Source organism: Rhinoraja longicauda, chromosome 6 (genome assembly GCF_053455715.1).
Source record: "Rhinoraja longicauda isolate Sanriku21f chromosome 6, sRhiLon1.1, whole genome shotgun sequence".
NCBI lineage: Eukaryota > Metazoa > Chordata > Chondrichthyes > Rajiformes > Arhynchobatidae > Rhinoraja > Rhinoraja longicauda.
In genome coordinates, this window is record NC_135958.1 from 46,868,534 (window position 1) to 46,940,622 (window position 72,089).

At 42.8% G+C, this 72,089-nt stretch overlaps 1 protein-coding gene across 1 annotated transcript; it reads right to left on the minus strand.

Annotated features, from left to right (window-relative positions):
• Positions 1–10,483: 10,483 nt before the first annotated feature.
• Positions 10,484–54,965, minus strand: LOC144594732 (myosin-1B-like). Its single transcript, XM_078401575.1, has 41 exons — positions 54,918–54,965; positions 49,616–49,831; positions 49,374–49,517; positions 49,130–49,286; positions 48,782–48,809; positions 48,567–48,681; positions 47,556–47,648; positions 46,859–46,922; positions 46,433–46,531; positions 46,240–46,343; positions 46,020–46,158; positions 42,033–42,151; positions 41,776–41,925; positions 40,691–40,861; positions 38,934–39,237; positions 38,752–38,822; positions 37,643–37,730; positions 36,742–36,859; positions 36,489–36,612; positions 34,889–35,025; positions 34,524–34,779; positions 33,356–33,598; positions 32,953–33,129; positions 32,724–32,869; positions 32,550–32,640; positions 32,051–32,440; positions 31,824–31,950; positions 31,618–31,736; positions 31,061–31,257; positions 29,751–29,934; positions 29,487–29,652; positions 28,474–28,598; positions 28,055–28,363; positions 26,981–27,184; positions 26,745–26,870; positions 26,493–26,663; positions 26,285–26,389; positions 26,075–26,170; positions 25,808–25,936; positions 15,716–15,910; positions 10,484–10,735 (listed from the first exon to the last, which is right to left on the minus strand). The coding sequence occupies exons 2-41, from the start codon at positions 49,817–49,819 to the stop codon at positions 10,484–10,486; spliced, it is 6,237 nt and encodes a 2,078-aa protein (XP_078257701.1). The 5' UTR covers positions 49,820–49,831; positions 54,918–54,965.
• Between the last annotated feature and the right edge of the window lie 17,124 nt (positions 54,966–72,089).

The window sequence follows — 72,089 nt, forward strand, 5'->3', positions numbered from 1 at the left end:
CTGCAAAAAGTCTATCCCCATCTCCCAATTCCTCCGTCTACGCCGCATCTGTGCCCAGGATGAGGTGTTTCACACGAGGACATCAGACATGTTCTCATTCTTTAGGAAACGGGGCTTCCCCTCTTCCATTACAGATGAGGCTCTCACTAGGGCCTCCTCTATATCCTGCAGCTCCGCTCTTGTTCCCCTCCCCCCCCCCCCCCCCCCCATTCGTAACAAGGACAGAATCCCCTTTGTCCTCACCTTCCACCCATCAGCCAGCGTATCCAACGAATCATCCTCCAACATTTCCATCACCTCCAACGGGACCTCACCACTGGCCACATCTCCTCCCCTTTCTGCGTTCCGCAGAGACCGTTCCCTCCGTAACTCCCTGGTCCACTCGTCCCTTCCTACCCAAACCACCCCCTCCCCAGGCACTTTCCCCAGCAACCGCAGGAGATGCAACACCTGTCCCTTTACCTCCCCCCTCAACTCCATCCAAGCTCCAAACAGTTTTTCCAGGTAAGACAGAGGTTCACCTGCACCTCCTCCAACCTCATCTATTGTATCCGCTGTTCCAGATGTCAACTTCTCTACATTGGCGAGACCAAACGCAGGCTCCCCGGTCATTTCGCTCAACACCTTCGCTTAGTCCGTCTTAACCAACCGGCTGAGCACTTCAACCCCCCCTCCCTCTCCCAGTCTGACATTTCTGTCATGAGCCTCCTCCAGTGTCATAGTGAGGCCCACAGCAAATTGGAGGAACAGCACCTCATATTTCGCTTGGGCAGCTTACAGCCCAGCGGTATGAACATTGACTTCTCTAACTTTAGAGTTTCTCTGTCCCTCTCTTCCCCTCCCCCATCCCAGTTCTCCCACTGTCTTCCTGTCTCCACCTATATCCTTCCTTTGTTCCGCCCCCCTGACATCACTCTGAAGAAGGGTCTCGACCCGAAATATCACCCATTCCTTCTCTCTAGAGATGCTGCCTGACTTGCTGAGTTACTCCAGCATTTTATGATACAAAGGATAAATCCAAGTCAGCATGGAGTTATGAAAGGGAAATCATGCTTGACTAATCTTCTGGAATATTTTGAGGATGTGACAAGTAAAATGGATGAAGGGGAGCCAGTGGATGTAGTGTATCTAGACTTTAAAAAGCCTTTGATAAGGTCCCACACGGGAGATTGGTGAGCAAAATTAGAGCACATGGTATTGGGGGTAGAGTGTTGACATGGATAGAGAATTGGTTGGGAGACAGGAAACAAACAGTAAGAGTAAACGGGTCCTTTTCAGAATAGCAGGCAGTGGGGAGTGGAGTGCCGCAAGGCTTGGTGTTGGGGCCGCAACAATATACCATATATATTAATGATTTGGATGAAGGATTTAGAAGTAACACTAGCAAGTTTGCAAATAACACAAAACTGGGTGGCAGTGTGAACTGCAAAGAGGATGTTAGGAGGTTGCAGGGTGACCTGGGCAGGTTGAGTGAGTGGGCAGATGCGTGGCAGATGCAGTATGTTGATCAATGTGACTTTGGCGGCAAAAACAAGGAGACAGATTATTATCTCAATGGTGTCAGGTTAGGTAAGGGGGAAGTGCAGCGAGACCTGGGTGTCCTTGGACCACCTGTCACTTAAAGTTGGCGTGCAGGTACTGCAGGCAGTAAAGAAAGCTCGTTGGCCTTCATAACGAGAGGATTTCAGTAAAAGAGTAAAGAGGTTATTCTGCAGTTGTATAGGGCCCTGGTAAGACCACATCTGGAGCATTGTGTACAATTTCGGTCTCCTAAATTGAAGAAGGACATCATGTAATGGAGGCAGTGCAGCGCCGGTTCACGAGATTGATCCCTGGGATGGCGGGACTTCATATGAGGAAAAATTGAAAAGACCAGGCTTGTATTCACTGGAGTTTAGAAGGATAAGAGGGGACCTTATATAAAATTATAAAAGGACTGGACAAGCTAGAAACAGGAAAAATGTTCCCAATGTTGAGGTCCAGAACCAGGGGCCACAGTCTTAGAATAAAGGGGAGGCCATTAAAAACTGAGGTGAGAAGGAACATTTTCAGAGAGTTGTGAGTTGAGAGTTGTGAATTTGTGGAATTATCTGCCACAGAGGGCAGTGGAGGCCAAATCACTGGATGAATTTAAGAGAGTTAGATAGAGCTCTAGGGGTTAGTGGAATCAAGGGATATGGGGAGAAGGCAGGCACAGATTACTGATTGTGGACGATCAGCCATGATCACAGTTAATGGTGGTGCTGGCTCAAAGGGCCGAATGGCCTCCTCCTTCACCTATTTTCTATGTTTCTATGCTTAAGAAATATTTATACATGTACATGGATACGATATGTTTGGAGGGATAGGGGCCAAATGCAGACATGTGGGACTAAGGTAGATGGGGCTTATTGGTCGGTGTTGCCACGCTGACCCCCCTTCCGCGCCAAAAGGCCTGGTTACAAGTTGTACAACTCTATGAATTATGCTGCGATCAATATTCCACATGAAAAGCTGAGCTAGATCCAGCCATTGAGCTCTTACCTTGGCTAATTCCAGCACTGATGGGACTCTCGGTAGATTTCACCTATTTTCCAACCATTATTGGTTTCTTTATTTTGACTTCCACACTGACTGTCTTAGTCCCTCTCCTAAATCTACTATCAGCCAAATGTTCAGTTCCTATTTAGTGTGGCGATTGTTTTTTCTCAGGTTTTCTCAGATTTTCCTCATTCCAACAAATTGTCAACAGAAATATTTCAAAGTCAAAAATGCTGAATAACCAGGTGACAGCTCAAAGAACCGTTGAGCCGACGGTCACGTGGCCTTACTGTGCCCGACCTGCACTTCAACTCGCGTCAAAAGAAGGAGCGACAAAGGCGAGATCTGTCTATCTTCAGTAAGATGGAAGGTTGAATTTATAAATGCGGTCATGAACAATACAGCTTCCTCTTCACAGTTTCTTATTGTCACATGCGAGGCAGATTATAGAACAAATTTAAACTTTGTGAAAGCGGTGCAGCCCGATCCAAAATGGCTGCCATCCCACCTCCCGCGCGCTCGGCTCGGAGGCGCTTTCGGACCTCGAGAGGGGCGGGGGGGGCGGCGCGAAGGGGGGGGGCGCAAAGGGGGGGGCGCGGAGGGGGGGGTTGGGGCGCTGGGTGGAGGGGGATGGGGCGCGGAGGTGGGTTGGGGGGCTGGGTGGAGGGGAGTTTGGGGCGCTGGGTGGAGGGGGGTGGGGCACTGGGGGGGAGTTTGGGGCACTGGGGGAGTTTGGGGCATTGGGTGGGGCACTGGGGGGGAGTTTGGGGCGCTGGGGGGAGTTTAGGTTGGGGGTGGGGCACTGGGGGGGAGTTTGTGGCGTTGGGGGGGTTGGGGTGCTGGGTGGAGGGGGGTGGGGCGCTGGGTGGAGGGGGGTGGGGTGCTGGGTGGGGGGTTTTGGGGTGCTTGGTGGGGGGCACTGGGGGGTGGGGCGCTGGGTGGGGGGGTTGGGGCACTGGGTGGGGGGGTTGGGGCGCTGAGTGGGGGGGTGCGGGGGTGGGGCACTGGGTAGAAAGGGGTTTGGGGCGCTGGATTGGGGAAGCGGGGCACTGTAGATGCTGCTTTACAAAAAAGGACAAATAAATACAGGAATAACACAGCAGGTCCAGCAGTATCTCTGGGGAATGGGGATCAGTAATGTTTTGGATGGGGACTCAAAAAAGAGTCCAGTACTTTGTGTCTTTTTTTTATCGAATGTTATAATTTTTCCTGCTACTATGCTAATTCGCATCCTATTTATCCCATGGGATTTTTAGTTGTGATTTGCTACCAAATGGAACCTTGTCAAAAGCCTTGTTGTATAAATTCAATTGAACAACATCAGTTGCATTGTTCTCATAATTCTGTGTTACTTCAAAAATAAAATCAACTTTCCTTAAAAGAAATCCATGATGATGTACGGCTTCTTTAAATGTTTTATAATGTCCCTGAGAAATAATGTCCATAATTTGTTCACGACCAACTGGCTGGCAATGACTCTATACCTTCTTTATTCTCTCTTTTAACGTCATAGTGCAAGAGTAGTGCTCCATTCAACTGACATATACTGTATTCTTGTAACTTGGGAGGGTTGAAATGTGATAATCAGAGATTCTTTTAACAGCCTGAGATGTAATTCATGCAGGCAAGGTAATTCATCTACATTGAAAGATGCCATAAATCTTAATCGGTCTTTTGTTTTTTTTGTTATGTTTACCTCATGCAATGCATCACACCCTTCTTCCTTAACTACAACATAGCATTTTCAGTTTCAGACCCACTTTCTCTGCTTTCGGCTTAGATTTATTATTGTAAGCCACAATGAGGAGCTTTGTTTTAGAAACATAGAAAATAGGTGCAGGATGAGGCGATTCGGCCATTTGAGCCAGCACCGCCATTCATTATGATCATAGCTGATTGTCCAATCAATAACCCGTGCCTGCCTTCTCCCCATATCCCTTGATTCCACTAGCCCCTAGAGCTCCATCTAACTCTCTCTTAAATCCATCCAGTGATTTGGCCACCACTGCCCTCCGTGGCAGAGAATTCCACAAATTCATAACAGATAGTTCCTTCTCACCTCAGTTTTAAATGGCCTCCCCTTTATTCTATGACTGGCCCCTGGTTCTGGACTCACCCAACGTTGGGACCATTTTTCCTGCATCTAGCTTGTCCAATCCTTTTATAATTTTATATGTCTCTATAAGATCCGCTCTCATCCTTCTAAACTACAGTGAACACAAGCCTAGTCTTTTCAATCATTCCTCATAAGATAGTCCCGCCATCCCAGGGATCAATCTCGTGAACCTACGCTGCACTGCCTCAATTACAAGGATGTCCTTCATCAAATAAGGAGACCAAAACTGTACACAATACTCCAGATGTAGTCTTACCAAAGCCCTATACAACCGCAGAAGAACCTCTTTACTCCTATGCTGAAATCGTCTCATTATGAAGCTTTCTTCACTGCATGCTGTACCTGCACGCCAACTTTCAGTGACTGATGTACAAGGACATCCAGGTCTCGCTGCACTTCCCCCTTACCTAACCTGACACCATTGAGATAATAATCTGCCTCCTTGTTTTTACCGCCAAAGTGGATAACCTCACATTTATCTATATTATACTGCATCTGCCACGCACCTGCCCACTCAATCAACCTGTCTAGGTCACCCACCAACCTCCTAACATCCTCGTCGCAGTTCACACTGCTACCCAGCTTTGTGTCATCCGCAAACTTGCTAGTGTTACTTCTAATCCCTTCATCCCAATCATTAATATATATGGTAAACAGTTGCGGCCCCAGCATCGAGCTTTGCAGCACTCCACTCGCCACTGCCTGCCATTCTGAAAAGGACCCGTTTATTCCTACTGTTTGCTTCCTGTCTGCCAACCAATTCTCGATCCATGTCGACACCCTATCACCAATACCATGTGCTCTAATTTTCCTCACCAATCTCATGTGTGGGACCTTATCAAAGGCTTTCTGAAAGTCTAGATACACTACATCCACTGGCTCCCCTTCATCCATTTTACTTGTCACATCCTCAAAAAATTCCAGAAGATTAGTCAAGCATGATTTCACCTTCATAAATCCATGCTGATTTGGACGTATCCTTTTACTGCTATCCAAATGCACCGTTATTACCTCTTTAATAATTGACTCCAGCACTGATTGTCTTGGTCCCACCTGAGCCTACTCTGTGAGCTCAGCCAAACTATTATTTCCTTGTTAGTGTGGTGATTAATTCTGGTTTTCAAGTACTTCACGATCTGAATAAAAAAATTAATGTCAGGTCCAAAAGAGGTTGCATGCAAAGTGAAACTCCTACGTTTTACATCGTAACAACCAGATTAAGTATGCACAACTTAAGTTCAGAATAAACCTGGTGCTGTATGGTGCTAATAAATATTTTCATGTCTGCAACAGCAATGGCAGGAGAATCAAGAACATCAGGGCGGCACGGTAGCGCAGCGGTAGAGTTGCTGCTTTACAGCGAATGCAGCGCCGGAGACACAGGTTCGATCCTGACTACGGGTGCTGCACTGTAAGGAGTTTGTACGTTCTCCCCGTGACCTGCGTGGGTTTTCTCCGAGATCTTCGGTTTCCTCCCACACTCCAAAGACGTACAGGTATGTAGGTTAATTGGCTGGGTAAATGTAAAAATTGTCCCTAGTGGGTGTAGGATAGTGTTAATGTACGGGGATCACTGGGCGGCACGGACTTGGAGGGCCGAAAAGGCCTGTTTCCGGCTGTAGATATATGATATGATATGATATGATATGATACACAAAGCATGGTCAATGGGTCATTGTCTTTGGCAGATTTTGACTTGGATCAAGGCAACATTGTGGATCATACGGCAGGCAGCTCCTGTGCTATCTGGCATTGAACACATTGTGGATCATATGGCAGGCAGCTCCTGTGCTACCTGGCATTGAACACTGGAGAGCAGGGAGTGGCAGACGAGAGAGGAAATGGGATTGTAACGGAGACTAACTGATATGTAATTTTCCATTATTTCACTTCTTTGAATGTTAATGTTAGTAATACTGAATTTGAGTTTGATAGAAACATAAGAAATCAGTGCAGGAGGAGGCCGTTCGAGCCAGCACTGCCATTCATTGTGATCATGGCTGATCATCCACAATCAGTAACCCGTGCCCAACTTCACGCCATATCCCTTGGTTCCACTTTCCCCCAGAGCTCTATCTAACTCTCTCTTAAATTCATCCAGTGATTTGGCCTCCACTGCCCTCTGTGGCAGAGAAATCCACAAATTCACAACTCTCTGGGTGAAAAAGTTCCTCACCTCAGTTTTAAATGGCCTCCCCTTTATTCTAAGACTGTGGTCCCTGGTTCTGGACTCCCCCAACATGGGAACATTTTTCCTGCATCTAGCTTGTCCCGTCCTTTTATAATTTTATATGTCTTGAAAAGATCCCGTCTCATCCTTCTAAACTCCAGTGAATACAAGCCTAGTCTTTTCAATCTTTCCTCATATGACAGCCCCGCCATCCCAGACCTACGCTGCACTGCCTCAACTACAAGGATGTCCTTCCTCAAATTAGGAGACCAAAACTGTACACAATACTCCAGATGTGGTCTTACCAGGGCCCTATACAACTGCAGAAGAACCTCTTTACTCCTATACTGAAATCCTCTCCTTATGAAGGCCAACATGCCATTAACTTTCTTCACTGCCTGCTATACAAGGACACCCAGGTCTTGCTGCACTTCCCCCTTACCTAACCTGACATAATTGAGATAATAATCTGTCATGATCCATGGCATATTGTCAAACATTATCTTTTTTTCCTGCCACTGAGTAATTTTAGATCCTATTTATCACTCTCCTGTGAATCCCATGGGATTTTTATTTGATAAAGAACTACCAAGTGGGACTTTGCCAAATGCGTTGCTGGAATTCAGCAGTCCAATATCAGTTATATTGTCCTCATTAATCTTCAAAATTAAAATCGATCAAAATATCCATGATTTGTGTTCTTAATTTCCCACTCCTTTTCTAAATTAATTTTATGGTTCTTGAGAACCGGTTCCCATAGTTTGCCCACAACCAATGTAGTTGGTAATTACTCACTTTAACCTCTCCTTTTAAACAACTTTAACGCTCTCGCCATAACTATGCTCAAATTGCCAGTCTTCTTGTAACTTGGGAGGATAGAAATTGATGGTTAAAGATTCTTTTTACAGCCTGAGAAATACTTCATGCAGGCCAATATAGTCAATAGTCAATAGTCGTTTATTTGTTACATACACATAAATGTGTAGTAAAATGAAACATTACCCGCAGTTGAACAATAAGACCAATAAGATTAATCAATAAAAATGCAATAACACATACAATCACAACTAACACCAAACAAAAAGAAACATCCATCACAGTGAGTCTCCTCCAGTCCCTCCTCACTGTGATGGAAGGCCAGAATGTCTTTTTCTCTTCCCTGCCGTCTTGTCCCGCGGTCAGGCTGTTGGAGTTGCCACGTCGGGGCGGTCGGGGCTCCCGATATTGAAGCCCCCGCTGGGCGGTGAAAAAAAACCCCGCGGCCTATTTCAGGCCGCGCCGGATGGTGAAAGGTCCGTGGCAGGCCGACCCAAGCCCCGCGTGGCAATTTGTCCATTTTGAAAAATACTAAACATCTTAATAGTCCTTTTTTTTGCTATCTGCATTGCATACATACATCATGTCACATTCTTCTTCCTTAACTACAACATGAGCACTGTCACCTTTTCACCACTGTCACCTCACATAATAACTCTGTGGTCCTTCTGTCACCTCACAAATAACTGATTCAATCATCTATAAACATTTAGACAAACCTAACACCTATGCAAGAGCCCTCTTTCTAGATTTTTCGTCAGCTTTCAACACAATACAAACAGAATTTTTGGTGTCAAAATTGGTCGAGCAGGAATTGAATCCATACTTGATTCACTGGTATGCCTCTTTCCTCACTAACAGAGTGTAGCTCGTAATGGTGAACAAAACACTTTCATCAGCTATCACAACCAATGTTGGGGCTCCACAGGGTTGTGTGAGTTCAGCTATACTTTTTATTTTTTACACTGATGACTGTTGTACAGATAAACCAAATTAATACATTCTAAACTTTAGAATCTAAAGTATTCTGATGATATATTTTTAATATCTCTGTTGAGTAAATCAGACAACCCTGAGCTGCACCAACATGGCGAAAACGAAGTGGTCAAGTGGAGTGATAATAATGCTCTTGAGATTGATACAAAGAAAATGGAAGAAATAGTATTTGGTTCATCATCTGACTCTATTGTTATCCATAATGAAAAAAATCAAGCAGGCTTGTTCATTTAAATACTTGGGTGTGTTGATAGACCATCTGCTATCCTGGAAAAACCACATTGAATCTGTCTGCAAAAGGACAAAACAAATAATTTATTTTCTACGCCACCTTAGGTCCTTTGGGGCGAGTAGACAAATTCTTCTTTTGTTCCTTACTTCTGTGATTATGAGTGTTCTTCAGTATTGTAATACTGCATGGCACAAGTGTTTGTCCACCATTTTAAAATCAAAACTGTTCCACCAAATGAAAATCTGCTCAAAGATCGTCGGTCAACCCCTTGAGAAACTCTATGAATCAGCCTACCACAATAACATGCTAAGGTCAGCGAACAACATTGTTTCTGACCCCGACCATGTCCTGAACAGTGAATACGAATTGTTACCATCAAATCGGAGATACAGGGTACCAAGATGTAATAAGGTTAGACTGAAGCACTCTCTTTTGAACCAGTCAATCCTGAAACTAAACATAGAACTTAATCCCAGATCAAATGTACGTTGAAGGGTCTTGAATGTGTCGTCATTTGTGATTGTAATGTTATGGTGAATATATGTATCCTCGCTTCTTGTCTTACATTCTTTGTCTTTGTTGATGTTACAAGTGGAGCTGCTGAGATGCAAGAAAAAGTTTAGACTTGATCTGACAATAAAGTATTATCGTATCGTATCTTATTTATTGGATTCACTCTTTCCTTGATTATAGCCTTACTCTTTATAAAACCTCTGGATTTCTTTTAACTTGCCAGTATTTATTCATCACTTTCTGTCCCTTTTAATTTGACCCTACACTTCTGCAGACCTAAACGTTCGTGTAAATTTACATACATGTTGACATCTAATACCAGACAGTAGTCTTGGTGCAAACTGGAATTAAGAGTTAGGCCATGGTCAACTTTCACATCAAAATCTAAGCCTGAATGTGTATGTTGTTATGCCAGTTGTCATTGAAGTAAGCTCCTATCTTGGCCAATTTCAGGACTGATGCGACTCTCAATACATATCGCATTCTTTCCAACCATATTGAAGCTTTCTTCAATTTGTCTTCCACATTGACTATCTTGCTTCCATCTGAATCTACTCCATGAACTAAGCCAAATTATCAGATCCTAGTTACTATGATGATTGATTATAGTTTTTTTAATCTTCCTCATTCCAAGAAACTACCAGCAAATATACTTAAATGTAAACCAAGAGCATGGAGCTGTCTCGAGGTGACATCACAAAAGAACCAATGACCCATCACAAAGCACTGTGATCTAATGGTCACATTGTTAAAGTTCGTTTGCTCTAGACAGACAACAATGCAACAAAGTTAGTGGTAAAACAGTAAAGTCTTTATTATGCCAGGCAGGAGTGGGGAGATCAGCACCGAGTGTCTTCTGACACCCAAGCTCACCTCGTGTCCCACTCACCGAAACAAAGGACAAAACAGTACAGTTATATATTTTTCTTATCAGTGAATGAGGTGGCACCACTCACATCATGCCCAAACAAGGTAGAGAAAGAAATAAGACCATGTCCATATAAGGTATTAAGAAGTCATCAGTAGGTCAGGTTTTTTTTAAGTACATGCTGCACTTCTCACAGTTAGACACAGATTTATCTTTTCTGCTTAGCTGTACTTCTCACGGTTAGACACAACTTTATCTTTTCTCTCTCTGCTTAGCTAAGCCACGTGCAACGCGCAAGAAGAAGCCGGCAACCATTTTGTGTATCTTTTCTTTTTTTAAATACTTAAACTCTTTCAACATGACCAGGCTCTGCACATGCTCCACAATCTTACTGACCATGAATAGGCTGTCAAATAATAAAGTGCACCAGAGCCAAGATCTCCAGATCTGCAGGAAGGTTGAATTATTGGAACGATCATAAACAATATATCGCCTTCTTTCCATCTGAATACAAATAGATCAGAACAGGTACTAAACAGATTGTATACAAAGTGAAACTTTGATGATTGGCTAAATAGAATGCAATATTTGTGTTTGGTGCAAGGAATATCGTCAAACATCACTCACCTTTCCTGCCACTAAACTAATTTTGCATCATAATTATCAGTCTCCATTGCACCCCTTGGGATTTGTATTTGGCAACTGGCTAGCAAGTGTGCATTTGACAAAAACCTTGCAAAGATTTTGCTGGACAACATCAGTTGTAGTGTCCTCATTAATCCTCTGTGTCGCCCCTTCAAAAATAAAACCAATCCACTTACCGTTACAAAAAGCATGTTTTTGATTCCTAATTTCTAACTCCTATTCCAAATTTTTTTTAAAAAATGCCCTGGGAACTGATTCCAATAATTTGCCCACTAACAATTGGCTTCTAATCACGTTTTCTGATGTCTTAGACTCTCATGAAAATTCATGCACTTGCAGGCATCAACTTCTTGGTGCCGTAAATGGACAAATGACAATCGTACAAAAAACATAAGTAAAAACAAAAAACAGGACATCAGTTTAGCTGCCAGTTGATTGAAGAAGACCCAAGCACAGGATGTGTTTGCCGACCATCCTTGATTTACAGTTGTTGTCAATACAATCTGACAGCAAAGGTTTGCTAAAGTGTCTTTGCAGAATCTGTTCCGGTTGTGTATAACATTCCGTTTTTGATTCTTCCAAATGGCTGTTGTAGTTGACGCTCTTAAATAAAGTCTCGATTGTCTTGCCCGATATCTTTGTGGTGGGTTTTAAAGTTTTCTTTATCAGAATTAGTGTCATGACTCAGATAACTATTATATTTGTATATGTGTATAAATATGATACTGGGACATAGCGTGACATAGACACCCAAAACTTAATTGTTGTAAAAACCAATGCAAACACATTTATTTACAAGTTTGACTATCGTCTGACTCTATCAAAAAGAAAGAAGATAGTTCCACAACCGCAAGTAGTTTTTTCAGGTAATTAAAAATTTACCACACAAGTGTTAACGTACGTAACATGGTGTCTCAATGGCATTTGATAGCAATGGTAGAACTTCTTTTTTTCTAATTCATTAAAGTGTAGTTATACATCCTATCTGTGGCGGTCCACAATGAAATTGGACAGTAACCAATTTATTTACCGTCAGGCCATTTGACAGGTAGATTGGAGGCAACAGTTTGACAGCTTGGGAATTTTCGCGATGTTTTTGGCCTCCACCATTACATGTAAAGTGGGCTCCAAACCCAGATATGCAACCCAGAAACCAGATATGCATCTCCCTTACATTTTCATAAAATGCCCACACACTTTTCACAAAAATCCACGTAACCACTTAAAAATCTTTTTTTTTTAATACAGCTATTAGTAAACTGGAAGTAAATCCGGTTTATTCCTTGTTACAGTGAAGCTTGGGTTTTAAGTAACCCATACAAGATGTTATAGTTCAAAACTCTCAAGTACTTACCGACTTGTCAGTGATTTCAGCGAAAATTAGGACGCTTTCATTAGGAAGGTAGCGCTGGACAATTGAACGTCTCCGGTACGTAACCAGCAGACGCTCCGAAGACACGAAGGGTTATCAGGCTGCAGCACCGTCAGCAGAAAACTGACAAACTACACTTACCCGTGGGTTCTCTCATGACAGCAATGTAAATGTTTTTATAAGTTGACAGATCCACCAGACATGAAAACAGCGGGTTAATGTACGTAACGATTTGGACACGGAGAACAAAGTAAGCACAGTATGTATAAGAAAATAACTGCAGATGCTGGTACAAATCGATTTATTCACAAAATGCTGGAGTAACTCAGTAGGTCGGGCAGCATCTCGGGAGAGAAGGAATGGGTGACGTTTCGGGTCGAGACCCTTCTTCAGCACAGTATGTCTCGTTTGCTTTAAAGTATGTTGAGCTAAGAATTTTTGGACATATATTTTTTTTACTTGGCTTGAGCATCATAGAAACAAATGAATATCGATCCGAAAAATATTAATTTTTCATGATTTCCAACGGCATCTTACGTACGTAACTCAGGACACGATAAGTTACGTACATGAGCATGATATTTTTGACTCTCCCAAATGAATATGTGCAACTAATTTCTCCAAGCAAAGTCGGGTTTGGAAAGGCATATCAAAGGTCCTCAAAAAAAATGTGTCTAGACAAATGTAGGCCATTACGATACGTATATATTTTCACATAAGTTATGATGTGTAAAAAATGTCACATTTTCGTGTCCAATTATGGGTAAAAATCAAAAACAAATTTTAATTTTACAACAGTTGAAGAAAGTCTGGAACCATAAGTTTATATTATGTATTACATGGCTATATGAAGTACCACACACAAGCAAAACTTTCCCATCAAGTAAACAGAATACACTTTTGCATACAAATGAAAATAACATTAAAAAATATTAATGTTTACTTGGGAGATATTAAAGGAATATTATCAAGGTTAATTTTAGATAAATATCAGGAAAGAAAATACCAGCAATCTGACAGCAAAGGTTTGCTGAAGTGCCTTTGCAAAATCTGTTCTGGTTGTGTATAAAAAATCACATGAATCTTTGTCCAGTGAACATTCCGTTTTTGATTCTTCCAAACAGCTGTTGTAGTTGCCGCTCTTAAATAAAGTCTCGATTGTCTTGCTCGATATCTTTGTGGTGGGTTTTCAAGTTTTCTTTAACAGAATTAGTGTCATGACTCAGATGACTATTATATTTGTATATTAATGATTTGGATGAGGGGATTGAAGGCTTTGTGGCAAGGTTTGCATACAATACGAAAATAGGTGAAGGGCCAGGTCATGTAGAGAAAGCAGGGACTTTGCTGAAGGACATCGACAGGGTGGGAGAGAGGATGAGAGTGGCCGATGGACTATGGTGTAGCAGAGTGTGGAGTCATGCATTTTGGTAGTAGGAATAAAGGGGTAGACTATTTTCTAAATGGGGTGAGATCCGGAACTCTGAGATGCAAAGGGACTTGGGAGTGCTGGTGCAGGATTCCCAAAAAGTTCATCTGCAAATCGTATTGGTGGTAAAGAAAGCAAACTCAATTCTAGTATTTACCAGCCAGGCGTGGACCAGTTGGGCCCAAATCTCTCCTGTGAGCCCGGCAACCCTCCGTCCAAACCTCCCCTGCCAAATGATGACACGCACCCACTCCATCCCCCTCAACCCCCCTTAAAACTCCCCAGGGGGCGGGCGAGGGGGCAGAGGAAGGGGGAGAGGGAGGCACTTACCGCGGCCCTGGTGTGGCTATCGTGTCAGCCGGCAGCATGATATCTCTCCTTCCCCCCCCCTCATTAGCTGCCACCCCCGACACTCGGCCGGGTCCCGCCTCCTCCGAGTGGAAACCCTCCCCCAACCGCGTCTGCTTGGACACGGCGGCGTTCCCATTGTGACGTCAAACACGGAGGTAGCCAATCAGGACTCAGGACGCGCCGGACCCCATGTTGGGGGGGGGGGGGGGGGGGGGGGGGGGTGGTAAACCAGATCAAATTTATTAAAGTTTAAATAGTGAAAAACTTTAAAAATATAACAAGCATTGGAACCATAAGATAATGATGATGAAGGTGGTGCTAAAATTGTCACGCTGTTGTGAACCGTTTTGGCTGTATTTTGGGAATGAATATATATATATGTACAGTGTGAGAGTTTTAGTAATATGTAGATTTCAAGAAGGCTTGTAAACAAAAACAGGGATGTAATGTTAAAGCTTGATAAGGCACTGGTAAAGGCCTCATTTGGAATATTGTGAGCTATTCTGGGCACCATATCTGAGGAAGAATGCGCTGGCTTTGGAGAGGGTCCAGAGGAGGTTTACAAGAATGCTCCCAGGAATGAGTGGGTTGACTTATGACGAGCGTTTGTCGGCACTGGGCCTGTACTCGCTGGAGTTTAGAAGAATGAGGGGTGACCTCATTGAAACATACAGAATAGCGAAAGGCGTGGATCGAGTGGATGTTTCCATTAGTGGGAGAGTCTAGGACTAGACGTCATAGCCTCAGAATTAAAGGATAGTCTTTTAGGAAGGAGATGAGGAGTGATTTCTTTAATCAGGTGGCGTGAAGCTGTGGAATTCTTTGCCACAGAAGGCTGTGGAGACAAAGTCAGTGGATATTTTTAAGGCAGAGATAGATAGATTATTTGATTAGTATAGGTGTCAGAAGTTACGGGGAGAAGACAGGAGATTGGGGTAAGGAGGGGGAGATAGATCAACCATGATTGAATGGCGAAGTAGACTTGATGGGCTGAATGGTCTAATTCTGCTCCTAATCCTTTTGACCTGGAACTAAGGAGGTTGTGTTTTGGAACTGTGGAAAAAGGGGAAACTGAAAGTAGGAATTCTCAAAGACAGAGGGAACTGAAAGTAGGAATTCTCAAAGGCAGGGGATAGTGAGAAGCGGGAATTTTAGAAATTCACAGAGGGAAGGAGGAACTAGGGAACTAAGGAAACTAAGGAAACTAAGGAAAACTAAGGAAAAATGAGATGAGGAGCCTCCTGGAGAATTTTACATGTACCATAATTTGAAACATGTAAGTACTTGCAAGTGGTTTGAGCCCTGGAATCGGGGTACTAGCGATGTGCAAATATATGTGTTCGTATGACCAATGTCTCTATTACGGATATGAAATGCCAGCATTTCAGGAAAAATTGGCACTTGGGGAAATTGATTCGCATACATTTATACTCGGAATTTGAAATAGTTATTTTCGGAGATAGGTTGGAACAATGGGGAATAATTTTACATGGGTGTACATTACCATTCAGTCCCTACTTCCAGGATTTTTCAAAATGTTATCTGCTTCTATACCGTACTTCACTTGAGTCTACTTCCAGTCTGCCTCATGCCCAATAAGGCACATATTTCTACTATAATTATGACATGATTTGATTTCATGCACCAAGGCTGAAGAGTTGCGCTGAAAGAGGATTTTAATCTTTACCTGATCTCCACCCTTTAGCATTTTAGCTTCAGTTCTGCAAGGGTCTGCTGCTGCAAATTTCAGTTGCACATCAGCCCAAGAAAGAATTGCCAGGTATGCAAAGGAAACCAGATAGGTGACAGATCCATTTTGCAAGTTGTAGGGATGGGCACAGGTGAGACAGGACCGGCTTGGTTTGGGTATTGGAAGCTCGTCCTATTGTTGAGGAATTGTGTTTACTTAGGGAGACTTGGAACTGTCAGAGTTGGTTGGGGTCAGGTACGTATTCAGGGGATGGGTTGGGGCCATGAAGAAGACCCACAATGAGGAGAAACTCTTTACTTAAAGAGCCCCCACCAAAACCTTTTTCACAAATGTCAGGTCAGGTCGACTTATCATATCATATCATATACAGCGCGGAAACAGGCCTTTTCGGCCCACCAAGTCCGCGCCGCCCAGCGATCCCCGCACATTAACACTATCCTACACCCACTAGGGACAATTTTTTACATTTACCCAGTCAATTAACCTACATACCTGTACGTCTTTGGAGTGTGGGAGGAAACCGAAGATCTTGGAGAAAACCCACGCAGACTTAGTTTCATCCAGGTAGGTTTTAATTCTTTCCTTTTGCTCGAATAGCCCACATCGATCATAGCCCATCCAGGCAAGAATTAATCATGTATTACATATACTTGGATGCTGTTCTGAATATCTAGCTACTTATTGGCATCCGGCAATAGTGAATGGAAACTGCCCCTTCCGACCAAGATGTTATCTTGGGCTATCCTATTTCCCTGCATTTGGCCCATATCTTTCTAAACCCTTCCTATCCATATGTTTGTGTTTTGAAAGTCACATTTGTATTTACCTTGATAGCTTCCTCTGGCAGCTCATTACAGATACGGACTACCGTCTGCGAGAAAATATCACCCTGAGGTCCCTGTTAATTTTTTCCCCTCTCACCATAAATCTATGCCCTCTGGTTTTAGAATCCTCTACTTTGTGGAAAGCGACTGAGACCCCTCACTTCATCTCATTGATATCTCCCCTAAGCCTTCCACAGGATTCGCAAGGAAAGTTCCTGCTTCTGGAAATCATACAACAAGTATTATCAATAGATTTCCTGATAAATTTCTATCAACATTGCATGTAATGTAGAATGTGTAAGTTACGCTTTCCAAGCCATCGTCCTATTATTTACTGAAACATTTTGCCTGCAAATATACTTACGAAGTATTCAATTTTTTATGAAGTAGTTTAGAATGACTTGCAATTCTGAAATGTGCTTTGTAAATTCTTTGATTTTGCTATTTCTTAACAAAGAATTTGTAAAAGCTCGGTTAAGAGAACCCTTAGTGAATGGAAACAATACTTAGAGTTCCTTGCCAATGCATGTTGTTTTTCTTTTCCAAAATAAATGTTCTTAAAATAGAGAATTATTTAAATATCTGCTAAAAAGACAAAAAGTTCTGGATTTTAGGAACCACCAGAATCATTTATTCAGTTATCATTTAATTGCTAAATATATTATGGTGACATATGTTTCTCATAGGAATAGGTTAGAAGAACTTCATACAGACCTCCCAACCCTTCCGAATTTGGCGGAAAGTTTCTGCTTTCTTATTTCATTTCCACGAAAACGCTGGCCCCACCTCACCTCAACGCTGGCCTCGTCCGGCCTCACCTCACCGCTGGCCCCAACTCACCTCACCGCTGGCCCCGCCCGGCCTCACCACTGGCCCCGCCCGGCCTCACCTCGCCGCTGGCCCCGACTCGCCTCACCGCTGGCCCCGCCCGGCCTCACCGCTGGCCCCGACTCGCCTCACCGCTGGCCCCGCACGGCCTCACCGGTGGCCCCGACTCGCCTCACCGCTGGCCCCGCCCGGCCTCACCGCTGGCCTCGCCTGTCCTCACCTCACCGCTGGCCCCACCTCACCTCAACGCTGGCCTCGTCCGGCCTCACCTCACCGCTGGCCCCGACTTACCTCACCGCTGGCCCCGCCCGGCCTCACCTCGCCGCTGGCCCCGACTCGCCTCACCGCTGGCCCCACCTCACCTCAACGCTGGCCCCGACTCACCTCACCTCTGGCCCTACCTCACCTCAACGCTGGCCCGGCCTCACCTCACCGCTGGCCCCGCCCGGCCTCACCTCACCGCTGGCCTCGCCTGTCCTCACCTCACCGCTGGTCCTGACTCACCTCACCGCTGGCCCCGCCCGGCCTCACCTCACCGCTGGCCTCGCCCGGCCTCACCTAACCGCTGGCCCGGCCTCACCTCACCGCTGGCCCCAACTCACCTCACCGCTGGCCCCGCCCAGCCTCACCGCTGGCCCCGCCCGGCCTCACCTCGCCGCTGGCCCCGACTCGCCTCACCGCTGGCCCCGCCCGGCCTCACCGCTGGCCCCGACTCGCCTCACCGCTAGCCCCGCACGGCCTCACCGGTGGCCCCGACTCGCCTCACCGCTGGCCCCGCCCGGCCTCACCGCTGGCCTCGCCTGTCCTCACCTCACCGCTGGCCCCACCTCACCTCAACGCTGGCCTCGTCCGGCCTCACCTCACTGCTGGCCCCGACTTACCTCACCGCTGGCCCCGCCCGGCCTCACCTCGCCGCTGGCCCCGACTCGCCTCACCGCTGGCCCCACCTCACCTCAACGCTGGCCCCGACTCACCTCACCGCTGGCCCCGCCCGGCCTCACCTCTGGCCCTACCTCACCTCAACGCTGGCCCGGCCTCACCTCACCGCTGGCCACGCCCGGCCTCACCTCACCGCTGGCCTCGCCTGTCCTCACCTCACCGCTGGTCCTGACTCACCTCACCGCTGGCCACGCCCGGCCTCACCTCACCGCTGGCCTCGCCTGTCCTCACCTCACCGCTGGTCCTGACTCACCTCACCGCTGGCCCCGCCCGGCCTCACCTCACCGCTGGCCTCGCCCGGCCTCACCTAACCGCTGGCCCGGCCTCACCTCACCGCTGGCCCTGACTCACCTCAACGCTGGCCCGGCCTCACCTTGCCGCTGGCCTCCCCTCAATTCGCCACTGGGTTCGCCTCACCTTGTCGCTGGCCTCGACTCACCTTGCCGCTGGGCTCACCTTGCTGCGTAGCGAGGTTGAGAGGGGATGGGGTGTGGGGGAAGGGGCAGCGGAGTGGGGGTCGGGGGTGGAGGAAGGGAGGGGGGAGGGAGGGGAGTGTGGGTGGGAGGGGGTGGGAAGGATGGGAGGTGGAGTGGAGGTGGGGGGAAAGGTGGGGAGGGGAGGGTGGGTGGTAGTGGGGTAGTTGAAGACCACTGGAGCAAGTTTGTCTTCAATGGATGGTTAGTTATGTGCATTTTTAAATGAAACTCTTTCTTCATAACTTAGTCGTACATTTTGTGTAAGGAAAAAGCAAAATAGAGAAAACAAAACAAAACAATTTTTTCTTTGTGTTGTAAAAAGTATGTTGGTTCAATAACCTTTCTATAAATAGCAGAATATACTCATGATAGGCCTGACATTGTACATGTAGTCCAAGAACTACAGACTGTTGGAAATAATAGTTGTTTTTCACACGTGAATGTAGCGCAATGCGTATGCGCATTTGGCGTCCATACTTTTTTTGCTGAAAAGTTGCATTAGGCGCCATATTATGAATTTTGATGTAAAATTCTGAATTTTGGACATCAAAATTCTGAATTTGTAAAATCAAATGTTGGGAGGTCTGTTCATAGGAGATTGATGGCAGAATCTATCAGCTTTAATATGGATCAGCTGATGAAATGTGTGGAAAAATGGTAGATGGAGTTTAACCCGAGCAAGTGTGAGGTGTTGCACTTTGGGAGGTTGAATGTAAGGGGAGAGTATGCAGTTAATGGCAAGATCCTTAACAGCTTTGATGTGCAGAATGATCTTGGAGTCCAAGTTCACAGCTCACTAAAGGTGGCACCACAAGTAGATACGGTGGTAAAGAAGACATATAGTATGCCTGGCTTAATTGCTAGGGGCATTGAATGTGAGAGTCAGGAAGTCATGATGCAGTTCAATAGGACTTTGGTTTGGCCGCATTTGGAGTAATGCATGCAGTTCTGGTCACCCCATAACAGGAATGCACATGGATGTGCAGGGAATGGAGGGATATGGATCACTTGCAGGCAGATAAGATAAATTCAGCTGGGCATCGTGTTCGCCACAAACATTGTGGGCCAAAGTGCCCGTTCCTGTGCTGTACTGTTCTTTGTTTGATGTTTTGTTGAGGAATTATTTGGTATATAAACAATTGGAAATAAGTATCATTAAGGGGGAAATGTTTCATGCTCTACCCTTCAATACATTACATTTTGATCCTAGGTACCAAACTGTGGTGTATTTACCATTTTGAGTATTTGTGTTTTGGCAGCTGAGCCTTGCCGTAGTTCCGGGTATAAAGCATTGTGGGATACCTGATAACACCCTCTGGTGGTGTTGAAGTAAAGCAGCCATATGTTGTATGCTAACCTGTCTCACTCGTCGATTCTTATCATAATACACCACAGTTAAAGTTGGCGACGAGGATAAAACAAGCAGAAAATGCCTATCATAGGTTCCATAGGGGAGTTCGCCCCGAAGACAGAGTCTTGGTCGGCGTATGTGGAACGTTTAGAGCAGTTTTTTGAGGCTAACGACATTGCAGTGGAGAAGCAAGTAGCTACTCTGTTAAGTGTGATGGGAGCATCTACATATGGTCTGTTAAGGAACCTGGTGCAGCCGCTGAAGCCAAAAGATAAGTCCTACGATGACATTGTGAACATTTTAAAGACTCATTTTGAACCCAAGCTGTTGCTTATTGCGGAGAGATTCCGCTTTAACCGATGCAACCAGCGGGCGGATGAATCTGTGACCAGTTACGTTGCGGAGCTGAAACAGTGTGCAGTTAACTGTGAGTTTGGAGCGACGTTGAACGAGACGCTTCGGGACCGTTTTGTCAGTGGGATTTGTAATGAGGCAAGCCAGCGACGGCTGTTGTCGGAGTCCAACCTGACTTTTGCACGGGCATTTGAAATCGCCCTCAGCATGGAGACTGCGGAGAGAGACACGCAGCAGCTGCGGGGACACGAGGTACGTCCGAACCAAGTGCATAAAGTGGATGCGCACACGGTTAAGCAAACGGGGAGGAACTGCCATAGATGTAACAGCAGAAATCACAGCCCACAGGTGTGTCGCTTTAAAGATGCAAAGTGTTACAACTGTGGTAAAACCGGGCATATTAAAAGGGCATGCAGAGGAAAAGTGGCGGCGGCACCGACACAGAGCAGATATAAACGACAGACTGATAAAAACACAAAGTATGTGGAGGCGGAGGAAATAGTGTTGCCAATGTTTTCATTAGTAAATGGTAACAACTGTAAACAAGCATACCGGGCATGTTTTGAGGTTAATGGCAAAGAAGTCAAACTAGAAATTGACACCGGAGCTGCCGTGAGCATTATCTCAGAGGAGTTGTTTCAGACCACCTTTTTAAAGCAACCACTAGGGCTTGCTGAAGTCACACTGAAGACATACACAGGGGAGGTTATTCCTGTGTTGGGACAGTTTGAAGCCACTGTCAAATATGAGAGTCAGAGTGAGCAGCTACCAATGATTGTGGTAAAGGGAGCAGGACCAGCTTTGTGTGGAAGGAACTGGTTAAAAAAGCTCACCTTAAACTGGAAAAAAATTAAACATGCCAGTGACAAGTCTTATCAGGAAGACATAAAGCATATTAAGGAGATGCCTCATCTGACATCAATACAGGATGTACTGGAGTTACACGCTGAAGTGTTTAAAGATGAACTTGGCACTCTGCGTGATGTCAAAGCAACAATTCTGGTGGAACCAGGGGCCCGCCCAAAGTTTTGCAAAAGCCGCCCACTGCCATTTGCCATGAAAGCACGAGTGGAGGCTGAATTGGACCGACTGGAAAAGGCCAACATAATTACTCCAGTCAAACATAGTGAATGGGCAGCACCCGTTGTTCCGGTTGAAAAAAAGGACCATACCATTCGTCTGTGTGGAGATTACAAACTCACTGTAAACCAAGCTGCCACTACAGAGACTTATCCCTTGCCACGGATAGAGGAGTTGATGGCAACCCTCAGTGGAGCAAAGGTGTTTTCAAAGATTGACCTCGCCTCAGCGTACCAGCAGGTACTTCTGGAGGAAGAATCAAAAAAACTGTTGACCATTAACACACACCGAGGCTTATTTGTCTATAACAGACTGGCTTTTGGTGTGAGCACAGCACCCTCCATCTTCCAAAGAATCCTGGAGAACCTCATGAAAGATCTGGATGTAGTGGTGTATCTGGATGATCTCCTCATCACAGGAAAAACTGAACGAGAGCATCTGCAAAACCTGCATAAAGTGCTACAGAGACTGCAGGAGAGCGGACTGAGAGTCAGGGACGCAAAGTGTGAGTTTGGAAAGAAACAAATCGAATACTTGGGTCATGTGTTAAACAGCCAGGGCATTCAGCCGTCACCGGAGAAAGTCAGAGCAATAAAGGATGCACCAGCCCCCACCTGTGTGAAAGAGCTGAGAGCTTTCTTGGGACTAGTGAATTATTATGGACGGTTCATGCCCAACCAAAGCACCGTGCTTGCTTCCCTGTACAGGTTGCTGAAAGACCAGGTGTCGTGGGAGTGGAAAAGTCGAGAGCAGAAAGCTTTTGACAAGTGCAAATCGCTGCTCACAAGTGACAAGATCCTGGTGCACTATGACCAAAAGCTTCCTCTCACTCTGGCCTGTGACTCCTCAGCGTATGGCATTGGAGCTGTCATACAACACAAAATGCCTACAGGGGAGGAGCGCCCCATCGCCTTCTCATCACGCACATTATCCCCTGCTGAGAAGAAATATTCTCAGATTGAGAAAGAGGGACTGGCGCTCATTTTTGGTGTAAAGAAGTTTCACCAATACCTGTGGGGGAGGAAATTCAAACTTGTGACTGATCACAAACCCCTGCTAACACTGTTTGGAGAACACAAAAGCCTGCCTACCATGGCTGCAGCTCGAATCCAAAGATGGGCAATAATTCTCTCTGCCTATGATTATCACATTGAGTACTGTGCCTCAGGGAAACATGGTAATGCAGATGGCCTCTCAAGAGTTCCGCTGCCTGACACAAATGACGCAGGGACCACAGCCATCACTGACAGCGTATACACACTGTTAACTGAACATCTTGAGCAGGCTCCACTGAACGCAGACCAAGTGGCACGTGCAACACGCACAGACAACGTGTTGTCAAAGGTGCTGAAATTTGTCATGGATGGCTGGCCTGCTGAAGTGGATGAGACTCTGAAAGCTTTCCACACGCGTAGATGTGAACTTTCAATAGAGCGAGGATGTGTCCTGTGGGGCACCAGAGTGGTGATTCCTGAAAAGTTGAGAAAAACTGTTTTAAAGGAGCTGCATTCTGGCCATCCAGGAATTGTGAAAATGAAAGCACTAACACGCAAGTACGTATGGTGGCCTAAAGTTGATGCAGAGGTGGAGCAAGTTTGCAGAGCATGTGAGTCATGTCAATTGGAGCAAAGGATGCCTCGTCAGGTGCCTTTGCATCCATGGGAATTTCCTGGCCAGAGCTGGAAAAGACTACACATAGACTTTGCTGGTCCATTTTTGGGACACACTTTCATGTTGGTGGTGGATGCTTACTCCAAGTGGTTGGAGGTGTTTAAAATGTCTAGCATCACATCACAAGCCACTATCACACGACTGAGAAGACTGTTCGCAGCTTATGGATTGCCGGAGCACATTGTCACGGATAATGGAACGCAGTTCACGTCAGAGGAGTTTAAAAACTTCATGCAGCAGAATGGAATCCTTCATTCTACAAGTGCTCCTGGTCACCCTGCCTCGAATGGCCTGGCAGAACGGTACGTTCAGTCACTCAAGGGTGGAATGAAAAAGCTGACACACACCGCAATGGATGTGGAGGACAGGGTCTCCATCTTTTTGATGCAGTATCGCACCACACCAAACTGCACTACTGGTCAGTCACCTGCTGACCTGTTTCTGAACAGACACGTGCGCACCCGTCTGGATTTCATCCGTCCGGACACAGCAGCCGCTGTTCGTAAAAAACAGTACAAGCAGAAGTTTCACCATGACCTCCGTGCAGCAGACAGGTGTTTCTCAATGGATGACCCAGTGTATTTATACAATACGGCTGGGGGAGGACGCAAATGGATTCCTGGAGTCATAGTGGATCAAACAGGACCGGTGTCTTACAAAGTACAAGGAGGAGACACCGACATCACCTACAGGAGACATGGAGATCAGCTGAGATTCAGAGTCATGGGAAATGGACTGGATCAGGACACTGAAAACTCAACCACTGACACTTCTGCACCGAGCCAACCCGCACAGCCGGAGGACATGTCATCATGCAGCGAGCCAGGGACTGTGGACCGTACAGCTGCAGCTGCTGCGCCGCTGAGTCCACGCCGATCATCAAGGGTCAGGAAGCCTCCAGACCGCTATGTCCCTTAAGCTTCATTTTTTTTTTTTAAAAGGGGAAATGTTCGGCATGAAGGACTGTTTAGTTGTTTAAGTTGTTTTCATTAATATGAACACACAGATGGACTGAGACTTGTTAAAACTACAAGAGGGTCTCTAGTGATAACAAGTAACTTTGCATAGTAGTAATTTTGGGAATGGTTATTGTTAGTAATAAGGCACTTGCTAATTTCAGTTATTTAAGTCAAGTCAATTTATTTGTATAGCACATTTAAAAACAACCCACGTTGACCAAAGTGCTGCACATCTGACTAGGAAAAAAAAGAAACATACAGTGGCAGGCAGCCAAACACAACGGCGCGGATTTAAGATTACCTTCATTTTAAAAAGGGGGTAATGTGGTGTATTTACCATTTTGAGTATTTGTGTTTTGGCAGCTGAGCCTTGCCGTAGTTCCGGGTATAAAGCATTGTGGGATACCTGATAACACCCTCTGGTGGTGTTGAAGTAAAGCAGCCATATGTTGTATGCTAACCTGTCTCACTCGTCGATTCTTATCATAATACACCACACAAACCAAATTCCTCAATGCTTTTATTTATTCAGTTAAAGTTTCAATATTGGCAATGCCAATTAAGAAAATGAATGACCTTTGGCCTTCTTGCCTGCTCTTACCTAATTTATGATAGTCAGAAATTGAATAACTCAGAGGTGTCATTTGGATATCTGAAGAGGAAAAGATTAGTGAAGACAAATGTAGGTCCCTTACAATATAGGTTATGATTCAATCTGCACTTATCTCTAAGAAACCAGTGCCAATCATTAAATGCTTCTGTTCATTAAATGCTTTTGTTGATATCCAATGGCAGATTTCTCTTTTTTTCCTCCCAAATGGTTTAGCACTGTCATCAAAATCACGACATGACGAATCTCAGCAGGTTGAAACTATTTTTATTAATAATGCATTACTAACAAAGCCAACTCAATATACAAAAATAAGTTACAAAGAAATGCACATTCTGTGAATTTCTTCAGTGAACTCTTCAAGCTTGTAATTACTCTTCAGCCTGGACTACCATCTGTGAAGCAAAATATTTCATTTACCAACCAATAAATGAACCAGGTTTTAGGGAAGCATTTGCATTTATGTCCAAACTCTTGTTGCCATTTCTCGATAACCACTATATTTACAAATGAGGTTATGTTCACAATACAAAATAATTATTTGCTGTACAGTCATGCAAAGCTGCCACTGCACCTCCAGAGTGATAGACAACCAATACCAGTATGAGAGTCTCCAGCATAAAGTCTCTCATTCCTTTTGCCTGAAGTCACACTACTTGCTTGATCAAATCTGGTTTAGAAATCCTTACAGTTCCAGTTAATATCTGCTATTCCTCCAACTTTATATTTTAGCTTTTTGGCGAGAATCAGCTAATTTGCCTTTTCTTCTGGCATCCCCACAAATTCCTTCCTGAACATGATCACTACTGGTAGTCAGATAACATGCAGCCTTGTCTAGCTGGATTCAGGTTGCAGTTAACAGCACATTGAAATCATTGGTTAGGATCTATCTATTCATCAATGTCACCTGTACTAAAGGATGTAAGATTACCCAATGCACTCATACTATTAAACAAATTTAAACCAAAGATTTTACCTTGATGTCACGACTTTTGGCCCTGAGTTTGTTAACCTGGGATTCTGCAATATCCGCACGCTCTTCAGCCTCCTCAAGTTCATGCTGTACTTTTCTAAACTTGGACAAGTGAACATTAGCCTGTTCCTCCTAGAATCATGCCAAAAAGGAATACAGTAAGGGATATTATTCACGTTCATTTTTAGTGGTAGTATTGCGCATTTCTTTCTTTGGATATTACACATTTATTAGCTAATTACCTAAAAATAATTATCCAATGATACTTACGGTTTCCTCTGTTTGCCTCTTGTAGGCTTTAACCTTCAGTTGTAATTTGTCAACCAGATCCTGCAGCCTCAAAAGATTTTTTCTATCTTCTTCAGACTAAAAGGAGTGTAAAGGACATAGCTCTTTGTTGATCGCAAAATGGCAGGACGTCAATGTCATTCATTTGCAATGCCTTTGTTTGTATTTCAAATATAAAGTTGAATTCCCTACCTGATAGGTAAGCTCCTTGATCCGTCTCTCATATTTGCGAGCACCTTTGATGGCATCAGCACTACGCTTCTGCTCTGCTTCGAATTCACCCTCCAATTCACGCACCTAAGACAGGAGAGCATTCACATTAATAACAAGCAAAACAATTATTGTTGATTTCTCTTTTTCTATTCAATCGAGTGGTTTATGCTTGTGTATTCTTACATACCCTGGCCTCCAGTTTCTGGATTTGCTTCTTCCCTCCTTTCAAGGCCAGCTGTTCTGCCTCATCCAGGCGATGCTGCAGGTCCTTCACGGTTTGATCAAGGTTCTTCTTCATTCTCTCAAGATGGGCACTTGTATCCTGCTCCTTCTTCAACTCCTCTGCCATCATTGCAGCCTTATGGTAATTACATATGATATATTCAAGTCATATAATCAGCCTAAATTATCAGAGAGCAACTGTGAATGTAAAACTTACATCAGTAATTGCTTTTTTGGCCTTCTCATCAGCATTTCTAGCCTCCTGAATGGCATCTTCAACTTCAGACTGAAGATGGGATATGTCAGTTTCAAGCTTTTTTTTGGTGTGGATAAGATTGGTATTCTATTAAAAATGAAACAGTAGCCCTCAGTGACATGGGAGCAGAATTAATTGTTCACAGGAAATAGCATTTTTAAACAATGGTGCTTATAATCTGACCGGCATCAAAGTACCTGAGAATGAAGAAGTTGCAGACGTCCATTGGCATCAGTCAGCTCTTGTTCAGCCAGCTTGCGAGCTCTTTCTGTTTGTTCCAGAGCTCCTCTTAATTCCTCTATTTCAGCTTGTTGAAGATTGTTTCTGCGTTCAGACATACCCAACTGCTCCTTAAGGTCTTCATTGCTTCTCAAAGCTTCATCTATATGTATCTGTGCCTCCTTAATAAAGATATTAATAAAAGGAAATAAATTGTTGCAATTAAGTTCACTTTGTAAGAGCATTCATTCTGAAAACTAAAGGGGCAGACTTGCTATTCGGGTGAGTGGGCTATATTTGCCACGGGATTCAGAAAAAGAATAACCTTATTTTTACCTCGGCCATTATGTCAACTTGCTGGTAAGTAAATATATAATCCAAACTACCAAAGCCCTGTGCAGGACAGGGCTAGTGCTATCATGTAGATGTGTGACAATAATCCAAACCCATGATTCTGCTTAACTAATCTTTGACAAATGGCAAAGCTTTTATTGCTGTCAAATGTGTAAAGCACTATGCATGCTTCTGAATGTCCTTGACATTAGTAATAAATAATGTAATAATTATCAAATAAATAGAATTTTACTTCTACAAGTCACTTAAAACACTTTTAAACAATAAAAATTTGCGAACTATTTCAAATGACATATATATTACGCTGGGCCTTAAGATCTTAATCCATTCAAATGAATGGGCTCAGTGTTTTGGGGCCAATTTTAGCTTGCTTTAGCAGGTGAAGTCATCATAACAAATGGGGATTCAGCAAGTCTGCACTGTGTTGCTGGATTCTGTGAGGAGTCCAACAGCAAAATGAAGTCTGATTAGCTCAGCCAGCAAGTTCAGGATTTCTATGTTCATATGCAAATCTCACACCTGGTGTTTCTCATGGAGGGAGAGGTAAACTCTGGTAGTCGGGTGTAGAATTGTATGTATTTTCCAGTAAATTCTAGACGACCATTTTTCACCCGAAGGTTGCTAATTTAATTTCAATGTTTATTTCAAAGATATGAAATGACATGACAAAGCAGAACTGCACATTATATTACCCTTACCTTAAATTGAGCCTGTACATTCCTGAGATGCTTCATGGCTTCTGTAGCCTGGCGGTTTGCATGACTCAACTGAATCTCCATTTCATTCAAATCACCCTCCATTTTCTTTTTGATTCTCAGAGCATCATTTCTGCTTCTGACTTCTGCCTCCAATGATGTCTGCAGAGCTTCCACAACTCTCTGATTGTTCCTCTTAATTTGATCAATTTCCTCATCTTTCTCAGCAATTTTTCGGTCATTTTCTGATTTTATTTGATTTAATTCAAGTTGTAAACGAAGGAACTTGCTTTCTTCGTGTTCAAGAGTAGCCTGTACAGAAAGAAAATGTTAAAACGAGTATCTGCATGTTTTACTCACATTCAAAATTGTTGGAAATGATGGAATACTGTCAATGATAATATTGATCATCACTAACATACCTCTGCTTCTTCCAAAGCACTCTGGATTTCTGCCTTTTCTGTCTCTGCCAATTTCTTAGCCTTTTCCATCTCATGCAAGGCTTTGCTACTTTCTCCAAGTTGTTCAGTCAAATCAGAGATCTCCTCTGAAGAAAATAATATTTTCAGTGAAGTAAGTTCCTCCTTAACAACAATTCTTATAAAGTGCATTAACACAGTGAGATATTATACACTTCACTAATGTCATCAAATAAAATTTGATACCAAGCAACTGAAGATAGCTCAAAAAGTTATGTTTTAAATCAAATTGAGAGAGCCTTGAGGCAGAATATTTAGAGCCCTTACGTCATAGGGCTATACATTGCAGAAACAGGCCATTCTGCCCAACTCATCCATGCTGACTGTGAAGCCCATCTAAGCTAGGTCCCTTTGCCAACATTTGACGCATATTTCTCGAAAACTGTACCTGTCCAATTGTCTTTGAAACATTGTTATTGTATCTTTCTCAACCACTTTCTCACGCTCATTCCATATACCCACTAGCCTCTGTGAGAAAGTTGCCCTTCAGGTTGCCTTTCCCCTCTCAACTTAAACTTATGCACTCTGGATCTTGATCTACCCAACCCTGGGAAAAAGACTGTATGTATTCATTGTATCTATGCTACTCGTGATTTTATTCACCTTCAGAAGATCACCTCTCCATCTCCTAGTCTAACCCCAATCTCTCCCAATAACTGGCCATCAAGTCCTAGCAATATCCTCAAATTGTTTTTTTCTGAACTCTTTTTATATTTTAATGCCTCATTTTCCTATAGCAGGCAACCTCACCAACAAGTATGTCTTCAGTGAGACCCTATGCCTTTTCACCGTACCTCAGTACATGTGATAATAATCTAAACTCAAATGCCCTGTAATTCATGGCAAATGAATTGCAGGGCATAGGGTCTCACTGGATGCTTAACGAAAGATATTTTAACAAAATAAAACCAGCACTGAAAAAGACAAAACTAAAAGATGTTTGCAAAATAACATACGTTGAATATTCTTGTTCTCCCTTTTCAATGTTTCAAGATGGTCCAATGATTCCTCATAAGCATTCTTCATTTTGAAGAGTTCAGTACTCAAAGAACGAGATTCCTTCTGGGATGCCTCTAATTCAGACTGACATTCCTCATATTTTTGCTTCCAGTCTGCCAGTATCTGACAGCACACAAGAGTAAACAGTTTTCAATTTATTATGGATGAAATTGACTCTTATTTAAAATCTTACCTATCCAATTCAAAGATCTGATTTATACCTTGTCAAAGTTCCTCTGCTTTTTGTCAAGAGCAGCTGCAGCAGCATTAGCTCGCTCCACATCGATCATTAGATCTTCAACTTCATTGTGAAGTCTCTGTTTGGTCTTTTCTAGTGAAGCACATTTTGAGTTCACTGCCTCGATGTGATCCTCCGCCTCTTGGAGTCGCTGGGCAAGTTTTTTCCTGAAAGAGATCAATGTTCAAAGTTGCAAGACTGTGCAGAAATTTGTATTTAACCAATGAAAGGATAAAACACTTTCATTCAAATGGAATCAATCCTGACCATTCTTCCTTAGAGTAATGCAAAAAAGTCCATTTTCCATATTACCATAAAATGGGGCATAAAGTGTAACAATATATACAAGACAGACAGTAGCACTGAGAGGATCATGAATTGTTTAATGTGCTGTAAGTCTTTTCTCAAAAACAAGATTGATAATTTAAATGCTAAATGCACTGAGCAGCACAGGTTTTCTCTTGTGAGATCATCCAGAACTAGGGGTCATTGATGAAAAGTAAGGAATTGTCCATTTGAGACAGTAATGATGTGAATTTTTTTCCTTCAAAGGGATCACAACATTTTGGAATGTTTTTTTTCTCAGAGGACAGTGAAATTTAAATATTTTAAAGTAGAGGTAGATAGATTCAATGCAAGCAAGGGTTGAAAGGTCACCAGAGGAGGTTGAAATAAGGAATTAAGATACAGTCACATTAACTGTAGTCGGTGAATGGCAGAACAAGATTGAAAGGCTTCTGCTCTGAATGTGTAGGTTCATAAGTTTGTTAACTGTTGTAGAGTTTTGATAACTCAACATTTTTAAAAATCCACATGTGGTGAATCTCAAAGCAAAAATAAAATGCTGGAGTAACTCAGCGGGTCAGGCAGGATCTCTGGAGGGAATCACAGCACCAGAGATACCACCTGACCTGCTGAGTTACACCAGCACTTTGCATTTTACTCATGATTCTAGCATCTATTGTTCCTCATGCCTCGCTATAACGTCTTTATTAGTCTTAATCATCAATCAATGTGGAAATTCCAATTCGTTAGTCAGAGAGAGTTTAGAAGATGGATAAGGGGGAATAGTTGCAGTACATTGAATAGATATGTTTACAGGAAACATGATAAATATATGAGGCAGAAGCTAATAGATATGGTGATAGGATTAGATACTTTAAGGTAGTATGGATCTCATGTAGGATATATAAACATTGGCAAAGACCAAACCGCCCATTTGGCTAAATTGCTCAATTTCTGAGTTGTTAAGTAGTTAAACGAACAGCCGAGAATGTGGTCATAGAAACGCACTTGGCATCTTCCAGTTCCTCTGTGCGCTGGATTGCATCAGTTTCATATTTTGTTCTCCACTGAGCCACTTCACTGTTGGCCTTGGACATTCCACGTTGAAGCTCAACCTTTGCCTCCATCTCCTCTTCATACTGTTCACGGAGCATGTCACAGTCATGGCGAGATGACTGAAGGGCATGGGCCAGGCCATTCTTAGCCTTTAAGTAAGTAACAGACATGGTAAAAGATCAAAGTGATAATATTAAAATGTGTTTTATTTCCAATATTAACATTGATACAAAGTATTCAAGAACCATTACATCCTGTGGAATAACCTGATATGTATCAACTTACTGCATTATATTCAGTGTAATAAATTACAAGCATTAATGCAAAGAGTAAATTAGTTAGAGAATGTAAATTTTATAATTTATATATTTAATCAAGATCTTATTAATCAGCTGTTGGCACTAGCATGCCACTAATGTGTGCAAAATTTAAAAGATGCACTTGATACCTTGTCAAATGTTTCTCATTTCAGCTCCTGAGCGTAAGAGCCAAATTGCCAGAAAAATTACCTTTAGCTCTTCTTCCAATTGTCTCTTTAGCTCTTCATTCTGCTGAGTGAATACTTGCTTTCCCCTTGTCATTTGAGAAACCAGGGACTCCCTCTCTTCCATTTGTCGTGCGTATTCACCTAGAAATAAATTAAGAGTTAATGCCAACCTCAAAGTAAAAATAAGTGCTGAGATCAAATTTTGTTGGAATTCTTTAAAGACGTTACCATTTTCAGTTTGTAGTCGAGCTTTCTGGGTTGATAAATCACTAATTAACCGCCCATTCTCATCATTCTTTGCTTTAGTTTCGCTAAGTTGGTCCTCTAGGGTTCGACAAAGCTTCTCAAAATTTGCCTTGAAGGAAATAATAGTGGTAAGTTTTATATATATATTTAAAATTAAAGAACTACATTATTTCTTGATGTGACCAACAATAAAGGTCTTTTAAATTCACCTTAGATTTAGACACATATTCCATGTTGCTGGCGAGATCATCAATTTCCATCTTCAGCTCACTCTTTTCCTTCTCGAGCTTCTGCTTGACACGCTGCAGGTTATCGATTTGTTCCCCAAGTTCTGCCACGCTGTCAGCCTGCTTCTTGCGAAGAGCAGCAGATGTGGCCTCGTGCTGGAGGGTGGATTCTTCCAGGTCACGGCGCATCTTCTGAAATTCTGCCTCTCGTTTCTTGTTCATTTCAATCTGAGCTGAAGTTGCCCCACCAGCTTCTTCCAGTCGCTCACTGATCTCTTCAAGTTCCCGAGAAAGATCGGCTCTCTGTTTCTCAGTCTTAGCGCGAGCAGCATGTTCAGCTTCAATTTCTTCCTCGAGCTCCTCAATACGAGCCTAATATGCAAATTTATACATTTACCAACTGCAGGATGAAATTTACTCAAATTTGAAGTGTGAAAATTACTCAAAATCCTCTAAACTATAATTTTATATAAGGACTTGCCTGGAGTTCTTTAATTCTCTTTTGAAGCTGAACGCCTAGAACCTGCTCATCCTCAAGTTTGCTTAGAAGTTGACTAATTTCAAACTCTTTCCTGTAGTGCAAATAGATTAAATGAATGCCTTCAGAAAAAATTAATATCGTGTAACAATTTAAACCAATAGCACTGATTCTCACTTTTTCAGCTTTTCTTCAGTTTGCTGCTTGTCATTTTCTAAATCCATTATTGTTTCTTGCGATAGTTTCAGATCACCTTCAAGTTTTCGCTTGGACCTTTCAAGATCCATCCGTAGCTTTTTTTCTTGCTCCAGGGAACCTTCAAGCTGATTAAAAGCAAATTTATATTCAAAGAAAATTCAGGAATAAGGACATGAAAGAAAGATATTTTGTTGCAAAAGACACTTACATCATCAACTTGCTGTTCCAACTTTGACTTAGCTTTGGTCAAAGTGTTGACTTTGTCTTCCTCTGCCTGCAGATCGTCCAGTGTCTGTTGGTGGGCCTCCTGTAGTGCTTTCTTTTCCTTTGTTAACTTAACAATATTTTCATCAAGGCTTGCCATTTCCTCCGTAAGGTTCTTGACCTGTTTTTGCCAATGTGTACATAATTACATCTTCATCTAGTGCGGGTAGCATTGCTCATATGAATGAACTATTTTATCGTGAGAAGAGGAAAATAAGTCTGCCATAATGCTTTTTACCACCCTGTAAAAGGTCAATGTTATCTGGTTCTGAAACCATTCAATGATTGCATGATTGGCATACTCCTGGGATCTCCAAATAATAAATTTAAAATTATGTATTTTATACCTTGTTCTCAGTGGCATGTTTTTCCTTTTCAACTTTGGCTAATGTGAGCTCCAAGTCATCAATATCTTTCTTCAGTTCTGAGCACTCATCCTCCAGTTTCCTTTTCTTCGCTGTCAACTCGGCATTCATCTCCTCTTCATCTTCCAGTCTTTCATTTGATTCTTTGAGTTTCGCCTCAAGCTGAATTTTGTTTTTAATCAGCCCCTCACATCTTTCTTCAGCATCTGCCAGAGTTTCACTTTCCTGACAGTCAAAATATACACATTTACTGTGTTTTAAACACAAACACAAACATAAAGCAACTCTCGAAGCTGTAAATTTCATTGTACTGTAAAAGACCAGGTCAAAACAGGGTTGCTAAAGATCTTAAATACAATATTTCAAATAAACCTAATTATGGCAATAAATTAATGTATGTTCCAACTTCTATTATTATAGACCAATGATGTTAAGTTTTTCTTCTGAGCTCTAAGACCCATTCTTTTGAGATAGCTAAAATGAAATTACCTTTCTAAATTCTATGAGAAAGGTTGTCATAATCTTTCCTCAGCACAGAATTCTCTTGGTTTGACATAAATTTGAAATACCTCCCAAAGGTTTAAATATGAATAACTGGTGTGAAAAGTGGAAATTTCTTTTCAAAGGGCGGCAAGGGTAGAGTTGCTGCCTTATAGCGCCAGAGACCTGGGTTCGATCCTGACTACAGGTGCTGTCTGTACGGAGTTTGTACGTTCTCTCCATGACCGGATGGGTTTTGTCCGGGTACTCCGGTTTCCACCCACCCTCCAAAAACATACTAGGCTAATTGGCTTCAGTAACAATTGTAAATTGTCCCTTATGTGTAGGATAGTAATAGTGTACGGGGTGATTGCTGGGCGGCGTGACTCAGTGGGCCGGAGCCTATTTCCATTTCTGTAACGTCTAAAGTAAATTCTAAACTATTATCAAGGCAATCGGTGTGTGCAAAATAAAGGGGATGATTTATTTGTGTGACAACAAGGCAAACATATTTGTTCTTCTCTGTAAGTACAAAATTACAATGATAAACGGCAGGTAATAAATTCAATATAAGAACTGTTAAAATATTATATTTAGACTGAATCATTTTATCAAACATATTGTTGATGAATGTAAAAATATATACAAGATTTTATCCAAGAGAACATACCGCCTGTACTTGAAGAGCCAGGTCATTATTTTGCTGTACCAGAGATACCATTTTTTCCTCCAGTTCTTTCCTCCGTGCTTCTGATTTGGCGAGTAACTCCTTAGTTTTCTCAAATTCCTCTTTCATGTTCTGCATTTCCTTTTCAGATTCCGCACTCTTTAGAAGAGGTTTGATTTTGAAGAAGAGTTTCATCCATGGCCAGTGTTTGACATTCATGAATGCTCGAATGTTGTATTGTAAGGTAAATATTGCTTCCCTAGAGGAAACAGGGAATCTCAATTGCGCAGCCAATGGCAAGGTATGCCTTTCTTTATTTAACATTCCTTAAAACAAAACATGTCAAATCATATGTACATTCATTTTACCTTCTCTCCATCATCCGCTTGAATTCAATCCTCATGAGTAATCCACGGCTGACGGCCTGTATGCGGGTTACAAGTATTGCCAATCTTTCATCTCTCATCTCTTCAAGAGTACCCAGAAGACCAGCTTTGAAAAATACCTGTAATGGGAATACATAGCAATAACAAGGAACTGTAGATGCTGGTTTATTCCAAAGATAGACAGGAAATGCTGGTGTAACTCAGCAGATCAGGCAGCATCTCCGGAGAAAATGAGGAAGAGTCCTGACCCGAAACGTCACCAATCAGCGGAGTTAACTCCACTGAGTTACTCCAGCATTTTGTGTCTTTCTATGGAAGAAGTAGCTTCAGGTTGCAAGCAGATCTCATTTTTCTCATAAGTTAACTGGAAAACATATTTCTTAATTTTTTTAATTCACTTTATGGATGTCAGTCTCAGGCCAGTACATTGCTCATCTCTCACTGAGAAGTGCTGATTCACCATTTTCCTCTATCTTTGCAGTCCGTGTGGTGAAGATAAAGAGCTTTAGAATTCAGACATCATGATGATAATAATGAATAAATGGGAATATATTTCCAAATAAGTAAAATGTGTGACTTGCTGTGAGTTACATCTTCTATCCTTATCCTTCCTTGTGATAAGAGTTGGTGCTGACAATGAAGCCTTTGGGAGTTACTGAAGTACATTATGTTAATGGTATACACAACGGCCACAATAAAATTGTGGTAGAAAAGTTATTGTTTAGGATGACACATATTATGCCAACAAAGCAGGAAGGTATGGGTCATTGCAGAGAATATTGATGTTGTTTGGAGCTGCATTCTGGTATGTGAAGAGCCTTCATCCACATTATGAACCTATGCCTTAAAGATGGTAGAAAGTCTTTGGCGGATTACGAAGCGAATCACATGCCTGTAAGATACCCAGTCTCTGATCTACTTTTGTAACCATTTGTTGCTGATCCATTTATATTTCCATTCCATGGTGACCAACAGAATCCTCATGATTGAAATTAGAGTCTGGAGCTTGCCAAGAGCTGATTATGTGAGTCGCTTTCAGCTTGTGCCACATCTATATGCTGCCAATACATTCAGATTTGGGTGGGGTCCGGCTGTTACAGGGCATTTTTTTTTGGACTGGGGGCCTGTGACTAGTGGTATGCCTCAGGGATTGATGCTGGGTCCATTGCTCTTTGGGGTTTACACCAAAGATTTCTATGATAATGTACAAGGCATGATTAGTAAGTTTGCAGATGACACTAAAGTGGGTGGTATTGTAGATAGCGACAACACTTGTAAAAAAATGACAGCAGGGTCTTAATCAGTTGAGCAAGTGGACTGAGTTATAGTTAATAGATTTTAATATGGATACGTGTTTGGTGTTGCATTTTGGGATGCCAGACCAGGGCAGGACCTTCACAGTGAATTGCAGGGCTCTGGCGAGTGTTGGTCAGCAGAGGGATCTCGGAGAGGGTACATAGTTCCTTGAGAGTGGCGTCACAGGTAGATAGGGTGACCAAAAGGTATTTCGGCACAATGGTCTTCATCATTTCCCTTTTCCAACTTTATCGTAGAGGGAAGGTCACTATAAAAATCATCTTACCTTGGTATGACCAAACTTATATTGTGTTCGATCAATATCGATGGAATTGAGGAGTTTTTCTGATGCCTTCTTACTGTCAATGAACTGTCCTTCTGGAATTGCACTTGCATTCAGAATCCTATATCTGTTCAATTTAATATTTGAATTTTTTTTAATGTGAAACTTTAAGCCATTTTTCTTTTGTATAGTTTTTATTAAATCAATATTTGTAATATTTCATAGTTTTGTATTTCATTTAAATAAAAATCCTCACCTTTGCTTAAAGTCACCATAGAGAATTCTGCTTGGAAATCCTTTTCTGCAAATTCTAATTCCTTCCAGCACCCCATTACATCTAAGTTGATGCATGACTAGGTGATTATCCATGGCACCTTGGATATGCAAAAATTATGAAGAATAGATTCGTAAGATGAATAGATTTTCCATATTTTAGCCAAGCATTTATCCTAACAAAGTTGAATTGATTTGATATTCATGAGTGTGCACAAAACAGATTTTGGAAAGATAAAGGGACCACATGTGGAGTATTGTGTGCAGTTTTGGTCTCCTAATTTGAGGAAGGACATCCGTGCCATTGAGGCAGTGCAGTGCAGGTTCACGAGATTAATCCCTGGGATGGCGGGACTGTCATATGAGGAAAGATTGGAAAGACTGGGCTTATATTCACTGGAATTTAGAAGGATGAGAGGGGATCTTATAGAGACATATAAAATTATAAAAGGACTGGACAAGCTAGATGCAGGAAAAATGTTCCCAATGTTGGGGGAGTCCAAAACCGAGGGCCACAGTCTAAGAATAAAGGGGAGGCCATTTAAAACTGAGATGAGGAAAAACTTTTTCACCCAGAGAGTTGTGAATTTGTGAAATTCTCTGCCACAGAAGGCAGTGGTGGCCAATTCACTGGATGAACTTAAAAGGGAGTTAAATAAAGCTCTTGGGGCTAGTGGAATCAAGGGGTATGGGGAGAAGGCAGGCATGGGTTACTGATTGTGGATGATCAGCCATGATCACAATGAATGGCGGTGCTGGCTCAAATGGTCGAATGGCCTCCTCCTGCACCTATTTTCTTTGTTTCTATGTTTCCATAAGAGAAATGCCATGTTTTAATATGAGACGTGCTTTCTTGTATTATTAAAATGGTCTATTTCAGTTACCTGGTGTCTTTCTCTCATTGGGAATTAAACATCTCACAAAATGTGGGTGAGTGGACCTTAAGTTCGTCATTAACTTGTTCAGATTTTCCTGTAGATGACAATATAATTTCAATATTTTCCCAGCATTTTTACAGTTGTATACAGTATTATGTAGTACTGTTATAAATGAATAGATATTCTGATCTGTGTTTCATTTTTATATATATATAATACAAAATTGAGGAATGTTCAAAATGTTTCTTAGAGTAAATTTTAATTTCCATTTCTTTGGTTAACATAGCAAAACCCTTTAATTTGACAATAGATAATAGACAAAAGATGCAGGAGTAGACTATTCGGCCCTTCGAGCCAGCGCTACCATTCAATGTGATCATGGCTGCTCATTCTCAATCAGTACCCCGTTCCTGCCTTCTCCCCATACCGCTTGACCCCACTATCCTTATGAGCTCTACCTCGCTCTCTCTTGAATGCATTCAGAGAATTGGCCTCCACTGCCTTTTGAGGCAGAGAATTCCACAGATTTAGAACTCTCTGACTGAAAAAGTTTTTCCTCATCTCCTTTCTAAATGGCCTACCCCTTATTCTTAAACTGTGGCCCCTGGTGCTGGACTCCCCTAACATTGGGAACATGTTTCCTGCCTCTAACGTGTCCAACCCCTTAATAATCTTATATATTTCGATAAGATCCCCTCCCATCCTTCTAAATTCCAGTGTATACAAGCCTAATCACTCCAGTCTTTCAACATACGACAGTCCCGCCATTCCGGGAATTAACCTAGTAAACCTACGCTGCACGCCCTCAACAGCAAGAATATCCTTCCTCAAATTTGGAGACCAAAACTGCACACAGTACTCCAGGTGCGGTCTCACTAGGGCCCTGTACAACTGCAGAAGGACCTCTTTGCTCCTATACTCAACTCCTCTTGTTATGAAGGCCAACATTCCATTGGCTTTCTTCACTGCCTGCTGTACCTGCATGCTTCCTTTCAGTGACTGTGCACTAGGACACCCAGATCTCGTTGTACATTATTTGTACACAAACATACATAATTTGTGTATTATTTTGTCCATAATGATAACATGTAGTCTTGATATGTAAGTAAACTTACCCTAAAAAGTGCAGATACAGTTTGGAAAGATGAACCCTTCTTTTTCCCTCCTTTCTTGCCACCAGTTTCAGCTGCAAAGGGCATTTTCAAAAGTATGTAATTGACAAATGATGGACAATAATAATAATTTGTCACGAAATTCTTCAAATTAATCAAGTGGTTGTGAGCTAATCAAACCATACCTTCTTTATTATGAGAATTGTAAAGTGTTTGCAAGAGTTTCAGTGAAGCCTTTTGGTACAGTCCAATAACTGTTTCATTGAGTGGATCTTTGTTCTTTTCCAACCATCCATTAACATTATAATCTACTGTGCCAGCATAGTGAATCAAAGCAAAGTGAGCTTCAGCCTTCCCTTTGCCAGGCTTGGGTTTCTGGAAATTGTTTGTCTTTCCAATATGCTGATCATACAGTTTATTCTTAAAAGTAACGTCTGTGGCCTTAGGGAACATACACTCCTCTTCCAGGATTGAAAAGATCCCCAAGGGCTGTTAATAAAAAATTATATGCATTGAAATAAACATTTATTAAACGACAAACATGGGAGACAGTTACAAACAAGATGGCCCAGATGATATTACCTTATGCACACTCAACCATATTTGCTCTTCTGGAATTATAGACAATAGACAATAGGAGTAGGCCATTCGGCCCATTCACCTCATCCATATAAAGAAGATTGGCCTAGATTATCCAGGAGAGCTCAGGATCAAGCAACAGAACCTAAACAGCTCGAGGACCTTGACCAACATAATGGGATGAGGTGGGTGGGTCAGTCCAAGCCTTGCCTATAACCTCCTTAGAAACCTTTAGCAGTTGACAAAGTTCCTTTTCCAGATGTGAAAACATGCAAGGTTTACAAAGGACAAAAATAATTAAGAATTACTGAAAATAAAATAAATTAAAACTTTTCAAATAACTTACACTTGATCAAGGACTCACTTCTTCTCCTTATTCAGAATTGAGGATGACTTGCTTGTACTCTGGTTATGTGGAGTTCTGAGGCAGCTGACGAGGCTAATGTGGAAAACACTGTCTCTTCCACAAATGGGACAGGAAGTAGCTGACTGGACATGTGGGCGGTTAGTTAGTGAGATGGCGCCCTCCACCCACCACTCACGCAGGGATTCTGTACACAGTGCATGGCCTCATGGTACACAATATCATCCCAAATGCCCCATCTCCACTTTGAGACATCATGGGTCAACAGTTCCCTGGAGTCAATTGGGAGCATTGCAATTCTTCAGTGAAGTTCCGAGCACATTCTTGAATATATTTATCTGTCTACCTGGTAACCTCTTCCCAGGACAGAGCTCAGAATAGAATGTCTGTTTCAGGAGTTTGGCTTAGGGCGTGTGACTGACAGTGCCATGGCAGGGGTATCCAAACAGGAGGGATTGGGTTTAAGGAGAAATCTAGAGAATTTTAATGATATCCTAGAGACAATTTGATTGATGTCTAGAATCTGCTGTCAGAGGCGATGGTGGAATCAGATACACTTACAATGTGTAAGAGGCATTGGACAGAAACTTAAATAGGCAAGGCATAGAAGGATACAATCCAAATGCAGGCAAATGTAATTAATGTAGATGGGCAACAGGCTAGAATGGATGTGGTGTACAGTTTCTGTGTTGTCGTTCCCTATGAACTATAGAAAATATAGTTCACCAAGAGTAATAAGTGTCTCAGTGCTGGACAGGTTGTCTGGGAGAAGGTGCTTAAGTAGATGGCATAGAGCAACTCGGCAAAGTTCAGTGGAAATGGCTGACTGAGTTGGGACTGCAAGTTTGGGATTGCTGAGATTGGAACAAAAACTTAAAATTACCAGCGATTGTGCTGAGAAATATTGCCAGTTCCACACAGATCTCCCAGAAAAATCTGGGCCATATTGTGTAATTATTAGCATTAAATCTTAAGTATAAAGCACTTTGACTTCCTTACCTTCTCAATGAGTTCAATGCAAGCAGCCAAGTCCATACCAAAGTCAATGAATTCCCATTCAATTCCTTCCTTCTTGTACTCCTCTTGTTCCAGAACAAACATGTGGTGGTTGAAGAACTGCTGCAGTTTCTCATTTGTGAAGTTGATACATAACTGCTCCAAGCTGTTGAACTGAACATATTCATTTTAAATAATTATTATGTGAACTAAACTTATTTTAAACCAAATACAATCTCCAACCACCTGTTATATCTTACAGATAAGACCTGTCCTATTTTCCTTTTCAAATGCACTACTATTGTAGAAATGTCCCATATAAGTAGAGCATTCTGCAACGACATCTTTACAATAAAGATTGTCCAATACCACCAGTAGCCAGTAGGCACACTTAGTGGATAATAATTCCAATATTATAGTGAACAAAGACATTTATGTATATTAAGTTAGTACAGGTAACATATGCAGATTAAATCACATCTGAACTCTGTGTAGCCGTAGCTACAAGGATGAAACAATGCATAAGGTCAAGAAACAGCAATTACTAGATAACCTGTTTCTCGTAATTTGACTAAGATCATTCCTCAGTCATGGGAAAACAATCCCTTAATTTTTCTTAATGAGTGTAATAAGATTTTAGCATCCACTTGAATGAACAATTCAATTTGGCACAATATTCCATCGAATTTCAACATTTCCAATGACATTGCTCTCCACTTAAGTGTCAAACTACATTACTTGCTCGACTCCATGCACTAATACTACAATAGTCTTCTTCAGAAGCAAAGGTGTTGCCACTGAACCTTGGCTAACTCCATTTATTCACCAATAGCTGGGCTAACCATTAGTGGAGATATTGAAATGCTCCAAGTAACACAGGAATCTATTTGCAGCATAGCATGCTCAAGTTAGAAGATGTTATTATAAATGCAGATATAATCATTTATAATGAAAAGTATTTTATATATAAAAAATTGGAAACTTTACAGTAAACTTAAAATTATTTATGTCTTAGCTCCCCATCACAAAAGATAACAGTTACATAGATATAGAAGGTTAGATATTCTGGTAACTGTTCTATCTCTTACATCAAAAATTTCAAAGCCAGCGATATCCAGCACACCAATAAAATATTGCCTGGGTTGTTTTGTATCCAGTTGTTGATTGATACGCAACACCATCCACAAAAACATTTTCTCATAGACTGATTTTGCAAGGGCACCAACAGAATTGTTCACCTGTTAAGGTAAAACATATGTTAGATGGAGAATACATGTCAACAGTTTTATTTAAATCTTAACCATTTCAAAAGAATCTCACTTTACAATCAGGAGTAAATAAATACCTGCTGTACTGTTTGGCCTTTTGTCACATATTCATTGCCAACTTTTACTCGTGGGTAACACATGGCTTTGAGCAGCTCAGCAGAGTTGAGACCCATCAGATAAGCAGTCTTGTCAGCCACTAAATAGAAGAAAAAAATTCAATCATAGAATACTACAACACAGAATGGTCATCTGCGTTTCATAGGCAAGGTACTGGAGCACTGGAAAGCAGTTAAGATGGTACAACAAAATTAAAATATTAAAGCTGCTGGAAATGTCTGCAGGAAGACACAGGAAATACTCAACATTTTGAAGCATTTAATGTTAAAACTCAATATTAATTCTACTTGTCTATTCACAAATAATGCCTGACATCTGAGTATTTCTGACATTTTTGTGTCTGTAGTTCATGCTGTGGTTGTACTGATGACTTAAAAATGACAAAGATGTTGACCAAATAATTGCAACTCAATCTGACATCAAAAGTGTCAACGGATAAAGTTAGGAAGATATTATGTGAAACTTGTCTGTATGATTAATGTTGCGAAAAACAAAACTTGATGGCAAGCATTATTGGATTGGCAGCAAAGTGCCAAATGGGAATGTGAATCTGTGGAATTCTCTGCCACAGAGGGCAGTGGAGGCCAATTCACTGGATGTTTTCAAAAGAGAGTTAGATATAGCTCTTGGGGCTATATCAAGGGCACTTAGGGAATCAAGGGGTACGGGGATAAAGCAGGAACAGGGTACTGAATTTGGATGATCAGCCATGATCATATTGAATAGCGGTGCTGGCTCAAAGGGCCGAATGGCCTACTCCCGCACCTATTTTCTATGTTTCCATTCTGCAGGTGACGAGGTGTTACACTTAGGTAGGACAAACAAGACAGAGGAACATATATTACAGGATGCTATGAGGAGTGGAGGAAAAAAGGAATCTTGGAATGCTTGTCCATAAATCATGGAAGGCAGCAAAATGACTAGGTGAGATGGCTAAAAAAATATTTGGAGTCTTTCACTGGTTGGGCAAGAACAGAGGAATCATACTTGCACCAACTAGAGAGCAGTCCTGACCTACCATCTACCTCGTTGAAGACCCTCAAACTATCTTTAATGAGACTTTACTGGATTTTATCTTGCACTAAACGTGACTCCCTTTATCCCTGTATCTGTATCCTATGGACGGCTTGAATGAAATCAGGTATAGTCTTTACACCAACTGGATAGCACGCAACAAAAAATGCTTTTCACTGCACTTCAGTACACATAGCAATAAAATAAACTAAACCAACCACACACCGTTAAGGCACAGTTGTGCTCACACAAGTTCAGGTCATCATATTGCAGGAAATAGGTGATTACACTAAAGAGTATCTGTTTCTTCCGGTTGTCCCATTTCTGATTTCATTACTTCCGGCTGTCTGCCCTCCAAAGCCTCCAAGCTTATCGTTCCCTATCTTCTCCCCAAAACACACAAACAGAACTGCCCTGGCAAACCCATTGTTTCTGCTTGTTCATGTCCCACTGAATTAATTTCCACATACCTCGACTCCATCCTATCCCCCCTGGTCCAATCCTTCCCTACCAATGACCAAGACACCTCACATGCCCTTCGTCTCTTCAATGGCTGGGGCCGCAACTATTTACAAAATATATTAATGATTTGGATGATGGAATTAGAAATAACACTAGGAAGTTTGCAGATGACACAAAGCTGGGTGGCAGTGTGAACTGCGAAGAGGATGTTAGGAAGTTGCAGGGTGACTTGAACCGTTTGAGTGAGTGGGCAGATGCGGTATAATGCAAATAAATGTGAGGTTATCCACTTTGGCAGCAAAAATAAGGAGGCAGATTATTATCTCAATGGTGTCAAATTAGGTAAAGGGGAAGTGCAACGAGACCTTGGTGTCCTTGTACACCAGTCACTGAAAGTAAGCGGGCAAGTACAGCAGGCAGTGAAGAAAGCTAACGACATGTTAGCCTTCATAACGAGAGGATTTGAGTACAGGAGCAAAGAAGTCCTTCTGCAGTTGTATAGGGTCCTGGTGAGACAACATCTGGAGTATTGTTGGCAGTTTTGGTCTCCTAATTTGAGGAAATACGTCCTTGCTATTGAGGCAGTGCAGCATATGTTCACGAGGTTAATTCCTGGGATGGAGGGACTGTCATTTGAGGAAAGATTGAAAAGACTAGCTTGTCTTCATTGGAGTTTAGAAGGGTGGGAGGAGATCTTATAGAGACGTATACAATTGTAAAAGGACTAGACAAGCTGGATGCACAGGAAAAATGTTCCCAATGTTGGGGGAGTCCAGAACCGGGGGACACAGTCTAAGAATAAAGGGGAGGCCATTTAAAACTGAGGTGAGAAGAAACTTTTTCACCCAGAGAGTTGTGAATTTGTGGAATTCTCTGCCGCAGAAGTCAGTGGAGGCCAATTCACTGGATGAATTTAAAAGAGAGTTAGATAGAGCTCTAGGGGCTAGTGGAATGAAGAGACATGGGGAGAAGGCAGGCACAGGTTACTGATCGTAGATGATCAGCCATGATCACAATGAATGGCGGTGCTGGCTCAAAGGGCCAAATGGCCTCCTGCTGCACCTATTTTCTATGTTTCCCCCTCCCATTCCCACACTGACCTTTCTGTCCTGGGCCTCCTCCATTGTCAGAGTGAGGCCCAACGCAAATTGGAGGAACAGCACCTCATATTTTACTTGGGTAGCTTGCACCCCAGCGGTATGAACATTGACTTCTCTACCTTCATAGCCCTTGCTTTCTCTCTCTCTGAGAGATAGGATAAACATGGATTGTTTTCTCTGGATAAATGGTTGGTTGATAACAAAATATCACATTTTGAGAGGCATAAATAGGGTAAAAAATCTGAACCTTTTACCCAGAGTTAATATATCAGAGACTAGAGGGCATAGCATTAAGGTGAGAGGCAGAATTTATAGGAGGTGTGGGATAAGTATTTTACACATAGGGTAGTGGATGCTCGGAGCTTGGCTGAGGATGGTGGTGGAGGCAGATGCGATTGCGGAATTTAAGAGGCCTTTGCAGAGGCACATGGATATGCAGGAAATGGAGGGATATCGATCATGTGCAGGCAGGTGAGATTAGTTCAGCATGGCATCATGTTTGGCACAGAGTGGGCTGAATGGCCTGTTGATGTGCTGAACTTTTCTATGTTCTATATACTACTCTCCTACAGTTATTAAAAATTCATTTTGCACCATCCTCCAGGCATCACATACCAGGGCAGTAACCATGTTGTGTAAGAACTGACTTTCCTTATTTAACATTTCTCTTTTTTTTAATGTTATCTTCAATTTACCATCTTTCATTATGAAACTACAAACACTTTCTCTTTATCAAAATGGTTTATGAACATTAACACCCCTCTCAGACCTATCTTGTCCTTCCTACATTAAGAAAAACATCCGCATCACACATCCGCATCCGCATCATAAATTAAGTTACCCAATCCCGGGCACTATCCCATGGATATTTGTTTCAGATTACCTTATTATTGGCAAGCAGAACTCATACAGAAATAGTACTTTGACAGCTGTGGGAGGTCACAGTGAAAGGGGGTACCATTCATTAACTACTGATAGACCAAAGGTTTTACTCCTTCGAGAAAGGCCACAGGTCTATTCTGATATACATCCAATTAAATTAACTCAGGCCGAACTGGCAAACAAATATTTCTTGTAAATATGAAGAAATCTACATCAAGACTAAAATATAAGGAATAAGTATTACTCACATATGGACTTCGTTTAAAATAAAAATGAAAATGTTAGAAGCACTCAGCAGATCAGGCCACATCTTTGGAAAGAGAAATAGAGCTAATGTTTCAGGTCTAAATCTCCCCTTTGATGGACAAGAAATGGTCATTCAGTTTGTTTTTTGCTGCTTCGCCTGCTGAGTGTTTTAGTATTTTCCATTAGATTTTCAACAGGGTTCTTGTGTTATTTTCATTACAATTGATTTTATTTAAATCTTACCTTCTGTGCCATCAGGCTCAGCTTGTTCCTCTCGTTGCTTCTGCTTGAACTTTAGATTACCATAGTGCATTACTGCACCAGTGAGTTTATAGATGCCAGCTTTCTCATCAGCCGTAAAGCCCAAAATGTCAATGGCTTCCTGGAGACCAAAGGGAGCAATTAATAACTAAGCTAGCAAGTGGTGGAGTATTAAATTCGCAGCGTTCATGATCAAACTTACATCAGTAGCCATCAGTTCCTCGCCATCATCAATACTGGCCACAGAAATCTCACCTTGGCTAACAAAATGAAAGTCGTAGGGGTTGTTGGTGATGAGTAACATTTCTGAAATCAAATAACAGATATAGATTGCATTATTTCAAAACTTATTTTAAAACTTAGAAATTAAAAATGTCAATGCTGTGATTTATTACCAATAAGTTCTGGCTTTTTGTTGCATGTAATCTGATAGAAAATGTGGTAACTTCTTTCTGCTTTCAGCTGGAACGTCACCCTGGATTTTTCCAACAGATCTGTAATATGTACATAAAGGTGAAAGAGAATATTGCACAAACAATGAACTGCAGATGTTGGTTTACCAAGGAAAGACACAAAATACTGGAGTAACTCAGCAGGTTGAGGACAATCTCTGGAGAACATAGACAGGTGAAGTTTTGGGTCGGGAGGTTTCTTCAGACTGATCAGTCTGAAAAAGGGTCCCGACCCTAAATGTCACCTATCCATGTTCTCCAGGAATGCTGCCTGACCCACTGAGTTACTCCAGCAATTTTGTGTCTTAGCAAGAATACTGCTCTCTCTAATAAACTAATTCCAAATGTTTTGAACCAGTGTTTACTTACATGTTTCAATATCAGCGGAGGACAGTTTCCCCGTGGTTCCAAAGTGAATCCGAATGAATTTACCCTTAAAATCAGAATGTTAGAATATGGATTAGCTACAGTTCCAGAATCAAGTCAAGTGTTTAATTGTCATATGTGCCAACAAAGGAATCATGAGATTCTCACACGCAGCAGCTTTACAGGCCTGTAAAAACAATACGCAGATGTTTTTTTAAAAATTCATTAAATTATTAACTGTGACACTAAGTAGTTAATAGTTCTGTAGTGCAACCAAAGACATGGTCCATATCAGTTTGTGGTTGCTGAGGTTAGTGGTGTCTAGTGTTCAAGAGCCTGATAGTTGCTGGGAAGAAGCTATTCTTGAACCTGTTAGTTACGGGTTTTCGAGCTCCAGTACCTTCTTTCCAATGGAAGAACTGAAATGAGAGCATGGCGTGGTGGTGTGGGTATTTGATGACATTGATTGCCTTTTGTGGCAGTGCCTCAGGCAGATCCCTTGGATGATGGGGAGGTCAGTACCTGTGATGGACCAGGCAGAGTCCACCACTCTCTATGGTCTCCTTCATTCATGGGTGTTCAGATTCCTGAACGTTGTCTTAGCAATCGAGTGGGATTTACTTGGTTGCTTACTTTCGTGGTTTATTAGCGGCCATGTGAATAATTTTAATATTTTATATTTGCATTGCCACACACTTACAAAGCGAGACGAGTTGTCATTTCTCACAGTCTTGGCATTGCCAAAAGCTTCCAGCAGAGGGTTTGCCTGGATAATTTGATCCTCCAGAGTCCCCTACAAATATAATCGGCAGGTGTTAATAATGAGACAGAGAAACAATATATCAATAATACCCCACTGGTATGAAATACCAAAACCACGTTTGACTTTCATCCGATCAAAAATGATTACGGTGAAGACGCAAGATACTGCAGATGCTGCAATTTGGAGCAACTGGGGGAAGTCAACAGACCGAGCAGCATCTGTGTGTGTGTGTGTGTGTGGAGGGGAGGGGGGGGGTCGGGGGGAGGGGGAGCAATGAATTACATTTTGGGTCAAAATCCTGCATCGAGATCCGTTGAGTTCCTCCAGCAGATTGCCCCTTACTCCTGATTACCAAGTATTTGGGTGGCGTCGGGAGGAATTTGAACCTTCAAGGCTGAGAGGTGCACATATCTAAATTCCTTTTTGAGGTTTAGGTTGGTGGGAAGCTTTAAAAGAAAACAAAATCTGATACTATTGCAGAGACCACCTTAACGTTTAAAACATACGTTCGATTGATGGTTAATAGGAAATTATACACGGTGCCATCAACACTGTGAGGCGCCAACAGCAACATGGAAACATAGACAATATGTGCAGGAGTAGGCCATTCGGCCCTTCGAGCCAGCACCGCCATTCAATATGATCATCCAAAATTAGTCCCCCGTTCCTGCTTTTTCCTCATATCCCTTGATCCCGTTAGCCCAAAGAACTGAATCTAACTCGCTCTTGAAAACATCCAGTGAATTGACCTCCACTGCCTTCTGTGGCAGAGAATTCCACAGATTCACAACTCTCTGGGTGAAAAGGTTTTTCCTCATCTCAGTCCTCAATGGCCTCTCCCTTATTCTTAAAGGTAACATCGTTGGATACAAGCACAGATTTCCGATCTGAGATTTCTGTGCAATTCTATGCGAAATGTTTCAAGCACTTATCCAGCGCAGACCGCACCTTGAGCGAACTGGCGTTTGGCTCCTTCTTCTTCGTCTCGCCAGAGGCTGCAATTGATGCAAAGTACTGGATGACACGTTTGGTGTTCACAGTCTTCCCGGCACCGGATTCTCCGCTGGAGGCAGGAAGGAGCACGGAGAGTTATTTAAAGATATATTTTAGCAATGTTTTGTAGCTATTAAATATATATATATGTGACAACGTAGAAACCTTACGTGATGAGAATGGACTGGTTTTCACGGTCTGTGAACAGAAAACCCGAATGTTAGCGATCGTGTAACATATAACTCGGATTTTAATTCAAGTTGGTGAAATTGATCTATTGACATGTGTAGGAAGAAACTGCAGAAGTTGATTGATACCGAAGATAGGCACAAAATGCTGGAGTAACTCAGCGAGACAGGCAGCATCTCTGGAGAGAAGGGTCTCGGCAGGAAAAGTCACCCATTCCTGCTCTCCAGAGATGCTGCCTGTCCCGCTGAGCTACTCCAGCATTTTGTGCCTATCTTTGATCAATGGACAGTTATTTTCCCCACAACTTCTAAGCAGAGTGGGCGTGTTACCGGTTGCCATGAACTGATAAGCGTTGTCGGAGATGGAGAAGATGTGGGGAGGAGTTTCTTGGCGCTTCTTCCCCCTGTATCCAGCCACGACTTCTGTGTTGTACACGGGCAACCACTTGTAGGGGTTCACGGTGACACAGAACAACCCAGAGTAGGTCTAAAGGCAGAAAAGACACAGGTTGCAGAATTACGCAAAACGTGTCGCATTGCCGTTAACATTTTGCTTTTGCGGAGTTTGGCTCACATAGATCATCCAGGCTGCATAACGCTCTTTGAGGTTAAACAACACCGCCGGCTCACTCAGGTGGGTCATCATGGCCATGTCCTCGATCTTATCGAATTTTGGAGGATTCATTGGGAAGATCTGGTCCTCTTTAAGAGTCACAGTCTGCAAGATAACCAACATATCGTTTAGTGTTTTGAAAAAGAATTCCGAACCCATCCCCACTAAAATCCGATCAAGAATTAACTGTTGTAACCACGTGCCTGTTTCTCCTGGGTCTCTACAACCACTTTGCCGGGTTCTTTGCTCTTAATGGTGCCTTTAGTGAACTGGTTCTTCACGTCGACGCAGAAGCACGCAGACTTGGCATCGAAGGGTCGATTCTGGGCTTCAATCCTTTCTTTTTCCGGTTTTCGCAGGAATATTGCGGCCTCACCGAAAATAGCCATTTCCGCGTCCGAGCTCATGGTTACAACTGACTGTGGGAAGCAAAGAGCGTGATTGTCAATGTTCGTAATGTTCCTTCAATGGATTTACTTGGCACATTACGTGTACGCTTTCCCGGTATCAATGAAATATAAAAAATGCTGCCAAAAAAATCAAAATTGCTGGAAGAACTCCTCGGGTCAGGTAGTATCTGTAGAGGGAAATGAACAGAAGACGTTTCGGGTCTGGAAGAAGGGTCTCACTCGCCTCCAGATGCTGTCTGCCCCCCCCCCCCCCCCCTGAGTTCCTTCAAAAGTCCGTTACATTTTGCTGAAGATTCCAGCACCTACAGTCTCTTGTGTCTGTAACAATGTTTTTTTGCCTTGTTCATAAGTTCATAATTTATAGGAGCAGAAATAGGCCATTTGGACATCAACTCCACTCCACCATTCCATCATGGCTCTTCTGTATTTCCCTCCTAACCCCATTCTCCTGCCTTCTCCACATAACCCCTGCCACCAACCAAATCAAGAACCTATCAATCTCCGCCTTAAAAATATCCATTGACTTGGCCTCCACAACCATCTGTGGCAATGAATTCCACAGATTCACCACCCTCTGACTAAAGAAATTCCTCATCATCTCCTTTCTATTCGTTAATTCTGAGGCTAGGCCCTCTGGTCTGAGACTCTCCCACTAGTGGAAACATCCTCTCCGCATCCACTCTATCCAGGCCTTTCGCTATTTGTTATGTTTCAATGAGGTCCCCCCTCATCCTTAGAAGGGGATCTCATTGAAACTTAACAAATAGCGAAAGGCCTGGATAGAGTGGATGCGGAGAGGATGTTTCCACTAGCGAGTGGATGTTTCCAGCGAGTGGAGGCCCAGTGTTCTTGGTGTAAGGGAGAATACTGCAAAGTTGTGTTTGATCTAACTACATGATGTTATCCTGCAAACTAACACAGATCTGTTGGATTGACACGAAATTGTGGAGTAACTCAGCGGGTCAGGCAGCATCCCTGGAGAACGTGGATAGGAAACATTTTGGGTCAGATTAGAGAAGTATAAAGAAGCATCCTACAGTCCAAGGAAGTCTAAAGAAGCATCCAAGGAAGGATATTCTTGCTATTGAGGGCGTGCAGCATAGGTTTACTAGGTTAATTCCCGGAATGGCGGGACTGTCATATGTTGAAAGACTAGAGCGACTAGGCTTGTATACACTGGAATTTAGAAGGATGAGAGGAGATCTTATCGAAACGTATAAGATTATTAAGGGGTTGGACACGTTAGAGGCAGGAAACATGTTCCCAATGTTGGGGGAGTCCAGAACAAGGGGCCACAGTTTAAGAATAAGGGGTAGGCCATTTAGAACAGAGATGAGGAAAAACTTTTTCAGTCAGAGAGTTGTGAATCTGTGGAATTCTCTGCCTCAGAGGGCAGTGGAGGTCAATTCTCTGAATGCATTCAGGAGAGAGCTAGATAGAGTTATTAAGGATAGCGGAGTCAGGGTGTATGGGGAGAAGGCAGGAACGGGGTACTGATTGAGAATGATCAGCCATGATCACATTGAATGGTGGTGCTGGCTCGAAGGGCTGAATGGCCTCCTCCTATCGTCTACTGTCTATTGTCTATTGTCATCCGGACCTGATGGTGGGTCCCACTCTGGTGCTGCCTGACCTTGTGGTGTTTCCAGTATAGATACACCGATCAACCAAAACATTATGACTTGATGAGCCAAAACATTATGACCGCCTGCCTAATATGCTATTGGTCCTCCGTGTGCAGCCCCATACACAGCAGGGTGCGATGCATTGTGTATTGTGAAACATTCCTCCCATGACCACCATTAACATTTTCTGTGACTTGTGCCACAGTAGACCTTCTGTCGGTTCGGACCAGACAGCATAGCCTTCATTGCCCTCGTGCATCGATGAGCCTTGGGCGCCCAACACCCTATCGCCGGTTTGTCCCTCCTCGGACCACTGTCGGTAGGTACTCACCACTGCTGACCGGGAGCACCCCACAAGCCTTGCCATTTCAGAGATGCTCTGACCCAGTCATTTGGCCATAACAATTTGGGCCTTGTCAAAGTCGCTCAGGTCTTTACTCCTGCCCATTTCTCCTGCATCCAACATATCATCTTCAAGAACTGACTGTTCACTTGCTGCCTAATATATCCCACCCCTTGACAGGTGCCATTGTAACAAGATAACCAATGTTATTCACTTCGCCTGTCAGTGGTTATAATGTTTTGGCTGATATGTGTTTATTTTCCAGACTTCCGCTATCTATAGTTTTATTTAGGATTTTCAACGCATGGTTAATGCCACGTTTTTGAGGTATCCCGCAACCCACGGTAAAGCCCCTGAAGTTGGATTTACTGGGGTAACATCTTGATTTAATAGATTCAGTGATCATGAATCGGGCTTGGGTTTGAGATGTTCTAAACCGACCAGTCCAGGTGAAACGTTTCACCTTCTATTTTTATTTCATGGCGTTTTTGAAATTATTACATTACTTGTGCCTACTTTCTCATTTCCAATTTGAGAAAACGTGATTCAGTCTGTACGCTCCAAATTTCCGTCTGGACTATCAGCAGAGGCAATGTGCTGGCCCTTCAGCTCAATTTGTCCACACCGGCCATAATGTCAGAGATACCCTAGTCCCACCTGCCTGCGTTTGGTCCATATCCCTCCAAACCTGTCCTATCCATGTACCTGTCTAACTGCTTCTTAAACATTGGGATAGTCCCAGCCTCACCAACCTCCTCTGGCAGCTTGCTCCATACACCCACCACCCTTTGTGTGAAGAATTTTGAAACATAGAAACGTAGAAAATAGGTGCAGGAGTAGGTCATCAGCCCTTTGAGCCAACATCGCCAATCAATAAGATCATGGCTGATCATCAGAAATCAGTACCCCATTCCTGCTTTATCCCCATATCCCTTGATTCTGTTAGCCCTAAGAGCTACAGTATATCTAACTCTCTCTTGAATACATCAAGAGACCCCCTCAGATTCCTATTAAATCTTTTCCCCTTCAACTTAACCTATGGTCCTCGATTCACCTACTCAGGGCAAGAGACTCTGTACATCTACCCGATCTATTCCTCTCATGATTTTATACTCCTCTATATGATCACCCCTCATCCTCCTGTGCTCCAGGGAATAGAGACCCAGTCTACTCAACCTCTCCCTATAGCTCAGACCCTCTAGGCCTGGCAACATCCTCGTGAATCTTCTCTGTACCCTTTCCAGCTTGACAACATCTTTCCTATAACATGGTGCCCAGAACTGAACACAATATTCTAAATGCTTTCTCGTCAACGTCATACAACTGCAACGTGACCTCCCAACTTCTATACTCATCTCTCTATCCGTTCCCCACTCCCCCCCCCCCCCCACCCTCTCCGACCATTTCGACTCTCCTCCTGATTACATTTTATATTTGTATGCCTTCTGTCATCTTCCCCTAGCTTACAATGATCTATTCTACATTTTCCATGATTTCCGACTCCTTTGATCTCTCGTTTTCACACCTAACCCTTCCATATTTCTGTGTCTCCCTCTCCCCAGACTCAGTCTGAAGAAGGCTCTCGACCTGAAACGTCGCTCATTCCTTCTATCCAGAGATGCTGGCTGTCCCGCTCATTTACTGCAGCATTTTGTGTCTATCTTCAGAGGGGGGGGGGGGGGGGGGGGGAATAGGTCGATAGAACGAAATCTGCTCTTGGAACGTTTCTAAAAATCGCATTAGTGCGATTAAAGAGTCGCAATCCCGTCAAATAGCTGATAACAATTGAGCAAAAAACAATCGAGGCCCTTCCTCGCCTGTCCATTTCCCTCCGTGGATGCGACCTGACCCGCTGAATTTCTCCAGCAGATTGTTTGTTTTATTCAAGATTCCAGCATCCGCAGTCTTTGTTTCTCCAGTCGTCGGAGAAAGTACTGCACACCGCAAGACACCCACAAATAATATTTCTCGAAAGTTTAGCGACGTCTGCGACATGACGTGGCTACATGTCCTGCCTTCACCCTGCATCATGAATCATGCTGCACTCCAGTAATGTGCACACATCAAATCGGTGCAGTACATTCTTCGTACAATTACACAGTTGTTACTTGAGTAGCGGTTGACGACAACTAAAGCCTGCAAGAATGTTTCTCCAACTTAACAAAGGTCACTTCGCAACATCCGCATTTTCAGCTGTTCCAAAAAAAAGTTGCTTGTATATAAGAAAACCATTGCGGTTTTTGGATACATTTAAATGATCAAAAGATAATAATTTGAACAATTCTAACAAAACTTTTTATAGCGTAACGTTTCAAATTATCCTATTTGCGTAAAAGTGCCAGTTTGTAGCAATTGTCTGTTACGTGGAATGTTATCAATCGGTGCTTTGCAAACGCGTTTACATGTTATAACATAAGTTTACATGTTAAAACATAATTAGACTTGAATATCTCATGCGTAGACTGTGTAATAGCACGAGGAACAACACCTCCGATTCCGCATGGGTAGCTTACACCCAACGGTATGAACATTAAATTCTCCAACATTAAATAACAGCCCTGTCCCTTTCCTCTCCCCATCACAGTGCGCTCCCATTTCACCCACTATCCGCCCCTCTTTCTCCACCCGCACTCCTCCGTCCACGCCCACCCATATCCTCCCATATCCTCCCCTTCCGCATTACATTTGACTCCTTTGCTCTCCTTATCTGACACTCTTTTGTCTGCTCTTCACCTCTAGTCTTTGTCATCCCCCCCTCCCCCCCATCTGACAATCACCACTCTCACCTGTATCTACCCATCATCACTTGCCAGGCTTTGTCCCATCCCCAGGATAGACACAAAATGCTGGAGTAACTCAGCGGGACAGGTAGCATCTCTGGGGAGAAGGAATGGGCGAGGTTTCGGGTCGAGACCCTTCTTCAATCGGGTCCCATCGCCACCTCTTTTCCAGCTCCCCCCCACCCGTCCACCCCCCCCCCCCCCCCCTACCATCAGTCTGAAGCAGCGTCCCGACCTGAAACTTTGCCTATTCATTCCCCCCACAACCGCTGAGTTACTCCAGCACTCTGTGTTTTGCTCAATATTCTGGCATCTGCAGTTCCTTGTGTCTCCGGTGTAGTAATTACCTTGTTTCGTTCAAGTAACTGGAAGCAGTGAATCCTATAACTTTGCCAGAAGCTGTAATCAAACAGAATGCGGGTAAGTTTCATTAACCATTTACGTGAATTACAGCTGGGGAATGCCGCTAAATCGCTCAGCAGAATGTAACATGGATATAGTAACAATGAAGTAAGGCAGAGGCAATCAGGGTTGCGGGAGAGCGCATACTCTCACCAGTTGTCTGATACACGGATACTGTCATGTACCATGTCTTTCAAGTTGCAATGGAACTTGTCGACGTTGGCAAGTAATCTAAATCTTTACAGATCTGATGTGATCCCTATTTAGTGCTCTTCCACCACAGAAGTCACCCCCATCCTCCATAATCTTTCACCGCAGTAATTGGGTATTGGCTGATCTATTGCAAACATCCTCAGCACTAACCACCTCACCCACGTTTTATAAAATGGGTCCACAATGCGAGTCATTTGGTCCACTGTCCCAATGGTTTCATTCAGCTCTACCGCTAAGGGCGTTAGCTATGCGGTTAGGTAACATGTAAAGCGACCCCCCCCCCCCCCCCCCCCCCCCCCAAGAGAGAATGAATGGATCGGGTGAAATATATTGTAAAGCCCCTCGGAATTTTTAGGGGGAAATATAAAGTCTTGCACTTTTTAGTCAGAAACAGGTGGGGATCTGGGCGCTCAAACACAAAATAAAAACATGAAGAAGGACCCGGACCCGAAACGTCGGCTGTCCATTCCCTCCCCAGATGTTGCTTGACTTGCTGAGTTCCTCCATCACTTTGTGTTTTGTTCAAGATGCCAGCATCTGCAGTCTCTTTTGTCTCCACAAAAAAAAAGAGTATTTCGCAATAAGGTCGTTCTTCAGTAGCAGTAACAATTCTTATGTTCATGCTACATTCATTCAATTACAAGTAGTGTGGGGACCCATCAGGACCTACCTTGCCGTCCGCTCGCTGGAGGATGCCTGGTACACCCACAACACTTGCTTTTAAAACAAGAATGTCAAGCAATGTTGGCCGTCCAACAGCTGTCTTCTCCATATATGGAAATACAATTGGCCTGGGCAGGTTGTCACCGATCATTTTCACAGGGATGGGTTATAATTAGTTGAAATATATGTAACTAATGACCTAGTCACAGAATTCCCTGCCAGAAAAGAAAAGACCAATGCATTCCCTCCCTCCGAGACGAGACGATCATATAAATCAGTCTGAAGAAGGGTCTCGACCCGAAACGTCACCCATTCCTTCTCTCCTGAGATACTGCCTGACCTGCTGAGTTAATCCAGCATTTTGTGAATAAATACCTTCGATTTGCACCAGCATCTGCAGTTATTTTCTTATACTATATATAAACAGGGAATGATGCTGGCGCTAACTTACCTTGTTGATGAGACCAATCATTCTGAATTAACTTGCCATTGGTAATCATTCCAAACGAATCTTAGTTCAAGAGTCAAGAGTGTTTTGTTGTCATATGTCCCAGGTAGAACAATGAAATTCTTACTTGCAGCAGCACAACAGAATATGTAAACATAGTGCACTGTATACAATATAATGTATGCATGGTTAAAATTATTTATCTCCTCAACACGTGAGGATGATAAAATCATAGCTATACAATCAATTTAGCTGAACAGGAAGCTGTGCACATGAACAATAAAAGCCACTGAAGATGACTGGAAATGAAGACAAACTGCCTACATTTAAGCGTGTTGGCTGCCAAGGTGAAATTATTGTTTCATTTTATTTAAAAAACGGTGCAAATTTTAATTTATTCCAGATTATTTGCAACTTTTCTTGAATTTTATGTGTTGTCCCAATAATTTTTTTTCACAGTATGAATAGTTTATTGCATAATTGTTTTTGCATAAAAATTACAAAAATGTTCAGTAGATTCTACAGCGATTGCGGTTAAAAGAAGTTCCATCTACTTCAGTAAACTAATAGAAGAGAATCCAGTTCACCAGGAATATAACCACTGAAATATTGACGGAGACAAGAGAACTGGTTCAAAGCAACGTCAACGTTTATCAGAGGCTGAAGATAGCGAAAAGGTGAGATTGGGAAGATAGACACATAATGCTGGAGTAACTCAGCAGGACAGGCAGCATCTCTGGATAGAAGGAATGGGCGATGTTTCGGGTCGAGGCCTTCTTCAGACTGAGAGTCAGGGGAGAGGGAAACATAGAGATAAGGAAATGTAAGGTGTTAAAATGAGACATCAAAAGAGATGTGGTTTAAGGAAAATGTGGTATAGAACAGTGTTAGCAAGGAGAAGCTGATAACAAAGTTGTCTCTGTGTCTCTGTGTCTCTGTGACTCCCTCTCCCCTGACTCCCAGTTTGAAGAAGGGTCTTGACCCGAAGCGTTGCCAATTCATTTTCTCCAGAGATGCTGCCTGTCCCGCTGATTTATTCCAGCTTTTTGTGTCTTTCTTCGGTGTAAACCAGCATCTGCAGTTCCTCCCTACGTTAAATTAGGACAAAGTTTTCAATTAGGAAGGAAAATCTGCAGACTGGGCGGCTTTTGGACAGCCTGCTTTTGCGGAATCCGCTTTAAGATCTATGTGGAGACAACTCTATCCTTGCACCAAGGCGATAATTTCCATTGCAACTTGAAAGACAAGGTATCCCTGTATCAGCCAACTGCAGTACGCTCTCTCCAGCAGCCTGCCCTGTGATACTGGTTATTCCTGCCTTACTTTATTGTTACAGTATTCGTGTCACATTCGGCTGTGCGATTGGCTGGTACGTCACTCGCTGGGGGGCAAGTATATAACGGGTACAGCAATTATTTCATTTGGAGTGAAGTGGTGTTGGACTGAACTGAAGGCTTGTGGCTATTTGTTAAGGCAATATGAATCATGAGTCCGGAACCGGGGGTCACAGTTTAAGAATAAAGGGGAGGCCATTTAGGACTGAGATGAGGAAAAACTTTTTCACCCAGAGAGTTGTGAATCTGTGGAATTCTCTGCCACAGAAGGCTGCGGAGGCCAATTCACTGGAGGTTTTCAAGAGAGAGTTAGATTTAGCTCTTAGAGCTAACAGGGTCAAGGGACATGGGGAAAAGCAGGAATGGGGTACTGATTCTGGATGATCAGCCATGATAATATTGAATGGCGGTGCTGGCACGAAGGGCCGAATGGCTTACTCCTGAACCTATTTCTATGTTTCAATGTTTCTATCTCTCTAGGGCATGAATTTCAGAGGTATACCACATTGTCAACGATAAAATGTGTTTAGCACTGCCAAACGGGGCTGAGCTTCTATACTGAGTAAACCTGACCTACAGCCCAGCGTAAGCCCTGCAGTATGAAATTCTCCAGCAAACTCCTGCCTGATAACTCAGTGCATTGCTATACTCCGATTTGTTCTTGTAAGTCCCCCCCAACTGGGGATGAATTTCTAGATAGACAGCTTTGGTCTTTCGCATCCAAACATAATTTTTTTTGATCATTTGCAGCATGTCTGAGACAGAATGGTCAGAACTCTCTGTCATTGATTTACAGTGCATTCAGAAAGTATTCAGTTTTCACCTTTTCCACATTTTGCTACGATACAGCCTTATTTAAAAATGGATTAAATTCATTTTTTTATCATCAATCTACAAACAATACCCCATAATAAAAAAAGTGAAAACATGTGCTTAGAAATTTTTGCAAAGTAAATAAAAAGAAATAACTGAAATATCACTTTTACATAAGTATTCAGATCCTTTAGTCAATACTTTGTTGAGGTTTAGATGACAAAATTAGCTTTAATTTTACATCAATACAAAATCTGGTATAATTTGACATTACAGGATTCTGATAGTCCAGCAGCAAGGATATTTTAACACACTGGTTTGTGAAAATCTGGAATTCCCTCCCTGAAACCATGGACACCAGGGATCAATAGACATTATCAGGAATAAACACAAGAGATTAATAGCAATGATAGAACTTTAGAAAATACCGTGATTTCACAAATAGTTATTTCACAATCACTGATGAAATAGGGGGCATGGTAGAACAGGTAATACTGCTGTAAGCCTCTTTATAAACATTCTATATCTTGAATATTTCAGCACTCATGGTGGAATGGAATTCCTCCTGAGCTGATTCTACCTCAGATTGCGATTCTTCATATTTTTGTTTCCATTCTACCAGAACCTGGGTTGCATTGTAGTTCACAGTGAGAACACCAATTAAAATTACATTAGCTGTCTTCTAATAACACATTTGTTGTAACTCATCAACTTTTTTCGTTTTTTTAATCAAGAACGGCTGCACCAGCGTTTGCTCTTTCAACATCTATCATCAGCTGGTCCACTTCACCCGCTACCGCAGCATCGTCTTTTCCAATGAAGCACTTTTAGAATTCACTGCTTCAATACAATATTCAGCATTTGGGAGTCACTGCACAAGTCCCTTCCTGAAAATGACGACTAATCAATTATCACTAAAACATTAACAGTTCATCCATACAAAGCATAAATTAGCCTTCTTAACACACATTAGATAAACAAAAAGTGCTGGAGTAACTCAGTGACTCAGGCAGCATCTCTGGAGAAAAACGATAGGCGATGTTTCGGGCCAGGACCCTTCTTCAGACTTGCAGACAAAGTGTGTGGAAAGGAACAGCCGATGGTAAATACTGAAGATAGACACAAAGTGCTGGAGTAACTCAGCTGGTTAAGCAGCATTGCTGAAGAAAAAGGATGGATGATGTTTTGGATTGTGACCCTCTTCAGACCGGACTTTCTTAGGCATGCACATACTTGGCATCTTCCAGTTCCTCTGTGCACTGGATTGCATCAGTTTCATACTTTTGTTCTCCACTGAGCCACTTCACTGTTGGCCTTGGACATTCCACGCTGGAGCTTGGCTTTTGCCTCTTGGACTGAAGACCATCAACCAGGGTGCCTGGAATATTTTTTTCCAAAGATTATTGTCTACAACATTGTGGTTTAAATGTATAAATACTGTTCATTTTCTTCAAATGAAACAAAAATAGGGCATGCAATAATTAGCACCCTTTCACCTATTGTGTCAAAGCAATTCCAAAGGATTGCATTTGTATGAGCTTAACCCTAAAATTAGTCAATAAAAAATACAAATTCTATCATGGAAATGTGTAAGACCATTTTGCTAGTGTGTAATCGACCTCATTGTGATGATGTGTCATTAGATGCACATGTTCTTCATTTTGTTTGGTTTACATTTTGCATTTTACAAATGTTCAACAGTTCTTTTCAAGAATGACCTAAAATGCAATTATTTTAGGGACATAATTTATGTGTACTGGGCAAAATTTTACCCATGATAGATATTGGGCAACAACAATGTAACCTTGATTTTGAAACAGTTTTCATGTTACTGACAAGGTCATCGATTTCCATCTTCACTCTTTTCCTTCTGTCGTGTGTGCGTCACACATTTCAGGTGGCCGTTTGTTCCTAAAGTTCAGCATGACCTCACATTGAAAATGCATTCTTCCATTTTCTGAAATTTTATCTCACACATTTTTGTTAATTTCAATCTGTGCTATGGTTGCCCTTCCAGCTTGTAAATACCATCGCTCAGTGTCCTTTTTAATTTTACATCCAAAAAGCTGTTTACATTATTACTGATTGGAATGTTCTGTTCCTTAAAATACAATGTGTTGGGGGAAGGGGACTGGAGAAAAGTTTAAATGAGCAACCTGTGCTGTAAATCACTTTAGAGAAACTGTTTGCTTGGATTTTGTGGAAAGGGTCCATTCATGATTACCTCTGCTCCTTCTGAAATATTACACAGAAAGAAGTGTTACAACACCCTCAAAAATAAGCACGTAGCTCCTGGAAATCTGAAACAGAACAAGAAGCTTGGACAAGAAGCTTGGACATATACCATTGGCAAATTAGCACAAGGGTGTACCCCTGTACAATGACAATAAAGATATATTGTATTGTATTGTATTGTATTGTATTGAAAGCTGAGTAGTGCCAAGCTAAGAATTTTCCTGACTTTTATTTGTAATATGGTTAATGCAAACATAAATATTCCCTCAGCAATTGCAAATGTATCTTTGTGATGTATTTTGCCATTTAGCTGCAAAAACAATCATATAAATGATCACATATTCAATTACTTTAACCTGATGGCATGACCATGACCTCACTCCATGGCCACACTGACTCACTATCTCAGAGCAGTCATGGTACACAGCTCCACTTTATTCATTGCTGCGTAGAATACTGCAACATCGCAAATTCTACAATTTCTGGTAAATTACTTTTTCTGTCTATATCATAGATGCATAGAAAATAGGTGCAGGAGTAGGCCATTCGGCCCTTCGAGCCGGCACCGCCTTTCAATGTGATCATGGCTGATCATCCACAATCAGTACCCCTTCCTGCCTTCTCCCCATATCCCTTGATTCTGTTAGCCCTAAGAGCTCTATCTACTGTAACTCTCTTTTGAATGCACCCAGTGAATTGGCCTCCACTGCCTTGTGAGGCAGAGAATTCCACAAATTCACAACTCTCTGGGTGATGATCAGAACTGGCTATGCTGGCTGACATCATTTGTCACTTATAAATGATGTCATTTATCTGTAACATTGGATCAGCGTTCCCCACTGCATTGTGGGAAGCTACCCTGCTGGCCATGTTCCATGTTCCTTTTGGCGGCATGGTGGCGCAGCGGTAGAGTTGCTGCCTTACAGCGAATGCAGCGCCAGAGACTCAGGTTCGATCCTGACTACGGGCGCCGTCTGTACAGAGTTTGTACGTTCTCCCCGTGACCTGCGTGGGTTTTCTCCGAGATCTTCGGTTTCCTCCCACACTCCAAAGACGTACAGGTATGCAGGTTAATTGACTGGGTAAATGTTAAAAAAATTGTCCCTAGTGTGTGTAGGATAGTGTTAGTGTGCGGGGATTGCTGGGCGGTGCGGACTCGGTGGGCCGAAGGGCCTGTTTCCGCGCTGTATCTTGAAATCTAAATCTAGTCTTAGATTTCACAATTTTTATGTCACTTTCTGGATCTGCTCTCATTTCACTGATTTTAATTTTTTTAGCTCTTCCTCATTAACCCATTGACCACACGATCTCTGAAACCTACACCAATGACAGCTTTAGCCTCCCTATCATAGATATTCTCATTGGCCTAACTATCCCTCCTCCATCTTTTCTACATCTTCAAATTTACTTGTTTTCACGCTGTCCACAGCTGATGGCAAATGTTGTCTTCAGAATGCACAATCCTATTTTAAATTCTCATCCTCATTTTCCTATTTCCATGCCATTAACAATGATGTCTTTAAACAAATTTTTAATCCCCTTTCCTAATATCTCAACAAGCTTGGTGTCTTCTTTTTTGTTAATTTAGTTTAGTTTAAAGATACAGCGTGGAAACAGGCCCGTTCGGTCCACCGGGTCTGCGCCGACCAGCGATCCCCGCACGTTAACATTATCCTATAACCACAAGGGACATTTTTTACATTTACCAAGCCAATTAACCTACATATCTGTATGTCTTTGGAGTGTGGGAGGAAACCGAAGATCTCGGAGAAAACCCACGCAGGTCATGGGGAGAACGTACAAACTCCGTACAGACAGCACCCATAGTCAGGGTCGAGCCCGAGTCTCCGGCGCTGCATTTGCTGTAAGGCAGCAACTCTACTGCTGCGCCACCGTGCCGCCCATAATATTCTTGTGAAGTGTCTTGGGATGTGTGGGAAGAACGCCTCCGAGTGAGGAAGGGCAACTGGAGTCCGTCCACACAATACAGCCACCAAGGCATTCAATAGAAAATTCAGCAGCAATTTCCTTATCAAAAGAATGGCACAGAGTGGCAAGAATACATATATTTAAGGGAAGGCTGGAAAAAAGCACGATAAGGAGAAAGGAACAAAAGATTATCCTAAATGATTTAAATGAGTTAAGCAAGGAGGCCAAATCAGAGCAGAAGCAAGGATTCTAATTAAATGCCACCACAAATGAGTTGTGTTTCTAATACACCCAGGTCTGCGTATCTCCAGAAGGATCAGCTGCATTTCAGCCTGCCTGGTTCCGTCCTAATTAACAGAATGCCCAACTATTGGAACCACAACAGAAACCTAGAACGTCATTCGGAACTGTGAAAAAAACATACATATGTATTGCAATATGAAAAAGCCAGTATGCGTTTGCGTACCAAAATAGTTTAGTTTAGTTTAGAGATACAGTGCGGAACCAGGCCCTTCGGCCCACTGAGTCCGCACCAACCAGCGATCCTCGCACATTAACACTATCCTACTAGGAACAATTTATATTTAGACCAAACCAATTCATGTCTTCGGCGTTTGGGAGGAAACCTGCAGATCTCGGAGAAAACCCGCGCAGTCACGGGGAGAACGTACAAACTCTGTACAGACAGCACCTGCAGTTGGGAAGGAACCCGGGTCTCTGGTGCTGTGAGGCAGCAGCTCTGTATTGCAACATCGACATTGCAATATGAAAAACCCAACTTGAACAGAAATATAAGAGTTAGGATGTTTTTTTGTACGTTGTATAAACTCAATCTGAAATCCAAAGAGCTTTAAGGAATACCCAGCTGCCATAAAATGGAATTGATTGAAATCCTTAATGATATTGTGCAATTGACTAACAAGCCAGGGTGCTGCAACACCTTAGCAAAATATAAAAGCATCACTCTCCACACCCTCCCAACTATATTATATTAATGGTTCCAAATTCTTACTTTGAAAATTCACCAAATAAACTAGTTAGCACAAGGCAGAAATGTTATAGGGTAGTTTAGCCGGAAAGGTGTTCATTGTAATTGGCTGGTTTCAATTTGTTCAAAGTATTTGCTGTGATTTTTGCTATCTGAAGGCTATTCCAATGATTTCCTTAACCATTTTAACATTTAACATCATAGCCACAACTTACATTCAAATTTTTACAATTCCTCCTTTTTCAGAGTTGTTACACGGTGGAATGAAGTTGCCCTTGGTTTGCTTTTCATCTTCTCGTATGGCTGTACCTGTTCAATACCACACGTAAAATGATCACTGCAGCATCCAAGACATGTTTTCACATTCTAATCCCTCTGCCCTCTGATTAGTTTGGTTCAGAGGTACAGCATGGAAACAGGACCTTTGGCCCACTGAGTCTGCGCTGACCAGAGATCTATCCTCACATTAGAAGCCACTTAACCTTCAAAAGTGCACATCCTGGGAATGTGGGAGGAAACCAGAGCAAACACAGAAAACCCACACAGTCACAGTCACAGTCACAGTCACAGTCACAGTCACAGTCTCACGTACAGACAGCACCTGTACTCAGGATTGAACCCGGGTCTCTCGCACTATAAGGTAGTAACTCTACCGCTGTGCCAGTAGCAGCACATCATCCAACATGTTATGTAGCTGGTCTTGTCTTTAATTAATACTTCTAAATGCATCACAATGTACACAGAACAACTTTACTTTGCGAGGCATATTGGCACAGCTGGTAGAGCTGCTGTCTCACAGCGCCACTATACAAATATATATGGTGCATGTATTTTATTCACAATAATAAAAAGTCCAGGACTGCATCAGGGTGCTGCCCCCCACCTTCAGGCCATGTGCAGTGGCTCTGTAGATCTCAGGCTTGTCGGACCTGGTTTCAATTCTGAGCTCAGGTACTGTCTGTGTGGAGTTTGCACATTCTGCCTGTGAACGCGTGAATTTCCTCCGCCTGCTCTGGTTTCTGCCCACATCCCAAACACATGCAGGTTAACTGGCCTCTGTAAATTGCCCCTAGTGTGCAGAGAATGGATGAGAAAGTGGGATAACATAGAATTAGTGTAAATGGGTGATCATTGGCTGACATGGACTCGGTGGGCCAAAAGGCCTGTTTCTATGGTGTATCTTTAAAAGAAAACTCCAGTAATATTTAAGCTCATACTTATCAACAGTTATGTATTATTCTTCCACCTGCACTTACCACTGACTACCATCCAAGGACCCAAACAGTCTTTCCAGGTGAGACAGAGGTTCACCTGCACCTCCTCCAACCTTATCTATTGCATCCTCTGCTCCAGATGTCAACTTATTTACATCGGCGAAACCAAACGCAGGCTCGGCGATCGTTTCGCTCAACACTGCGCTCAGTCCGCATTAACCAATCTGATCTCCCGTTGGCTGAGCACTTCAACTCCCCCTCCCATTCCCAGTCTGACCTTTCTGTCATGGGCCTCCTCCAGTGCCATATTGAGTCCCACCGGAAATTGGAGGAACAGCACCTCATATTTCGCCTGGGCAGCTTGCAGCCCAGTGGTATGAACATTGACTTCTCCAACTTTAGATAGTTCCTCTGTCCCTCTCTTCCCCTCCCCCTTCCCAGATCTCCCACTGTCTTCCTGTCTCCACCTATATCCATCCTTTGTCCCGCCCCTCTAACATCAGTCTAAAGAAGGGTCTCGACCCGAAACGACGCCCATTCCTTCTCTCCTGAGATGCTGCCTGACCTGCTGAGTTACTCCAGCATTTTGTGAATAAACCATCCTTTCAATGGTATCTTCCACCTTTTGCTATGTTTTCATCAGCCCCTCTGACATTCTGCTCCTCAACCACAGTATTAATTCTCCTTTATTTTTACCCATAATGTTCTTATTGTGGTGAATTAAAACTAAGCATGATGATTAGCTTTTTTTCTATTTATTTAATCTTCTCAGAATTTTTTTCCCCAAGAATGTTTCCCAACACAATGAACATTTCCATTGTCTTCAGAATTCCAGTTTGAACAAGATCAACTCCAGTAGTCCACTTTCCTGCTTTATATTTGTTTGGAGTATGATGCTGATTGCCACAATCTTTTCAGTCTGGTCATTCCCTCTGTGTGACTTCCTTCTTAAACTACAGTATTCTATTTTCCAACCATAACATTGACATTGAACCTGCTGTCAAGTGCTGTTGTTTGAGAACTGACCTGTTTTGTGAGGGCTAATTGCTAACTCTCTGATATCTTGTCTAGCCTGATCATGGGCAATCAAAAGTTACACATTCAATTGCAAGACTGATACTAACCTTAACTTCTCTGGAAAATTGCTCTCCTTGACTTCCAAGGAAAAACAGAGATTGAATGGAAAATCATGAATGGTTTGCATAAAGTAAATAAATATATTTATTTCCAATAGAATAACCAGTAGCTTGCCGGTCTATATTTTTAGTTTAGTTTTAGTTTAGTTTAGTTCAGAGATACAACGCGGAAACAGGTCCAACGAGTCTGCACCGACCAGCAATCCCCACGCATTCTTCTTCTTGCGTTTGAGGCAACAGAAGTTATGAAGCTACTTCTGCTTCTGCTGTCTCTGTTTGTTGTCGTTTGCCTGACTGAGGTCAGTTGACAGGGCTCACCACGGGGAGGTCGACAACATGAGCCCCCCCCGCACATTAACACTACCCAACACACATTACATTTATACCAAGCCAATTAACCTACAAACCTGTAGGTCTTTGGAGTGTGAGAGGAAACCGAAGGTCTTGGAGAAAACCCACGTGGTCACGAGGAGAACGTACAAACTCCGTACAGACGTAGTCAGGATCGAACCCGGGTCTCCGGCACTGCAAACGCTGTAAGGCAGCAACTCTACTGTGCCGCCACCCTGCCGCCCTTACTCTTCTTACTTTTCTTACTTACTTACACTTTACTTACTTTTTTTCTTACTTTTCTTGAAAGTCACAGTCACTGCTGACATTTGCCATTCCCCCTAAGTTAGCTTCACTGGATCCAGTTGGCCAGTCTTGCAGCTCACATATTTCTGCAGCTGAACAGTTTAGTTTAGTTTAGTTTATTATCACGTGTACCGAGGTACAGTGGAAAGCTTTTGTTGGGTGCTAACCAATGAGCAGAAAGACAATACATGATTACAATCAGTACGTTCAGAGTGTACAGATACATCTTCTTCTTTCGTGTCCATCATCTATGTTTCAAAAGTTACATCACTGTCATTGCCCGTCCTGCTTCCGGCGACAATCAGTGGGAGCCATCACATGTACAGTAGACGACGGTGGTAGTAGAATGAGCTCAAAACACTTCCAGTTTCCAGCCCCGCGACGTGGATGCTTCTGCTCTGGGGCCTACAGATACATGATAAAGGGAATAACATGGATGGTGTTTAGTGCAAGATAAAACCAGTAAAGTCCGATCAAAGATAGCCCGAGGGTCTCCAATGAGATAGATAGTAGTTCAGGACTGCTCTCTGGTTGTGGTAGGATGGTTCAGTTGCCTGATAACAGCTGGGAAGAAACTGTCCCTGAATCTGGAGCTGTGCGTTTTCACACTCAACAGCAAGTTTCACACAAACTCACACTGCTGTTTCACACAACAGCAAGACCCAGTGTGCCAGCAGAGCCTCAAGCAATGTCAAGGAGTGATGTGGGTAGGGTGGGACAAGCAATGTCAAGGAGTGATGTGGGTAGGGTGGGACAAGGCCACCCACAAATCCATACTGGAACCCCTCTGCCAGCTCAACATTTGCAATGGTTATGAATTAACATGTAAAACCTACTGTAGGTAAAATAATTTAAAAAGTTTTAAGAATAAAGCAAAAAACCTTAAAATGCTTAAAGGCATTAAATCAAGCACAAATAATTAAAGAAAGGTAATTTAAATTCTTCTTCCATTCTTTGCCTGCAGTCTATTCAGATCAATCGGTTCATGAATCCTGTGGTGTATCCAAGAGACGTTTCTCCAGCATAACGTCCAGGAAACATCAACAAGATCCTGTCACTGCAGAAAGAAAACAGTATTGGAGCCCATCTAGCAAATGGCCATCAGAGCTTGGCCAGTAAATTAATTCCCAGATTAGTTCCTGGGATATTCGGTTGGGTCAGAGCCTCGAATGGAGTCGGGCTGAGGATGGAGCCTCGAAGACAAGGTCAGGCTGAGGTGGACCAGCCACGGCACTGAGAACAAAGGGGGACCTGGTGTGGGGGGGAGGAGGGTCACAGAGAACAAAAGGGGAGCCGGTGGGGGGGGGGGGGGGAGGAGGGTCACGGAGAACAAGGAGGGACCCACCGAGAACTAAGGGGGAGCCAGTGTGGGGGGAGAGGAGGGGCACCGAGAACAAAGAGGGGCCCGCCGAGAACTAAGGGGGACCTGGCGTGGGTGGGGGAGGAGGGTCATGGAGAACAAGGAGTAATCCGCCGAGAACTAAGGAGGACCTGGCGTTGGGGGGGGAAAGGGGGGTCACCGAGCACAAAGGGGGACCTGGTGGTAGGGAGGAAGAGGAAGGAATGAGTACTTTTTGTAACGTTGTCGGTGTCTTTATAGCGACAGTTTTGTGTACTTTGTCTGTAAAAACAAAGGATTTCACTGCACCTACCTAGGTACAAGTGACAATAAAGTATTATCATCATCATCACCATCAGCATCAGGGGATGAAGCAAATGAGATACCTTGCACTGAGATATGTAGGAATTTCATGTCTCCTTAGATCTGGATCGTATGTTTCAGAGAGTTGACAATTGCCAGATGGTGCTGAAATGTGGCGAGCCTCTGTGTGCTATTTCAGAAGAGGATCTATTGTATTAACATATGGTATGATTTCAGCGGTAGCACACTGAGCAAGTATGTGACTGTGTCAGTGCACATGTGACCATAAAGAAAGCATTGAACCATTGAATTGTACTTACAGTCAATGGGCCAGATTATGGTCAACCTTACTGACGATGGGTTCTTGACCATCTGTATCATTCCCACAGCTGCCCCAATCTTTTGCAGCTCCATGCATCCATTTCACTATGAAGTTTACAGCCAGCATCCAAAATATTGTGATGATTACGACTCGGGTGGCATATTTTGGGGCATAGTCTCTCGAACTACTCTTGAAAAGATTTTAAAAACTATTTCTAAATGCTTCCGATATTCTGAGATTTTAAAAATTGTTAAAACACTTCAATATTATTATTTTTTTTAATTTCAAGAAAGAATTGTTTTAAAAAGACAATTATGCTGTAGTAACATGTTAAAATACTAATACAGTATATTAAACAAAAATTATTATATTAAACAGGACATATTTGGACTTTGGTTGGCAACCTAATTCACATGATATGTATTATGCCAGCCATCATAGGCATAAGAACAAAATAAATAAGAGGAGTAGGCTGGGCACTTGTTCAATTAATTAATTTAATTAAAATCGTTGAAAACATTAGCGACACAGTGGTGCTAGTCCCCGACGGGCATGGTGATGGACGCCCCACACATCTCTGTCCTCCATACAGCTGGCAAGCTCCTCTTTTGTCTCTACATATGCGTCTTCCATCAACGTCTTCAGCATGGTCTTGTTTGGTGGTCCCGGGTCCGTCTTCCACGGGTGGGTTCCCACAGCACAACCTTGTTTGCTGGTATTGCTGGATGGCGGTGGCAATGACCAGCGAGCCTCATCCTTCTCAACCTGATCTTCTCGGTCAGAGGTGGAATCTCCCCGTAGAGCTGGGCGTTGGTGGTGTGGTCCCTCCAACTGACATTTTGAACTTTTCTGAGCATTCGGGTGCTGATACCATCGCGAGACTTGGACAGTGCTCGAGTGAGAGTCCATGCCTCACACCCATACAATAATATTGTCTCAATGGTTGCACGGAAGAATCTCAGTTTAAGACCCTGAGATATCCGAGACGTCCAGATTTTCCGAAGAATCATTGAGGAGGTGAAGAATAACAACCTGCCGGCCGTCCAAACTTCATTGACTTCAAGAAACCGTTTGGCTCGATTCATCGATGCAAACTGACGAGGATTTTGAAGGCTTACAGTATCCCTCCTCGCCTCCTGAGAGCCATTGAGGATATGCACTTGGGCACCACGGCCAAGGTTGTTACCCCGGATGGCGAGAGCAAAGGACGTTCAGCCATGATCACAATGAATGGCGGTGCTGGCTCGAAGGGCCAAATAGCCTACTCCTGCACCTACTTCTATGTTTCTATGTTTCTATCCCTCTAGGGCATGAATTTCAGAGATATACCACAAATTGGCAACTATAAAATGTGTCTAGCACTGCCAAATGGTGCTGAGCTTCTAGACTGAGTAAACCTGACCGACAGCCCAGCGTACAGCCCTGCAGTATGAAACGCTCCAGCAAACTCCTGCCTGATAACTCAGTGTATTGCTGTACTCTGATTCTTGCCTTATAATTGTGCTTGTAAGTCCCCCCAACTGGGGATGAATTTCTAGATAGACAGCTTTGGTCTTTCGTATCCAAACAGAAATGTTCTTGATCATTTGCAGCATGTCTGAGACACAATGGTACTGATTTTGGATGATCAACCATGATCATGTTGAATGGCGGTGCTCACTCAAAGGGCCGAATGGCCTCCTGCACCTATTTTCAATGTTTTTACGTTTCTCTTCCACCATTCTTTCAGATCATGGGTGACCTTCCTTCCGTGCCCAATTCACAGCACCATCTCCTTATTCATTTGTTCCTTAATATCTATCTGTTTGCAACCTTCATAGCTCTCGAAAATTCCCCACCCTCAGATCGAAGAATTATCTTTTCATCTGAACCAATGTAGCCTATTTCTTTCTGACCAAAAGTATATACAGTAGTCAAGGCCCTATACAATTGCAGTAAGACTGGCTGGTAAATAGAATTAGTGTAGATGGGTACTTCATGATTGACATGGACATGGTGGGCCCAAGGGATTGTTTTTGCATTGTATGACTCAAATACACTATGATCAAACCTGCTCTTCATAAAGGGTAACACCATTTGCCCTCCTAATCACAGGCTATACCTGTGTTCAGGGATTGGAGTACAAACACACTCGAGTACCTTTGAGCTGCAACACTGCCCAAATTTCACCAGTTAACAAATACACAGCTTTACTGTTCAATGCACCAAGTTGGATGGCCTCACATTTTCTCACATTATATACCATCTCTCATTTTCTCACCCATTCACGCACCTTGTACACATTCTCTTGAAACCCCGTTGCAACTTCCTCCATATTCACAATTCCATCTATTTTGGTTTTGTTGACAAACTTGGAATTACGACATTTCACCTCCTCAATCATATCACTGAATACTTGGGCATGAGCATGAATCACTGCACACCCCACTGGTCACAGCCTGGTAATCTGTGAACAATCTGTTTCTTCCCACTCTTTGCCTTCTGCCCAACAATGAATTCTCAATCCATGTCAGTAAAATACCTCCATGTATCATGTATGGGTTTCCCTTAAGCTTTCTGATTTCTTCCCACATTACAAAGATGCCTGGGTTGGTGGGTTAATTTAAAACTCACCTGTGTAGGTGAATGGTAGAATCTGGTAGATCGATTGAAATGTGGGGATAATAAAGTGTGGTGAATGTAGGATTAATGTAATTGGGTGCTTGAAAGTCAGTGTGCACTCAGAGTGCCTAAGGGCCCATTTCCATGCTGCATAACTCTATGTGCAAGAAGGAACTGCAGATGCTGGTTTAAATCAAAGATAGACACAAAAAGCTGGAGTAACTCAGCGGGACAGGCAGCATCTCTGGAGAGAAGGAATTGGTGACGTTTCGGATCGAAGGACGTTTAGGAAGAAGGGTCCCAACCCAAAACATCACCCATTCCTTCTCTCCAGAGATGCTGCCTGTTCCGTAATACATAGTTACAGATTGCTGGAAAGCACTAATCCACAATGTGCTGTTAGGCGGCTTATCTCCAGAACACCAGCCATCAGCACAGACGCTTTAAACATTGACGTCAGAAAATGTCACCAGAAAACATTGCAAGCATGCGATGTGACAGGACTTAGAAACATAGAAACATAGAAAATAGGTGCAGAAGGAGGCCATTCGGCCCTTTGAGCCAACACCGCCATTCATTGTGATCATGGCTGATCGTCACCAATCAATACCCCGTGCCTGCCTTTTCCCCATATCATATTTTCATATTGATTATTTTCATATTTCAGATAAAGCGCGGAAACAGGCCTTTTCGGCCCACCAAGTCCGTGCCGCCCAGCGATCCCCGCACATTAACACTATCCTACACACACTAGGGACAATTTTTTTTTTTTACATTTACCCAGCCAATTAACCTACATACCTGTACATCTTTGGAGTGTGGGAGGAAACCGAAGATCTCGGAGAAAACCCACGCAGGTCACGGGGAGAACGTACAAACTCCTTACAGTACAGCACCCGTAGTCAGGATCGAACCTGAGTCTCCGGCGCTGCATTCGCGGTAA

Coding starts and splice junctions, on each gene's coding strand:
- LOC144594732 (XM_078401575.1), bottom strand. CDS start 49,819: ATGAGCTCGGACGCGGAAATGGCTATTTTCGGTGAGGCCGCAATATTC. Junction 33,130..33,355: donor AACATGCCACTGAGAACAAG/GTATAAAATACA, acceptor TGGCAAAAACAG/GTCAAGAACCTTACGGAGGA. Junction 26,390..26,492: donor TCCAGAAACTGGAGGCCAGG/GTATGTAAGAAT, acceptor CTCCTGTCTTAG/GTGCGTGAATTGGAGGGTGA.